Source organism: Cupressus sempervirens, unplaced genomic scaffold (assembly GCF_028749045.1).
Source record: "Cupressus sempervirens isolate cs-2001-9-10 unplaced genomic scaffold, ASM2874904v1 CseChr00s100013_2_01, whole genome shotgun sequence".
Taxonomy (NCBI): Eukaryota; Viridiplantae; Streptophyta; class Pinopsida; order Cupressales; family Cupressaceae; genus Cupressus; species Cupressus sempervirens.
The window spans coordinates 433195-505283 of NW_028322208.1; positions in this window are offsets into that span (position 1 = coordinate 433195).

A 72089-nucleotide genomic window follows, 5' to 3' on the forward strand; every position below is an offset into this window, starting at 1 on the left:
CACTATTCTTGTTATCAAACTTTTTGCTCAGTTTCTCCTCAACTCTTAGGAAAATTGGTATGCCTCCTCAATACTAATTATTCAAACTAGACTTAGCTTGTCCCAAATATTCAGCCTTAACCCATTAAGATAATGGGCTAGTTTCTCTTTATCAGCTTATGCATGGCCAATTCTAGTGAGGACTCGGTAGAACTCTTTGGGATACTCTTATATAGATTTTTCTACTTGCTTCAACCCTTGCATTTTCTTAGTAGATCAAGCTCATAATCCACAAGAATGAATTATCGCTTTAGTTTAGCTATCTTTTGATCCCATCTATTGATTTTGTCCTTTCCCTTTCTATTCTTCTCCAACTAAACCTCTTGCCACTAGATCTTGGCATGGCCCTTCAATTTTTTCTTCGCAAACTTGACTCTATCAGGATCCTCAATATTGTCATACTCAAAGTACTCCTCCAGTTCATTGATCCAATTGATCAACTCCTTTGGGTTAATATTTCTTAAAAATGTGGGAACCTCAAAGTTAGGTCTTTTTCCAATCTTGGAGATGGCCTTAAAAAGCCTCTTCCTCTAGGTTTAGAACTACTTCTACTTCAACATTTTCTTCTTCTTCATCCTTATCCTTGCTTTCATCTATTTATTCCTCTGTGCATTTGTTCTTGCAATGCTTGCATTTGTCTTTGGAGGGCTCTAAAACCCTTAGGTGTAGCACCTATAGCTCTTCTTCCATGCTCTCTTCATGGAGGCATGTTTGCACTTTTGCTGAAACCCTAGTGAAAACTATCCCATAGTCGACGATTTGTCTACATGCTTAGCTCAAACCACAATCCTAGTGCAAACTACCTCATAGTTGATGATCTATCCACACACTCAAGAACTCTAGCTCTAATACCATTTGATAAAGGATGCTCCCCTTAATACCATAAACATATAACATAAATAAAGAAACAAAAAAAAATGTCAGAACAAAATATGGACTTCTTATTATTTCCACAAATGCAGAGTTAGAGAACTCACAAGTATATAATGCTAACCCACATGGGGGCCTTCATTATAGTAATTTGCAAGACCAAGCTATGAACTACCACCCAGAGTTGTTCTAGACAATGTTTGGGCCTTTCTTAAATAGGAAATTTTGCACCACCTAAGAAGGTTCTAGATTCTCAAACTTAATACCTAGAGCTAATAGGCCCAAAAATACATATAAAGTCAACCAAATACATTTTTGACAATTATTTTATAAATTTTGGGTAACCCAACTTTGGAAGGCCATAACTCTCGAATCATTTCTCTGATTCACTACTATACCACTTTTTGGAAACACCAACTCCTGATCTATAGGCTCAGAACCACACAAGTGTCCTTTCATCAATTTTTTAGACCTCATCCAGGAACTCTAAGGCCTTCAATGGTGAGCTTGAAGATTTTTCTCCAAATATTTCCCCTGAAAATTTGTACTAACTTTTCTAATACATAAGCTAGAGCAATAAAAATTTTATGGTAGACTTATAATTCTAAAATGAACCTTCATGTAGAAAATGAGAACATTTTGAGCTCATATGAAAAACTTACTAAAAATTAAGTTCCTAGAAATACTAACCACTCTGTCCACTAGTCTTTATTAAAATAGTAAAGACTGAAAATATTTTTTTTGGGTGATGTAAGATTGCTCTCACACCTAGGATACTCCTACATCAAAACGAAGATGTAAGAATTGATGAGTTTGCAAATAAAAATGATGAGGAAATCAAGAAGGAACCTAAAGACTACAATATATTTGTCTATGTTCAAGAATGAGAACTTGACACTTTACCCTAGCAACAAACCAAGTCACAAAAAAGGATAACCAAACAATAGTAGAGAGCCACCAAGAAACAAATTATAGTACCTGAGCCGCAAAAAGTGCACACTGATAAAACTGTTGAGTCCCCACTAAATGATGAAAATGTTGGAGAACCTAGAAATGAGCCTATTTTAGAAACGTATGTCAAAAGGAACCACTCACAAAATCATATGATTGGAGATAAGAATGTTTGAGTCATGAAAAAAGAAACTTAGAAGATAATACATGTTTTATTATGAGTTTGAGCCTAGAATAGTTAAAGATGCACTTGAAGATGAACATTGGATTAAAGCAATGAATGAAGAGATAGATAAAATTGAGAAGAATAACACATAGAAATAGGTAAGTGCACCAAGATAGTGTACAAAAGGGGGAGGGGGGTATACATGAACACCTTTTTTCTAAAATAAGGTAAATTTGATCTTGGAAGACCAATTTGAGGATCATGCACTCAAAATGAGAAAATGTGTAAAACACAAAAATTGTAGTCCTCTAAATCTAGTTTCTAAACTACTAGGGATTTTACAAAATGGATAACATTAAGAGGGTCAAACCTTGTGCGCATGAAATATTTTTACTATTTTGTTTCTTCTAAAAAAAAATATAACCTAGCTATTTCTGTGCGCTCAACAAAACATATAGTTGTGTTTAGTGTTTTGAAAAACCCTATAATAGGATGATAGGTAAGGGTGAGATCTAGAAGTTGTGTATTTTTTCATAATTTTTTGCCCAATATTTTTTTCTATGATTTTTGAAGTGACCTCATCTTGAAATTTTGGTACCTATTCATGAATTGGGCATAACTTAAATCAAAATAATCTAAAATCAACACTTTTTAAAAAAGTGTAGAAAATAATATGTAATTTATTTTCCATTTGGTTAGGTAGATCAAAAGTTATTAAAAAGATGGTAGACATATGTCTGTGAGGACTATGAAGACACTGATATAGAAAAATTAACTTCACAATGCTAATGTTGCCCAATTTTTTTTTTAAAAAGGGTTAGAAAGGTCAGAATACACATAAGATTATGGTGGTAATTTTAGAGATACCTAGTTCACCATTTACAAATTTGATGAAGTCAAAGATGAGAATTGATCTTAGAAGATGAAAAAATGTCTAAAACAACAAAAATGCAGGGAAAATATAAATCCAATCCTTTGGGTAGGTTAATAGGCCCCACTACTACATTTGGACCCAAATTGGGACAATAGGCCATCGCAATTGCGCATTGCCCTAGCAAAAAAACTATGAATTGGCTCCTATTGGAAGGTTGTCAGACTTTTTCTATCACAAATTATGATGGTGAGGGGATTCTTCATAATGGTGACAGATGACATTGTCATAACTTGGAAGAAGGAAGGGACAAGAGTTCATGTTTATGATATCTCAATTGTGACAATACGTCATCACAATTATAATAGTGTAAGCTTCCAATCAGCTGTCATAATTGTGACATTGATGTGACAATTATGTTGTAGACATGATATTCATTTGTCAGGGCTAGCTGTCATAATTATGATAGCTAACCAAATTATTATAAAAATGTTGCTAAGTCTCACAGTTCTCTTTCCAGAAGGGGCTAGCTAGCATGGGCAAATGTAACATTGAGAGGACACCTTCAATGAAAAGAAATATGGTTACAAAACTAGGTTATCATGGTTTCAATGAGTTAGTTGTAGTTAATAAGAAGCCTTCCAATCAATTTGGACTACACTCTAGTTTGGGAGTAGATTATTCATGTGAAGTTGAAAATGATAGACTTGAAAAAGGTTTGGGAGACATTCCAAGGATGCAAGGCCTGATGGAGTCTTACCACATGTTTTCCTCAACAAGAAATGTTGTTGATTCAAGTAGTCATGACAATCCTTTTCTAGGCACAAGATTAGGGTCCCTACATGAAATAGAAATATCACAATGATTCAAAATGGGGAAGACTTACACAATAGCAAGAAAGCCTATAGAGTGTTGAGAAATGGATAACCTTGTGAATAGGGATAAGGAAGCTACATATTTTCACAATGCTCTTCGCTCATTCACTCCAATAAATCAATTGTTGAAGTAGAAATATCATAGGGACTCAAAATGAGGAAGACTTACATAATAGAAGGAAATCCTCTAGAGTGCCAAGAAATGAAAAACCTTGTGAATAGGGATAATGAAGCTATAGATTTTCATAATGCTCTCCTCTCATTCACTCCAATAAATCAAATGTTGAAATAGAAATATCACAAGAGTTCAAAATGGGGAAGACTTACACAATAGTAGGAAAGCCTATAGTGTGTCAAGAAATGGATAACCTTGTGAATAGGGATAAGGAAGCTACATATTTTCACAATGCTTTTGGCTCATTCATTCTAGTAAATCAAATGTTGAAGTGTAGAAATTGCACACAATTAGATGCATTATGGGCTTATCTTTCCTCATACTCTAGTGATCACTCATAAAACTCCATCAAATGTTGGGGGAAGGAATATCCATTAGAGATTTATTATTCAGATTCATTGACCCTTGCAAGTAGAATATTATTTGATAGAACTATCACAAAATCTATGGACACAAACTCCAACTTGTTTGTAAAGAAAGTTCAAGAGCATAGTGGATGTTTTCCTATTGAGGAGGAAAGCCTAATTGATAAGGAGAATATGGATTATCGTACTACAATGAATAAAAATTGAAAAGGATTTAGCTTGTTCACTAGGAAAATCATTCTCAGTACCAAGAATGTTTTGATAGACTCAACAAAATATAATTCACCTATAGCTACTCCTTCAACTAGAAGTTTCTTTAAAAGGATTGTTTCTAGCTCCACAGAAAAAAAGAAGAAGAAGACTAGATCTGTTAAAAAAGAAAGCTGGTGCAAGCCCCAAATTCATATCTACAAATCTTGGAGGACATACTTCTATAAAGGAAAACCTAAAACATATATGGTTCATCAATTAGAAAGAAGGATTCAAAAACACCCAATGTAAGAATTGGTAGCAGCTTTGCAAGCCAAACTTCAGCAAGGATAAGTCAAAAACCAAGCAACATATTATGCAATGTGAAATCATTTATTCCATTAGTTCAATAGAAATAGGCAGTGATATTAGTTATGACAAGTAAATTCTTGTTAGATTATGAGAAAATATTTTATGTGTTTTATCATACGCATTCATTATTTTTAATGTGTAGAACAAAACACATTTTCCATTTTTTTTGACTTCTGTCAATGTAACAAGGATTCATTTGAAATAGTTACATGCCCTTATTTGAAATCATTTTCTCATTTAGATTTGAACTTCATGTGATACTATTGTCTTGCAACAACAACTTATCACCATTTTCAATTTTGTTTACATTGTCACTTCATTTTGTAACTATGAAAACTACCACATTAGTGTGACTACTTCTGAAAAATGTTTTGCAAAGATTGAGATGAAAAAAGTAATGAATATATTATAATAGAATATAGGATTATATCCACAATCAACTTAGTTTCCTTCAATTAGACCAAAAAAATGAGCACATATAAAGTGAGAGAATGTCTTACTTGAAGCAACTATTACTTCACACTTGCCTAAAAGCACATTAACTTGTAGAAAACAACATGAAGATAGATGGCTTGAGGATAAAATATTAAAGAATTAAAAAACAATGGATCTACATAAAGCCATTATTTTCTAAATGCACATCTACTTTGAAAAAAATACTACCAAAACTCAAGTGATAATGCACATAGGACAAGGCTAGATCATGACTACATTTAGATAAGATTGGGATAGAAGGTCAATTTTTCCTTACTTGAAATAATTTAGATATATAAAAGGTTAGCTAGTAAAATAGGCTTTTCTAGAGATTCAATGCATTATTTTTTATTAAATATGTTTACTCACATAGAACCTATTTGAACTTCCTCTCTAGCTGTTAAGTTGAGCTGCAAGTGCAACATCTACCAACAAAGAGATAAAACAACAATTCATCACATGAATCCATTTAAAAATAGAAACCAATAACACTATCAAATATTTAAAGAAAAAAAAAGATACTCATGTGGGAGTCTAACTGGTAACCTTGGGATGATGACATTGTTGAAAGATTACTTAGTCTACTTTTTCCATGTACAAACTTATCCTCCTGGTCAAGTGTAGCAACCATACATTAATGTTCCTTTCAATATTCAAAGCTCATTCTTAACTATTATGTTTGTAGTATTTAAAATTGCAGACATGTCATATCCAAAAATTGTCCTCAAAGAACTACTAATTTAGAATTCATTTCTAGTTTCTCAAATACAGAGGCATGGTGCAAACCAAGAAAGTAATCTCAAGCTCCATAAAAGTAGCCAAACAAAGCCATATGGTCAACTTATCAATAAAATTTTCATAAATAAGCCTAATAAATATGGGACCGATCATCACTAAGAGTTTCCTTGTGCATTTTAATTAAAAATGAGTATATGGACACGATTTATTTCATTTTGCATGTTAATGCAAAGTAATAAACATATTTTACTATTTCCCTACAGAGAATAAATCTAGTAGCAACTTGCAAAATTTTGAAGTGAGCACTAGAAGGTGATCTAGAAATATATGATCACCAAATATAAAGAACTAGAAGCATTTGCATGACAGGTGTAGTTGATTGAATGAGTAGATGCATCATATATGCAATATGGTAGTCATGGTTTAATTTTAAAAAAAAAGATATAGAAAATAAATTTATGGGCAAAAAATGGAGGAGCCACATAAGATGCTATTAGATAATGTTAAATAATATGATCTTCATATTACTAGTCATTAAGGACTAATCATCTTAAATTGAAAATATATTTAAAACTAAAACAAGAAAACAAGCTAGGAAATTTTCATTAATTCTTCAATGTTGTCTCTTTCTAGGGAGAATAACCACGTAAAACTAGAAACAACTTGACATTTAGGGAAGCCATTAGTTGAAGAAACTAGAAATTTGAAGGGTCGAAGAATATCATACCTAAAATGACATTAATATCACCCTAGGACCTAAACCCTCTATTTAAATAATTAGCTCAAAATTAAAACAAAGTTGCTCAATATTCAATGTAAGACATTTGTTTCTAGTTAAATCTTGAAAAAGAGGGAAGTAAACCAATAAAATCTCATTCATTTCTATCAAAACAGTGTTTAAAATGAGTCCTCTTGCACCACTTTTCCTTTTCTAAACCTCTTACACCATTATCAATGGAAAAAATACACCTATTTCAACCTAAAATATGAAGAAAACAATGTTCTTAAATGATATGTGTGACAAAATATAATAAAAAATGTTCTAGACTTGCAAAAGGAACATCATTTTCCCATCTTCTAGTGCATGTCATTTTTTCATCACATCCAAAATAAGATTCTGCCACTCTGAATCGAGAATGCACTGTTAACCTCATAATGGTTTTTGACACTTGAGTGCCAATAACACTTACCTACTCTATATTGGAGCCGAGTACACCATACATGCCGAGTCACAAAAAATGCCGAGTGATCTTCATGTGCTGAGTAGTTTTCAGATGCCAAGTGAAGATCAAATATCAAGTGAAGATCAGACACCAAGTGAAGATCAGATACCAAGTGAAGATTAGATACCGAGTGAAGTGTAAGTGCCGAGTGTTAACAAGTGTTGAGCAACACAAGGTGTCGAGTGTTAATAAGTGCCGAGTAACTTAAGGTGCCGAGTGATACAATTTTGTTTAGGTGTCTAGCTATCTAGGAAATAGCAAGAGCCGAGTATCAGCAATACTTCAAGAGCCGAGTAACTCAGTATATCAGCATAAGAGTTTGTAATTGCACAAACTATGATGCAAACAGTTTTTACAGCCGACATAAGGTAAATCTCAAAGGATTTAATGATGAGACAAATCTTTTATTTTTCCTATGCAATCTACATGCAGCCAATAAGAAAAATGATGAAGGCATGCAACCAATAGAAGAAGTGCAAATAATAAGCGAAAAATGAAGATTGAATATGGATTGTAGATCCATACCTAACCCTAAATCTCCAAATGTCTTTATAAGGAAGACAAAATTTCATTGTAAACATATATGAGTGGACATACAAGGGTGCATAAAGAAATCTATTTTTAGAAGTGAAGGTTATCAGATCACAAAGGATCAAGATCAGAGAAAGCAGAAAAGGTGCCTGCATTCAACAATCAAGGATTGTAATCTATCAGGTCCATTATACCTAATACTTTCTAGCAATTGTATTAGAATGAAAATCCTATGGTGATAGGTTAGCTTAACAGCTACTTCGCAGATCCTTTAATTAGGTGATTAAAATCCTTTAACAAGGTGACACTTCATGTTAAGTGTTTGTAAAGCCTCTAATCAGGTCACTATTGACACATTGTAAAGCCTTTAATGGGGCAGGCCTTTAATAGGGAAAACCATCAAAAGTGGTTGAACAATATTGCTGCAGTAATTTTTGTGTGTATCATCCCCACCCTAGTTTTTCCTTCTTATTCCTGGAGGGTTTCTGGGTTATCGAATTGCAGTGTTATGAGTTGTTGATGTATGTGTTTAGTTTTATGTTTACTTGATGTATTTACATGCATGCAATTTACTTTCAGTTAAAAAAATTTTATTGGCTAAAGTGTGATACTTATGATTCACCCCCCTCTCATAAGTACTCTTTCCATATTTGAATATTCTAACATGCACATGCAACTATGTTCTATATGCATGGACAATAGGTGGAGCTAAAAAAATGCACCATGTTTACATTTATTTAATAGATCTATTAACATTTTAAAATTTTAGACCATCATGAACATTAGAACTCTAGCTTCTATGGCCAAGAGAATGTCCTCAACAAGTCAACACATAGAAACTCTTGATTTTCTTGCATGCTAAGGACATTACCCTTGCCTATAACAATAAAAGTTACAATGTTTCTGATCATCTATAACTTAAAAAACCTAATTAAAAATCTTTAACAAAATTTTAGACTTGTTTCTTTTTTCAGCTCCATCGGATCTTGTATGCATATGAATGAAGATTGCATATTGAACTATGGCCTCCTTCTGCATTGCCTGAAACCAAGAGATTTACACAGTTAGTTGTTATGCAATCATAGGTTAATGTTGAACTTCAATTGGTTTTGAGAATAGTTTAATATTATATACTAATCAGGGCCAACCACATGAAGGTGGATGCTCATTCTCCTAGCCTGCTCCACCACCCCCCCCCCCCCCCCCCCCCAACATCTAAAATCTTTAAGAATGGATCAATCTTTAAAGTACCTAGAATTTGGGCTCTCATGGGAAGTCCATCTTCATATCTCATGAGCAATTCATCACAATTATTTAGTGTTCCCGTACATCTAACACAGGTAGATCCAAGAATGTCCTCATCGCTTCTTGCATAAAATGAATCCAATATTACAAAATCCTCCCTAAGAAATAATGGTTCAAGTGAAATAAACAGATGAAAAATGAGAGAGAAATAGGAATCTACTTACCAATAGGTGTTGCCTTTGCATCTTTGGCCATGCTACATGTTTCCAACATTACCTCTTCAGTTTTGTTCCTTGTATCATAGGGAGATAAAGATAACATATGGGTGCAATGAAGGAAATATCATAATTTGTGTTTCATTTATGACTCTTCATTTTGATTTTTTTCAAGGGAAGCCCATCAATGCTAATAGAAAATAACAATGCACTTTCTAAGAGTTTACAATTGTTCAACAAAATTAATGTTTTACAAGAAAATCCACCTAAAAGACTATTAGCTCAAAAGAAAGAACATGGTGTTGAAACAATATAAAAAGTGCTTGACATGAGAGGTCTGCAAGTGAGGGTGTTGACCAATCTTGAAAACTTGAATGTTGAGATGAAAGCTATCAAGGATCAAACACCTATGCTTGATTTACAACACAATGTGAAATTGATTTTAGATATGGTAGAGGTAGATATTCATAAGTTTGATCAAAATTGAAGGCACAAGAGAGAGAGAGAGAGAGAGAGAGAGAGAGAGAGAGAGAGAGAGAGAGAGAGAGAGAGAGAGAGAGAGTTTGTGCAATATACCAGAAGGAGGAGTGGCTTTAGAAAGAGACAGGACAAAAGAAACAATAGCTAGATGACATAGGGGATATTATGGGAACACTAGATAGAATCCAAGAAAGTGTTGTAGTAGGTACTATTGTTGGAATTACAAATGGGAAACATACACTTCTAGGGGGGGTGTGAATCAAAAGTTCAAACTTCAACACTTAAAATTCTTATACCATTCATTAGATGCATGTAACAAACTAAAATGAAATGTAAAGAAAATGCATCAAAACATATGAGCATACACACACTTGAAACCTAATATGATTACCTAGAAACCCTCCAAATGAGAAGGTAAAATTGGGGTGGGGATGACACCCACAATTCTTCACTACTATAGCAATAAAGTGTCACCTATTAAGGTTACAATAAGTTGACCATAAAACATGATCTACCTTGTGAAAGGCCTACCTTGTTAAAGGCTTACAAGAGACTATTAATTCTCATCCTATTAAAGGATTTTAACACCATTTCAGAAGTGTGCCTGATTAAAGGACTTTAGAACATTCATTTGGAATGTCACCCTGTTAAAAGATTTTATAGTTACTATTAAGTCAACCTTAGTCTAAAGGATTTCACTTTGTTGATATAGTTGTTAGAAACTAATAGTAGAATGTTTGATTTGATGACTTACAACTTTAATTTTCTGGTTTGAAATCACCATTCTATCCTTCTTAATCCTTTCTAATATGATTTTCCAATGTTGAGTTTTCGATCCTTTGTTTTGTAAACTAATTCTACAATTCTTTCAATCTACTAAGTCACCTTGAATACTTTATGATCAATTCACCCCTTCTCTTCCTTCTACTCTTTGCTTGCATGCATACCTTCATACATACTAAATTATGGGGCTTCATCTTCTTAAAAATACTTTTTGGTGGCTTAGGGTTAGGTATGAATCTACAACTCAGATTCATTCATTTTGCCGCTTAATCCCTTCTAATTTTTTGATTGGTTGCATGTTGATTGCATAGGGAATCCAAATAGTTTCATCCTTATCTTCAAAGCTTCAAGATTTATCGATAAGTTAGTATAAAAATGGTTTACATAGTTGTTTATGCCATCATAAATAACTAGATCTAATATGTGTTACTTGACACTTGATAATATTGATGCTCGGTGCATACTATAGTTCTATTTTTGGCTTGGCACCTAAATTGCTCAGCATCAACTACTTAATCGATACTTGAATCACTAAGCACATAAGTGACTTGACATTAATTTCAACTCGACATCTACACATATTATACTCAGCATGTATTACTAGCTTGGCATGAACTTAGTAAATATCTGAAGTGTGTTGACACTCAATTGTCAAAACCAATTTGAGATCAACAATCTCCCCCTTTGACATAAGTGTAAAAAACACTTAATTATATATAATAGATCTAATCTCCTCAAGTATAATACATTCATAGCTTGAAATATACACAAAACTTCAAAATTTTCAAAATTCTATAATAGACTTATATACCTCAAAATTCTGTAACTCTCCCTGAGCTAATGTGCCTGTTCTTTATCCAAAATCTATTCTCCATAGATCTTTTTGCTGATACTCTTTGGCTTCAAAAATACTGACTGATACTCTTTATATGATATAAAATCTATTTATACTCTTTTTTTGTTTGCTTCCCCTTTTATTATGTGCTCTCCCACTTTGGATTATCTCCCTATTTTTTTTTATCTCTCCCTTGCATATTTATCTCCCCCTTTTTTACACTTATGTCAAAGGGTCTATCCATTGATTGTGTATTTGTCCAAAAAGTTCTTGTGAACTTATATTATAATCTTCAAAGTGTTTTCCTAGTTGTCTAATGTAACATCTAATGATTTTATGTGGATGACTATCTCTTCTGCAAGGTGCTCTAGTGCATCTAATGTTGAAAGATTTGGATCCTTGTTCATCAATGTCTCTGCATATCCTAGTTCCTTGTGGAGTATCTCCATATGAGGGGTAAGAGAGGCTTGAATGTTAGTCAACTTGGCTCTTATATTAGCCTCTTTTAATATTAATAAAACTAGTTGACTTTGTGTTTGAAGAAATGAATGGAAATGCTTCTCATTTTGAGCTAGATTTTTAGGTAATTGCATACCTCATAGTTTCAAATTGTTCTCTAGACTCAGAATCTTATGGCCTATTTCTTGTGTGAAGAGTGTGGGATCACACAATTTTGTGTACAATGAGAATATGTTCTCAAGTACCTTCTTCACTTCCTCAATTTTTTTGGCCAATTTAACTTGTGAGAGTGCTATATCACCTGATATTTTCTCATTTACTTTGCCTTGGAATTTCCTTTCAGAACATTCCATTAATTTTACATTGGCTTCGTGGTCTTCATTATTCACTTGTTCCACAATTTCTAATAATTGTTCTAATATTTTCTTAGATTCATTAGGTGTTTTAAAGCTAAAATCATCTAAAAAGATGTCTTTAATATCTTGTAATGCTTTCCTTTTTTTGTACTCTTTTTTGAGTATTTCTTATTGTTTCTTCTTTTCCAAGACTTCTTGCATTATACCAATTTTCTCTTGTGTCATGGTTGCATAGCCATATTTTGGTATCACAATTTCTTCATCTAAAATCACTTATCCATAGTGAAACACCTTGGTAACCTTGGATGAGTTGGAGCCTAGTGCTAAAATTTGAAGTGGTATTTCATCAGTACTTTGTCTTTGAAGGACTTTTATTGGAGTGCTAGATGTTGGTAAATTTACCAATGTTTGTATTTCTTCTTGCTCCTCCTTTGGTATGTCCTTTTCTTCAATTCTACCTTGATCAATTATTAATGTTTTACCTACTCCTTGTGTTTGTGTTTTAGGTATAGATACCTCTTTTTGTCCTGTTTGTGCTTTTGGAACCTTCTATTCTTGAGTAGTCTAAGTTTTTTGTTCAACCATGTCAACTTTTGTAGTAGTGTCAACCTTTGTAGATGTATCATCTGATGTTTGCACTAGAGGTTGAGAACTAGTAGCTAAAGGATGGTAGAAGGTGGTTCTTGTGGATTCACCTTGTCCTTGTTTATATCAGCTACTACCTTCTAAAGCTCTTCAACACTGACCAATACATGATTCTCACACAACCTGACTTCTAGTGTGGATTGGTCAAGGATTTTCTTTAGATCCTCTATAGTTAATGGGTTGATGTTTTGAGGTGAGTTATTAGGAAAATCCTTTGTAGTTATGGTTTCTATAGGTGTTCTTGTATCATGTGGAGGGCTCATGGCTGGCACTTGTGTGTCTTCCACATTCTATTCTTCTTACTACTCTTCAGCTGTGGCCATTTCATCTTTCTTCTTTTGTGTCTCCTCCACATTGGTATCTTCTTTTTCTTTTTCTGGCTCCTCTTCCCTTTCTTCCTCTCCTTCTCCATTATTTCTTCCCTCAAAGGGATCCTCTTCTCCCACTTTGATAGTTGTCAATCCATATATTGATTTCCACATTTAAGTGGATTTCTTTACAACATTTTCAATGTTGTTTTGAAGTATGTTGAATGCCCTTTATTTGGGTGCAATTCTAATACCATACTTCTTATTTGCCTTAATAATTTGCCCCTTTTTTAGGTCATGCATCACTTGGGCTAGGGTTGATTCGCTTATGTAAGAATTTTCTTTAGGGAAAGATTCACCCAAGATCATAGAACTTGAACACAAAAAAAATTGTAGACCAAAAAGGAATATGATCAATGTATTAGAGTATGTCCTCATACATTGCTCTGTATTGTATTCAGATGATGTACACACTAGGAGTGCCTCTATATAAAGGCCTCTTAGGAAGAACCTAGAATGTCTCTAGAAAGAACTAGGAGATAAGATAAGCATGACAACTAAGAACACATCTTATCCATCATTCTAGATGAGAGGATAAGAATGATAAGGTTTTTCTCAAGTGGAGATGTTGTAGACACCATGTGCTTAATTAGTGTGCTAACTCCTATGTTGTAGACACCATGTGCATAAAAGAGATATGAATTCCTATGTTGTCAACATGCCAAATCACAAGAGTGTGCATACTCCTATGCGACTAAATAAATATTAAAATAATGCATTAACCTAAGTAAACTTAAGTAAGTGTAAATAGTGAATAATTATTTACATCAACACTACGCCTTAAGTGCAACTTAGGGGAATGTACTTAAGCTCACAAAAACTAGGATGAAATGTATAATGGGTCCCAACTACTAGGCCATGTTAGGTACCCATATACATAATGAAAATGCAATGAAATCTCTCATAAAGCAAAGAAAGAGGGAAAACCTCATGGGAAAAATCCTCCCCCAAAAAGAGAGATGAAAACTGGTGCAGGATCACATCTGTGACAAGAAGTCTGATGGTGACAGGAAGGCAATCTGGAGTATTAGTAAAATGTAGAAGTTTTGTGACAGGAAGTTGCAGAAAATATTAAAATATAGAAGTTGTATAATGGTGAAAATATTTATTTATTAGAGAAATATGCCTAATGGATGTGCCAAATGTAATGAAAGATCCTTTGTAACTGAAAGAGAATCCAAAGAGTCATTTGTAACTACCCAAAATAATTATAAAAGGGCAATGAGTAGTTCAAACAATATATAGTTCAGAGGGAGAACAAAATGTGAGAATATTTGAGTCCTCTGGCTGTCGACAGTCATGGTGATAGTTGTAGTTGTTTTAAGTATTTTCAATAAATTTTAGAGTTCTATGTTATTTCATTCTCTATTTTTTTTGTTATACTCTCTATGGTTCATGTTCCTAGTTTACATTCAAAGTTGGCTAATGTTGTCCATGTATTTAAATTTCTGTAAGGAAGAATCTGGTCGGTTTAAGTTAAATCTATGCATGAAAGTCAATATTGCTATAGGAAGTTGAATAAGTTCATGTCACATATCTACACATTTTCAAGAAAAAAAACCATGTTACTGTAGACTTGCAAAAATTATGTATGTTTACTTTGAGTCAAAGAAAAAATCAAACATAATATTTAGATTTGAGGTTTACAGGTTATATAGCATTTTGTTGATTAATAATCAGTTTGCAATCAATTTTTTGTTCCATTTTCTATATTTGTAGATGACCAAGGCATCCATGTATTTTAATATAAATGAGGAAGTGGTCAGGTTGCACTAAGTTGATGTAGGAAACCAAAATGTGGTGACAGGAGGTCAAGAAAATTCATGTTGCATGACAATTTTCAGTTGGTATTCATAAAATTAGTTGGTTAGCAGTCTGTAGGAGTTTTTAATCATTCCTAAAGTTCATGTTGCATGTTCTCATTTAAATATGTATAAGAGGAATTAGTTAGTTAATTGTTGAGATTGGTTTTACTTTGATCCTGGAAGATGTATGTGCCCCTTAAAGCAACTTAGTTGAATGATTGATTTCCTCTTGAGTTTTCCAAGGTGAGGCTCTGCATCATTTTTGGTATGCCTTGGTTTTACATTGATCCTGGAAGATGTATGTGCCTCTTGAAGCAACTTAGTTGAGTGATTGATTTCCTCTTGAGTTTTCCAAGGTGAGGCTTTGCATCATGGTTTATTAAAAATGTTTCTATTGAAGGATGATGAAACATGGAAGGAATCAAGAAGTTTAGGTCTTATTGATAGGATAGCATTTCCAATGCATGATAGCAGTGTAGAAAGTAAATGTTGATGAGAAGAATAAAGAGGAAAGTCCTATGGGATTTGAGTGTGATAAAGTTATGGTTGGAACAATAATGTGTCCTTTGAAAATAGAGATGAGTACAATGTTGAAAGGTACTCCTATGAAAAAGAGTTTGGAGGAAAATAATGAAGCCTTCAAAATGCATGGTGTATGAAATTTCAAGAGAAATAGCATGAGGATGGAGATAAAGATTGTGTAGTAGCAAGTTTTGAAGAAGAATCTGATTTATGGGAAGAGTTTATAGCCATCATAGGAGAATGGAAAAGGACTGGTGGTAGTATGGAGATTCAGCATGAAGAAGTTTCCAAAGAAGAGGTATCAGATGATGTTATGGACAAAGAAGATGCGGCTGAATATATTTATGATAGGGCAACAAATTACTTTTAGGACATAAAATTCAGAATAAAAATTCAAGTGTATGTAGCAATAATAAAAATTCAGAATGTGATGAAGTTACAAGTGTATGTAGCAGCCATAAAAATTTAGAATATGATGAAGTGGATGCATAGTGAGCAGCAAATAATTTTTATCTTACCAATGAAAAACAAACCAAAGGTAAAGATGAAGGAGAAAGAGAAAATTCAAATGATACAAGTTCAAGTAAGGCCAAGTTTTCTAATGGAGGAAAAGTACAAACCAAAAGTCAAGATGAAGGGATCCATATGTTTTCCTAATGCTTTGTTTTTTAGGTGTTTCCAAGGGACTTGGAAACTTTTGAAATTTGGGAGTATGGTGCAGGAGCACGTCTGCGACAAGAAGTCTGATGGCGACAGGAAGGAAATTTGGAGTATCAGTAAAATGCAAAAGTTTTGAGATAGGAAGTTGCAAAAAATATTAAAATATAGAAGTTGTATAATGGTGAAAATATTTATTTATTAGAGAAATATGCCTGATGGATGTGCCAAATGTAATGAAAGATCCTTTGTAACTGAAAGAGAATCCCAAGAGTCATTTGTAACTGCCCAAAATAATTATAAAAGGGCAATGAGTAGTTCAAACAATATATAGTTCAAAGGGAGAACAAAATGTGAGAATATTTCAGTCCTCTGGCTATCCACAGTCATGGCCATTTTTTTTTTAAATATAATTTCACTAGGATTTTCCTGAGTCAATTATTGCACATTTCAAATTATGTTTTGAGTTTTTTTTCAATGTATGAAATATTTGCATTGCTTTGTCATAGCATGGTATTGACATTGAAAGGTGTTGCTAGAACTAATTTATGGTTTATAAAATGTGGAATTTGGTTCATGATTTCAAGATATTAGCTTTGTTTTTGATAAGGTAAACAGGTTTTAAGGGGTCCTAAAACCCACAAGTTTAACAACAAGAAAGGCTGAAAATAAGCGAAAAATCACCCAGCCAAAACATAATCCTTACGGCTGAAAATAAGCCCAAAGGCCCAGCCCAAAATAGCTGCCCACTAAAAAGGCCAGAGAACCAACTAGAAAAATAGAGACTAGACAAAAAGCCAAAGCCAGGAGAAACAAAAACCAAAGGACAGAGACCAAACCTAGCAGAGTACTCCATCTCAAGCATGGTCTGGGCAGCTTCAGCGCACTCTTGTTGCTCTTCTACCTTATGATCCTGGGCGTTCGTCAAATCCTGCTCCATAGTGCTGTCCCTGGCTTTATCCACATCCAGCCTATCTTTGTTAATGAAATGAGATTCCAAGAGTTAGTTTCAATTTGGAAAGATATTGATTGGTTTGAAAACCAAAAGTGCAGATTTTTGCTTGGAAAGTTTTGATTTCTTTCTAATTTGGCACAAAGAAAAATCAGATTTGGACATATTGTTATAGATTTTCTTGCTACAAATTTTTGTTTGAAAAATATGATTTCCAAGGGATATTTTACTACCTCATGTGAATTGGTTTTGAAGGAATGATATTCTAGAAGTATTTTTCATTATGATGGAAGATGTTTTGTCAATTTTCAAAATGTAGGGTTGTTTGGGATTTAAGAAGTTATAGATTTTGGTGGTTTGCATTTATACCCAAATCCATGATCAATATTAGAAGTGTCAAATTTTGTGAGGGTCCATGTTTTTATCAAGAATTAGTTTTGAATGTTTTAGTTTGCTACGAATCCATATGGTTCATTTGGTATCGATATATGGTAGTTTTGGGTTATACAAAATTCAGTTTTAATGTGTAATACTCTTGGTTATTCAAATTTAAAATGTTTGGCTTGCTATAGGAAGATGAATTTATGACAAACTATATATATGTAGACTTGAATTTACTCTAAAGTTTATAATTTGTGATGTAGAAAATAAGATCCACTGTGGAGTCCCTATGGTGCAAGAGCATGTCTACAACAGGAAGTCTGATGGCGACAAGAAGGCAATCTAGAGTATCAGTAAAATGCAAAAGTTTTGCGACAAGAAGTTGCAAAAAATATTAAAATATAGAAGTTGTATAATGGTGAAAATATTTATTTATTAGAGAAATATGCCTGATGGATGTGCCAAATGTAATGAAAGCTCCTTTGTAACTGAAAGAGAATCCCAAGAGTCATTTGTAACTGCCCAAAAGTAATTATAAAAAGAACATGATCGATAGAGAGAATGAGTTAGTTCAGAGGGAAGAGAAAAAATGTAAAAGATTATCCCACCCTATGGCTGTTGATAGTCATGGTGATAGTTGTAGTTGTTTTAAGTATTTTCAATAAATTTTAGAGTTCTACGGTATTTCATTCTCTATTTTTTTTTGTTATACTCTCTATGGTTAATGTTCCTAGTTTACATTCAAAGTTGGTTAATTTTGTCCATGTATTTGAATTTTTGTAAGGAAGAATCTGGTCAGTTTAAGTTAAATCTATGTAGGAAAGTTAGTATTGCTACAGGAAGTTGAATAAGTTAATGTCACATATCTACACATTTTCAAAAAAAAAAACTATGTTACTGTAGACTTGCAGAAATCATGTATGTTTACTTTGAGTCAAAGAAAAAATTAGATCTGGACATAATATTCAGATTTGAGGTTTACAAGTTATATAGCATTGTGTTGATTAATAATCAGTTTGCAATCAGTTTGTTGTTCCATTTTCTATATTTGCAGACGACCAAGGCATCCATGTATTTTAATATAAATGAGGAAGTGGTCAGGTTGCACTAAGTTGATGCAGGAAACCAAAATGTGGTGACAGGAGGTCAAGAAAATTCATGTCGCATGCCAATTTTCAGTGGGTATTGATAAAATCAATTGGTTAATAGTCTATAGGAGTTTTTAATCATTCCTAAAGTTCATGTTGCATGTTCTCGTTTAAATATGTATAAGAGGAATTAGTTAGTTAATGGTTGAGATTGGTTTTACTTTGATCCTGGAAGATGTATGTGCCCCTTGAAGCAACTTAGTTGAGTGATTGATTTCCTCTTGAGTTTTCCAAGGTGAGGCTCTGCATCAAAAATAGGATGCATGGATGGATGGAGTAATCAAGAACACCCCATTATGACATACATCAAGTATATACAAGACAGAAATGGGAGAATGATAAAACCCCCTTAGAGGAAAAAGTCCCCCCCATAAAGGAGAAGAAGAAGGAGACAAGGTAGTCCATCCCCACCCCCTAAATGTAAGGTGCCAACTAGTGAGAAATGCTCCAATATAGAAGCTAATCTATGACCACTGAATGATTTTCCTCCCCTTTGGAAGAAACAAATGCAAGGGTACAAAGGAGATGCATCCCCTAGATGGAGAAAGAGTCTCGATGATGTAAGGTATCTCTAAAACTAGTTCAAGTGTCCCTTTGTCAATACTAATGGTGGCTCCCTCCAACAGTGTTGAGAAGGAGTGATGTAGAACCCATTTCAAGGAACCAAAAATCTTCTCAAATGACAAAGAGACCTCTAAAAATTGTTGTACATAAGTATCCATAATCATGCCAACATGTAAAGATTGATCATGTAGAGAATGGACATGATGGTTAGAGTGAGCCCTCACAAAAACTGTAGAAGGATCGTCCTCAACAAAGAGAAGCAGTATATCATCAAAGAAGTCCTCCAAATATATTGTGTATGACTCTACAAACAAACATGAAATTTTAGTCAAGAAGTCATCACCAAAGGCTAGAACTGGAAGACAAATTGTACCCTACTATTGTGAAGTAAATGAATCTATCACTACAACAATGGATGAAGTATTTGCCTCAAAGAGAAGACGAATATCATAAATAGTATCTCCCACACATTCAATGTGAGACTCCATAAATAGGCCTACAAGTGCAAGAAGGAAGTCATCGCATGAAGGTAGAGTAGGAAGACATAAAGGGTCCTGTTGCATTGAATCTAAGGCATCTATGGCTAGAATAGGATCATTAGGAACAACATGAGTTGTAGGTGTGATCTCATCTAAAGAGGATGCAGCTACAACTGGAGGTATAAGATCTTTTGGGAATGGAGGAATATGTGGGTCTCCATATGTCTCCCAAAGATGAATCCAATGAACATATGGATTAGTTGCCTTAAGTTCAATAAGTGAATCTAAAACATCCATATCCATATATAGAAAGAGAACAATACTAATGAAGGAAAAAGTCTCAATATCATATGTAAGTCCTTTCACATATGGTAGTGCATTATGCTAACTAAGGTATTTGATAGCCAATTGACTCCATTCTTGATAGTTGTTTGGGGTCAAATAAATCAAATCTTCCTCTTCCATATGCGAGAGGACTTACATATGATATTGAGACTTTTTCCTTCATTAGTAGTGTTCTCTTTCTACATATGGATATCTAGGTTTTGGATTCACTTATTGATCTTAAGGAAAATTCTTAAGATCACAAAAATAGAAAAGCATGGTTCAAGAGTGACACACGATCATAAAAAATGCCAACACAGTCACTAGGAATCTTTTATGCCACAAGAGAATCTATGACTAGAATATTCAACCACGGTGAGGTGGAGGTAATGGATTTTGTATCAGAAAGAGTGTCTACTAGAGTTATCAACAAAGCAATGGTTGGGATATGCCTTTTTTGTTGCGAAAATGCTTGGAATAATCCCACATTCATGGGTGCATTGGACTCTAAAGGCTTTAAAAGGAAAGTTCCATGCAATACAAACAAAGAAGTGCCTAGATTATGGGGACTTCCGATAGGTGAGCTTAGCCAGTCTAGTCACCAGTATTGCAAACCAATGAAGAGTTGTGGGTTGTTGCCCCAATTTGAAAGTCTGCTACTAAATAGAGAATATTCCTTGTGCTAAATGGAATATGCCATGTTGTAGAGCTAGGGTGTGACTGCTTGGTTTTGCAAAAAAAATACTCTGCTAGACCAATTGGCTAGAAAAATATTTTGAAAAAGCTATCTAAAAATCACAAAGAAAAAAAAAATACTAGATCTAAATTAAATTAAATTGCAGATCTTAAGATCATACCTAAACTTACAAATTAGGGCCTCCAGGTGCCAATTTGCAAATTTTATTTTGCCTCACAATTGACTTTGGCCTAGGGTAGGTAACTTTATAGCCTATTTTCACCAAATCAGCATTCCATATGGAATGACGAGGTCAAATCTAGCTCTAGATGCTCCCAATAATAGTGATATTCTAGATTCAGGCCATGGTGATGAAGCAACAATGGTCTCGAATGACTATGTGAAGAGAAATTATCCAAGAGATTTGATACCATGTAAGAATTTGCCTTAGGGAAAGATTCACGCAAGATCATAAAACTCAAACACAACCACAATTATAGACCAAAAAGGAGGATGATCAATATATCAAAGTATGTCCTCATACATTTCTTTGTATTGTATTCAAATGAGTGTACACACTAGGAGTGCCTATATATAAAGGCTTCTCAAGAAGCACCTAGAATGTCTCTAGAAAGAACTAGGACATAAGAGAAGGATAAAAACTAAGCACACAGCTTATCCATCATTCTAGATGAGAGGATAAGAATGACAAGGTGTTTCTCAAGTGGATATATTTTGGTCAGCATGTGCTTAATTAGTGTGCTAACACATGTGTTGTAGACATCATGTGCATAAAAGAGGTGCAAAATCCTATATTGTCAACATGACAACTCACAAGAGTGTGCATACTCCTAGGTGACCAAATAAATATTAAAATAATGTATTAACCTAAGTAAACTTAAGTAAGTGTAAATATTGAATAATTATTTACACCAACACCTTATTTACTTTTCAAGGGTTTAAGAAATAATGCCACTTATTTTATAAAAGGGTGTATAGATCCTTGGGCATTTTGTTTTCTAATTCAAGTGGAGTATTCTTTAACTTAGACATCATCGCATGCACTAACTCTTCTACCTTATTTTTCTCTTTTCTAGCAAGTTTACCAAAATCAATGTTCTTTAATCCTGTCATATCTACATTATCTTTAATATTATCACAGATATTCTCAAGATCAGATTTAGATGCATGACTTACCACCCTAAATTAAATTGTATCTTCTAATTGTATCTTTTTATTGTCAGTTTCATGATGTGCAACATACTTTCTCCTTTGTTTCTTCTTCATTGGGCCCTTCTGTTCAATTTCTTTTGTTTTCTCCTTTGCCTGCTCTATAGCCTTTTGAGTAATGGCCCTTATAGTAGCTCTTGTTGTTGGGACAATTGGCTTTTTTGTGCTTGGCTTGGTAGCCTTCTTTACCTTTGGTTTGGCTACAAGTTGTGCCTTAGCCTTTCTCTTTTTAGGTTCTGGCTTTACTGGTGCTTCATCAGCTTCTTCTTCCTCTACAGGTTCTTCTTCTTAGTCTTCACCCATGCCTTGGGTTAAAGCTAAAGGTTCTTGACCTTGCATCTCTTCTTCCTCATCATATTCTTCTTCATCTTCTTCTTCATCATCATCGACACCTTCTCTAAACTTGGCCTTTAGTTTCCTTACCATTTTGTCCTTCCTTTTCAAAGTAGAGGTTGTCTTCAGTTCCATCTCAACCTTTGACTTCACAACATCATAATTGCCAAATATTTTAGCACTTTTATCAATTTCTTTAGCAAGGAGTGTAGTGATGGTGCCTAAGGTTTTGTCAACATTTATTTCATAGCCTAGGGGCTTTAGCCATCTAAACTTAGGTACTATAGCCTGGATGTAAGTGTAATCAATATCAACAAGGAAACAAATGTCATTGTAGTACTTCTCAACTAGGGAAACATGAATCCTTAACCTCTGCTTCATAGATTTCTTAAAATCTTCAAAATAGCTTATAATAATTGACTCAAAATTGTCTCCCATTTTCTCTATATATTCATTAATTTGAACAACAACTAACCTATTTGTCTTCCATCCTATTTTTCCAAAAGATGGAAAATCATTTTACACATAGAAAAAAATGCATACAAGTATTGATCCAAACTTGCATTGAGCACTCTTTGACCTTATAATGGCTCCAAGATTTTCATTTATCTATTGAAGTTGAAGTTTTGCAAGATCATAGGTGTGATCTTTCTTCACAATTTTATATCCAACATCCACTACTATGCAGGGTACATTATTTAACTTGCTTGATTGATAGAATTTGTGGATATCACTCTAACATCAAAATCAAGCAAAGGGTCTATAATGGTGTCAATAGTCATACCATGCTTGTTCCACTTTGCACCTATATTTTTCTCTATGGACTCTTTGGAGTCACTTCTTAATGTCTTGGGCTGATGGAGGGTTGGATGGCTAGTAATCCTATGGACAATTCTCTTTGAAATTTTAATGGGTCCACCCTATAACCATAAACAACCATCATGTATTCTTCTTAAAACTATTTTAATCCACTCTATTTTAAAAACCATGGGAAAATCTAGGCCATGAGTCAAACCCTTTCTTTATACAATCTTGAATTCCTCCTTCATGACTTCATTTTCACATAGTTTTTCATATGCTTGTCTTATTTCCATGTCTCCTATGGCTCCTAATTTGTTGTTATAGCACATTCTTACATCTTGAACCATTATAACCTTAGGTAGGATCATAGATAACAATCCTACTGGGTCATTTTTATAGGCAACTCTTGGTATAGCCTTAAAATATGGTTGTTTAACCTCATTGCTGATTAATTGAACTTCAAAAGTTTCTTTCTCCTTCACAATTTTTGAACTACATGTCATTTTGACAAACTAGGGTTTAATGAGTATAGCTCGATAGATGAAGAATAACTTTAAAATCAATGAATTGGTGCTTGATCTTTTCTATGATCTATGCAAATGCTTTAAATTGGTTTGTAGATCACTTCTTCTCTCTGCTTGCTCTTGCTTTGAGTTTGTAATGATAAAAAATAGGTGAAAATCTACCAGATACCCTTGAAAACTCTACAATTAATGCTTAGTTGTGTACAACTATAAAACTTGGCTTCAATGTGATTTCTATTTGACTCAGTATCCATTGATTTTACCTCCACTCTACAACTACTATTGAGTTGGCTCCAACTAACTTTGACTATCATCTCAGCAGACACTAGTATTTACTCAGCATCTAAAGTGGACCATTCATACTAAGTAGAAATGTGAGAAATTGAAGATTTGGCCTTGGACTTTACTCATTATCTTGCATCTTTTTTCATGCTGATCTATCTTTTTTAGTACTAATATTTCTTGGAACTGATGTATGATAAAACATTTTAAATATTAGTCCCACATACATGCTTTGCTTAGTTTGATGAAGTGTGACCACTTGACCCATTGGGTGAAGTGATCCCTTCTCCATTTGATGTACTCCCATAATCTTTCTTCTTCCATGTCTTGTTAATTTCATTCTTGATGTGCTCAGCATCTATCTTGCCTTTACCTTTCTCAAATTTAGAACTTGGTGCCTTGGACCTAGTTGGACAATGCTTGTTGATGTGACCAGTCTTGTGACAACTAAAACATGTGGTTTGACTCAACCATCTCCCTTAGTTACCATTGAAGTGTGCTCTAATGCAATTCTCAAGGATATGTCCATATTGATGACAATAGTGACAACTATATATTGTACTGTAATCCTAGTTTTAGGAGCTTTCATAGCTTCTTACTTTTGTTGGCTTGCTTGATGACCATGTGGACTTGGATCTACATTCAAAGGCTCTATTCCAAACTTATAACAATTGTAGTAGTGTCCTTCAAATGTTGGTGCATGCATGGTTCTAGTTCTGCATCATGTGCCTGATGACCTTGTTGGTTGCACTTGTGACAATGAGTCATGTTCTTTGGCCTAGCATTCTAACTTGCATTCTTATTCCTACAAACATTAGTTGTATGTCCTTTCTTACCACAATGATGACAAGTAGGTTTAGATTTCTTACATTTATTTTTCCTTTCCTTAGTAGATTTGGATGATTCTCCTTCTTCAGTGCTTATGTAGCCCAATCCTAATTTATCTCTACTAAATCTAGGGGATTTTAGTAGTTGCTCAAAGTACTTGATGGCTTCATTTGGCTTGTTGAAAATTTTAGCAAATTCCTTTTCTCTTTTCAAGTCATTCTGTAGCTATTCATTCTATAACTTCAGTGTGGTTATTTCAATGTCTTTGACATTCAACTCATGTTGAGCATTCATCATTTGGCTTAAGGTGTCCAATTGCATGTTTGAGATCCAAGATAACTTTGCTAACTTTTCCTCTAATCTATTTGCCAAAATTATTTTGTCTTCTTCAATCATGGTCTTGTCTTCTATAGCTTTCTTCTTTTGTTTAGTCACCTCACACAATAGTATAGCTTGTGATTCTTGTTTCGACTTGATATTTCTGATCTCTTCAACTTGTGTTTTTTTCTTTTCAATCAAATCTATAATTGCTACATCAAATTCACTATAGTTACCATCGGTAAATAAATTTGTGGTGTCAATCTCTTTGTATTGTGTGTCATTGTCTACTATAGCAATCTATTTCCTTCTCTTGAGGGAACTCATCAAAGCATCTCTGGCTTCATTCAGTTGATGTAGTATGAGATGTATCTCAATCCCCTAGTTTTCAATGGTCTTTCCCAACTTGTAGACTTCCATTTCAAAATATTTTCTTCAAGTTGTAAAGCTTATCCTCCTAAGAACTTAGCTCTGATACCAATTGTCGAAATTACAAATGGGAAACATACACTTCTGGGGGGGGGTGTGAATCAACAGTTCAAACTTTAGCACTTAAAATTCTTATACAATTTATTAGATGCATGTAATTAACTAAAATTAAATATAAAGAAAATGCGTCAAATCATATAAGCATACACACACTTGACACCTGATATGATTACCTAGAAACCCTCCAAATATGAAGGTAAAATTGGGGTGGGAATGACACCCAGAATTCTTCACTACTGTAGCAATAAAGTGTCACCTATTAAGGTTACAATAAGTTGACCATGAAACATGATCTGCCCTATAGAATGCTTGCCTTGTTAAAATCTTACAAGAGACTATTAAATCTCATCCTATTAAAGGATTTTAACACCCTGTTAGAAGTGTGCCTCGTTAAAGGACTTTAGAAAATTCACTTGGAATGTCACTCTATTAAAGGATTTTACAATGACTGTTAAGTCAACCTTAGTCTAAAGGATTTCACTTTGCTGATATAGTTAGAAAGTAACAATAGAATGTTTGATATGATGACTTACAACTTTAACTTGCTGGTTTCAAGTCACCATTATGTCCTTCTTAATCCTTTTTGATTTGATTTGCCAATGTTGAATCTTTGATCCTCTATTCTATAAATTGATTATGCAATTCTTTCACTCTATTAAGTCACCTTGAATGCTTTCTGATCAATTCACCCCTTCTCTTCCTTCTACTCTTTGCTTGTGTGTATGCCTTCATACATATCGAATTATGGGGCTTCATCTTCCTTAAAAATACTTTTTGGTGGCTTAGGTTTAGGTATGAATCTACAGCTAAGATTCATTTAGTTTTCCACTTAATCCCTTCTAATTTTTTGATTGGTTTCATGTTGATTGCATAGGGAATACAAATAGATTTGTCCTTATCTTCAAAGCTTCAAGATTTATCCATAAGTTCACATAAAAATGGTTTACATAGTTGTTTGTGCCATCACAAACAACTAGATCTAATATGTGTTACTCAACCCTTGATAATACTGATTCTCGACACATACTATAGTTCTATTTTTGGCTTGGCACTTGAATTGTTCGACATCAACTACTTAATCAACACTTGAATCACTCGGCACATAAGTGACTCGGCACTCATTTCAACTCAGCATCTATACATATTATACTTGACATGTATTACTATCTCATCATGAACTTAGTAAATATCTTAAGTGTGTTGACACTCAATTGTCAAAATCAATCTGAGATCAACAACCATGACATTGGAATCACTTGCAGGTGTCTTTGAGAATTTACAATCTAAATATTAGGAGGACTACAAGTTGCATAATTTTTCATGTATTACATATGCATTTACTTTGACATTTCTTATAAGAGTGTTTCAAGGTTGGGAACCACTTAAACATCCTTTGCATGGTTTAAAAGTAATTTCATTGTGGAAGAGGCTTCTACAAGGGAATTAGCTTCATGATTGTGACATTTAAACATAAGAAAAACTTGATTATTCAACTCCTTACACTCAACTCTCCACTAAATTTATTCTTCTAGTAATGAGAATAGTTGCTACAAATTCCTAGGAGGCAAGGGAGCCTAAACCTATGCTACATTTTTCTAGAGACAAGGGAGAAGTTACTACCAGCTTCAATACTTCATAACATTCTAGATCATATAGTGATGCCCAAATTAATAGCAGTAGTAGATACTTAAGATCCTCGCAAGGAGACTCTGCCAATACATTCATGGTTACATCATTGGATTCCATTGTTCAACCACTTTATGGAGCCTTTATATTCAACCATTTTTTATAAGTTGGGGAATGCACTTCATGCCTAGCATGCAAGTGATGCATTTACATATGTGATTTTATCACGTTGGAAAGCCATATTTGATCCTACTAGTTGGGAACAACTGATTGTTCATTTTATTGTACCTAATATGATGATAGTTCTATAGGAATTTGTAATCAACCCAAATAATTAGAAAATAGATCAATTTAATTGGGTTATGGCTTGTTTATTTCTAAAAATATCTGCTATGATATGTTTTAAAAAAAATTCTTGCAAACTCTACCCATTTTTCCTAGTCTACATTATTTTTGTGTAGGATCTTGAGGTAAGTCACTTAGCACTGGTTGAGTGAGTTTTATTTTTTCATTATTTTTATTCTATAATATGTATGCAACTAAATCAATTTTTCTATTGTGCTAAGATGTAATAAGCACCTTAAAAAATATCTCTTTTTATACATACATACATACATACATAGACACACACATATGTGTGTGTATGTACACACACACACACACACACACACACATTTATTTATATCTCCATCTACTACATCAACACAAATCTCATTTCATATTGATGACTTATTTAGACTATCTTTCTCCAAATTAATAAGTTTTGATAGTAGCAAAGAACTAATTATCTTAGTTGTTGATGAGAACCAATAGATATTATTGTCTATGTTAGGGACATAAAGAGAAGATATGGGTACAATGAAGGAAATTTCATAATTTGTGTTTCATTTTTGCCTCTTCATTTTGATTTTGTTCAAGGGAATCTTGACAATGTTAATAGAGAACAACAATGCACTTTCTAAGCTTTTACAATTGTTCAAAAAAAATAATATTTTACAAGAAAATGCACTTGAAGAACTATTAGCTCAAAAGTAAGAACATGGTGTTGAAACCATACAAAAAGTGCTTGACATGAGAGGTTTGCAAGTGAGTTTGTTGACCAATCTTAAAAACTTTAATGCTGAAATGAAAGCTATCAAGGATTAAACACCTATGTGAAAGGTGTAACACAGTGTGAAGTTGATTTTAGATATGGTAGAGGCATATATTCATAAGTTTGATCAAAATTCAAGGCACATGAGAGAGTTTGTGGCAATATACTAGAAGGAGAAGAGGCGGCTTTAGAAAGAGATTGCACAGTAGAAACAACAACTAGACAACATAGAGGATATTATTGGAGCACTAGATAGAATCTAGGAAATTGCTGCAATAGGTACAATGACTTTGGAATCACTTGCAAGTATCTTTGAGAATTTACAATCCAAATGTCAAGAGGACTACAATTTGTGCAATTTCTTATGTATTGCATCTACATTTTCTTTGCCATTACTTATAAGAGTGTTTCAAGGTTGGGAACCACTTCAACATCCTTTTCATGGTTTAGAGGTAATGTCATTGTGGTAGAGGCTTCTACAAGGGAATGAGACTCGTGATTATGGCATTTACACATGAGAAAAACTTGCTTCTTTAACTCCTTACACTCAACTCTTCACTTAATTTATTCTTCTAGTAGTGAGAATAGATGCTAAAAATTCCTGCAAGCCAAGGACCCTAAACGCATGCTACTTTTTTTGGAGATATGGAAGAAGTTACTATCGGCTTCATTACTTCATAAAATTCTAGATCATATAGTAATGCCCAAATTAACAACAATAGTAGATACTTGGGATTCTCACAGGGAGACTTTGCCAATACATGCATGGTTACATCCATGGCTCCCATTGTTGGGAAAACGTATGGAGCCTTTATATCCAACCATTTGTTATAAGTTTTTGAATGAGCTTCATGCTTAGCATGCAAGTGATGCATCTACATATGCAATTTTATCATCTTGGAAAAATGTATTTGATCTTGCTAGCTGGGACCAACTGATTGTTCATTTTATTCTACCTAATCTGGTGATAGTTCTACAAGACTTTGTAATCAACCAAGATAATCAACAACTAGACCAATTTAAGTGGGTTATATCTTGTTTCTTTCTAAAAACATCTTATATGATATGTTTATGTAAACTTTTGTGTGAACTCTACCCATTTTTCTTGGTCTGCATTATTTTTGTGTAGGATCTTGAGGTAAGTCATGTAGCATGGGTTGAATAAGTTTTATTATTTTATTATTTGGATTCTAGAATATGTATGTAGCTGGATCAATTTTTTTTTGTGCTAAGATGTAATAAGTACCTTAAAAAATATCTTTCTGTATACATACATACATACATACATACATACATATATATAGATATATAGACACACACATATGTGTGTTTATGTATGTATATATACATAAAGAGAAGCTTCTCTAATCACCCACTAGGGGAAATATAAAGAGATACATGTTTAGAAGGAAAGAAAAGAACATTTTCATAGGTACATCTTCTCCCCTTGAAGAAAATCATAGAGAAAGGACACGAAGATCACAAGGGCATGACACATCAATGAAATCACAAAGTAAGGGCACATAGATCACAAGGGCATGATGAAAAAATGTACAGATTACAAGGGCACAACAACGAAATGCAAAGATCACTATGACACAACAACAAAATGTAGAGATCACAAGGGCATGACAATGAAATACAGATAACATAAGGGCATGATAATGAAATGCAGAGATCATAAGGGCACAACAAAAAAAATGCAGTAATCACAAGGGAATGCCAATTAAATCCTAGATCTCCACTAGTATCCACCAATGGCATGACAATGAAATGTAGAGAACCCAAGGACATAAAAAAAATGTAGTAGTCACAAGGGCATGAAAATGAAATCCTAGATCTCCATTGATCTCCACCAACGTCCAGAGCTCTCCACCCTCTTTTGTGTGCAACTCTCCACAATTAATCAAAACAAATGGGAAATGATTAATGTTGTATTTTTTTATTTTGTTTATAATCATGCTAACATTGCAATGATGATGCTAATTGTTGGAATGTTCAAATAGGAATAATGCTTCTGAGAGTGGGGGGGGTGAATCAGAAGTACTATGCTTTGACCATTAAAACTTTTTCTTAACTGAAAGTAAATTGCATGCATATAAATGTATCAAACAATTATGAAAAACACATAAGCATCACCACATAACACTTGAGATTTTGGTAACCCAGAAACCCTCCAAGAATAAGAAGGTAAAACTGGGGTGGGGATGATACCCACAAAAATTACTGCAGCAATAAGGTTTAACCACTTCTGATGGTCTTCTCTGTTAAAAGCTTTACACTGTATCAATAGTGACCTGGTTAAAGGATTTCAAACACTTTACAAGAAGTGCTACCTTGCTAAAGAATTTCGTCACCTATTTATAGGATTTATAAAATAGCTACTAAGCTAACCTATTACAATAGGATTTTCTTTCTAATAATATTTTTGGAGAGTATTAGGTATAATAAACCTAATAGCTTACAATCCTTTGATTGTTGAATACAAGCACTTGATCTATTTTTTCTGATCTTGATCCTTTGTGATCTAATACTCTTCACTCTGAGAATTAGTTTTCCTTGCACACCCTCATCCATCCACCATAGGGTTCAATGTGATTTTTTCTTCCTTATAAAGACATTTGAAGACTTAGGGTTAGGTATGGATCTATGATTCATATTGAATCTCTATTTCTCTCTTATTCCTTGCACATTTACAATTGGTTGCATGCCTTCTCCATTTTTCTTATTGGTTGCATGTTGATTGCATGGGAAAAACAAAAGATTTGGTCTTATCTTTTAATCCTTCAAGATTTATCATATGTCATCCATAAAAATGATTTACATATGAATTTGTAATGTTACAAACTCATATGTGCATTCTGTGTTGCTCGGCACTTACTAATTTCTGATGCTCGGCACTTATATTAAACTAGCTTAATCAACACTTGTATTTCTATATTGCTCGGCATCATCTACGACTCAGCACTCAAATGTCACTCGGCACCTCTATTGTGCTTGGCACCTAATCTTCACTTGGCACCTAAAGACTACTCGACACCTGAAGATCACTCAGCATCTGAAGGCTTCCCTGACTTGGCTCATGTTGTGGCTTGGCATACATGGTGTACTTGGCTCCAATGTAGAAAGTGATTAAGTGTGTTGGCACTCAATTGTCAAAAACCATTTTGAGGTTAACAATCTCCCCCTTTAACATGAGTGACAAAAACACTTAACTGCCCTTATGAGTACATCTACTAATCTGCTTGGTATATATAGAGGTTTTTAAAACCTTAACCAAAATTTGTAATGTACAATATATATATATATACCTCAAAAGTATTGTAACTCCCCCTAAGTTGATTGTGCCATTATCAGTGCTATCTTGGTAACCAAAATTTTTGATGTTGTATGCTTTGCCTTTTTATCTTGTCTCCCCCATTATCTTGTCTCCCCCTTTATCTTATCTCCCCCTTTTTTATTATCTTATCTCCCCCTTTTTGAGACTTATGGCAGAGGGTTTTTAAGGGTTAAGACCATATTTTTCCAAAAATGTGTTGTTTACCTCCATAATCATCCTAATAGCTACATCCCAATTATGCAAAGAAATTTCCAATGATTTATGTTGGAGGGCAGTCTCTGCAACAAGATGAATAAGTGTTTCTAAAGTAAAAAGATTAGGGTCTTTCTTGAGAACAATTTCAGCATAGACTTGTTCTTTAGGAAGGATTTCCAAATGTGGGGTTATAGAAGATCAAAGTTGTAATATTTTGGCCTTGATGGTGGCATCCTCTGTTGTTAATACAACTATCTCTTTTTGAGTGTGAAGTGTTTGAGAAAAATGCTTCTCACTTTGAGCTAGATCTTTAGGTAGCTGCATGCTAGAAATATTCAAATTTCTCTCCAAGCTCATTATCTTTTGGCTAGTCTCTTGTGTGAAATATGAAAAGTCACACAAATTTTTGTACAATGAGAATATATTCTCAAGTACCTTTTTGACTTTGTCTATGACCTTTGCCAATTCAATTTGAGAAAGTGCTATTTCACTGGATATTTTGTCATTAACATTTCCTTGAAATTTTCTTTCAGACCATTCCATGAGTTTTGCATTTGTTTCTAGGTCTACATTTGTCACCTGTTCAACAATATCTGATAATTGTTCCATGATATGCTTTGACTCATCTAGTGACTAAATACTAAAAGCTTCCATAAATATATCTTTAATTTCATGCATTGTTTTCTTTTGTTGATACTCCTTTCTGAGTATCTCTTGCCTCTTTCTTCTATTTGGTGCTTCCTGCACCTTATTGATTTGATCAATGTTTTTTTTTTTTGAGTCATAACCTAGTATGACTATCTCCTCATCTAGTTCAGGGTCTCCATAGTGAAGTACCCTTGCAATATTTGTAGAGCTTGATCTCGGGGCTGATATTTGTAAAGGCTTTTGTGAAGGAGTCCCTGAGGTAGGCAAATTTATCAATGTTTGTATTGCTTCCCGCTCTTTAGGGGATTCTTCTATTTTCACCTCCTGTTCTTTGCCTTGATTAGTTATTGTAATTATAGGAAGTGCACCTTGAGTTTGTGATGTAGGATCAGATGTAATAGTCTGTCCTATTTGTTTTGTTTCTTTGTGTACTGTTGTACTTGGCTTCTGAACTGTGGTGTCAACTATGCCTATTGAAACAATTGTTGGCATTTGAAGTTGACCACTAGTAGTTGTAGAGATGATGGAAGGTGGTTCTTGTGGATTCACCTTATCTTTAATTGTGTTTTCTACTAGTTTTTGTAGTTCAGCCATACTAACCAATATTGGATCTGCACATAATCTTACTTGTTGCATAGATTGGTCAAGGATTCTTTTGAGATCCTCTACAGTTAATGGATTGATGTTCTAAGTAGAAGTATCAAGAACATCCTATATAGTTATTGTTTCTATAGGTGTGATGAGTACATGAGGAGGGCTAGAAGGTAGCATTTGTGTGTCTTGCACAGTCTGATCTTGTTGCTGCTTTTTCTCAGCTATTCCCATTTTGATTTGTTTTTGTGTCTCCTCCTCTGTTTCCTTCTTTTATTCTTCCTTCTTCTCATCTTCTTGTTTCTTTTCTTCTTCTTTTCTTCTCTGCCTTTCTCTACTTTAGTCTTCTCTTCTTTCCATTTTCTTCTTTCTTCTATTGGAGCAGAAGCTTCTTCCTTGTATTCTTCTTCAAGAAAATCTTCAATCTTTTTGTACAGGTTCTTCCATGATTTGGTTGTTCTTTGTACAATATCTTCCATTTTGTTTTGGAGAATGAAGAATGCCCTGTATTTAGGTGTAAACCTGGCATTGTGCCTTTTGACTACTTTTTCTATTTTCTCCTTAGTCAAATCATGCAGTATGCTTACTAGGGTTGTTTCTCTCATCTCCTTTTCTATTCTTAAACAGAAATGCCATTTTTCTTCTACAATTTTTGATAGTTCATCTGGCAATTGTCCATCTAGTTCAAGAGGGGTGTACTTGAACTACGCCATCATTCCATAAATTGATTCCTCTATTCTATTATGTTCTTCTTTAGTGAACTTATTGAAACCAACTTTATTTATATTGCTTAAATCTCCATTTCCAATCTTTTTACATAATATATCAACTAAGGAATGACTTACCTTTTCAGATTGATCTTCTTCATCAATATCAGGTTGAGCTACATATCTTCTTCTTTTCCTAGGCTCATCTTGTGTCTTCTTGATTGGTTTCTTCTTTGTTGCTTTCTCTTTATCCTTTTGAGTAGAGGCCCTTATTGCAGCTCTGGTTGTTGGATTTTGAGATGATGGCATGATAGCTTTCTTTGGTTTGGGCCGAGCTAGAGGCTGATCTTTTTCCTTTCTTTTCTTTGGCTCAGCCTAGGTTGGTGCTTCCTTGGTTTCTTCTTCCTTAGCACCTTCCTCCTTGTCTTCACCTAGGCCTTGAGTTAGTTCCATTGAGCCTTACTCTTGTTCATCCTCTTCATCATCATTGTCATCATCATCATCTTCAGCTTCAACCTCTACCCTTTCACCAAATTGCTTCTTAATTTTCTTCATCAATTTATCTTTCTTTTTCAATGTGGAGGCAGTTTTTAATTCCATATTTATTTTTGATCTTACCACATCATAAGTGCCAAAATGTGGGGCACTCTTATCTATTTCTTCTTCCAACAATGCAATTATTTCTACAGATGCTTCATCAACGTTGATTTCATAACCAAATGGCCTTAGCCATCTCACCCTTGGAATTGTAGCTTGAATGTAGGTGAAGTCAATATCAACTAAGAAACATATATCATTAATATGTTTTTCCACTAAGGAAACTGGTATTCTCACCCTTTGCTTCATGGATTTCTTGAAATCCTCAAAATAGCTTGTCATCAGAGTATCAAAATTTTCTCCCATTTGTTCTATATACTCATTTATTTGGGATATTATAGTCCCATCACTCCTCCATGTAACTTTTCCAAAAGAAGGAAATTCATTCTGAACATAAAAGAATATACGAAGCAAAATTGCTCCAAATTTACATTGAGCACCCTTTGTCCTTCTTATGGTTGTTAGGTTTTCATTTATCTGCTGTAGTTGCAGTTTAGCAAGATCATAAGTATGATCCTTTTTCACCAGTTTGTAACCTACATCTACTGCTATACATGGCACATTGTTGAGTCTCTAGATTGGTAGAATTTGTGGGCAATAACTCTAACAACAAACTCAACTAGAGGATCCTGAATGGTATGAATAGCCATTCCTCTCTTGTTCTACTGAGCACTTGTATTCTTTTCAATGACATCCTTCCAGATTCACTTCTCAAGGTCTTGTGCTGATCTAGGGTAGGATATCCAGTTACCCTATGAATTAGTCTTTTTGTTAATTTGATAGGGACATCTTCTAACCACAGACTACCATCATGAATTCTGCTCAATACAAGTATGATCCATTCTATCTTGAATACGGTGGAAAAACTCAAAACTTGTGTCAAACCCTTCCTTTCAACAATTTTGTATTCATCTTTTAATACTCCATTGACACATAGCTTTGCAAAGGCTTCTCTAATTTCCATGTCTCCTAGGACTCCTATCTTGCAATTGTAACATCTTCTTACATCCTGAACCATGACAACTTTTGGGGTATGCAAGAAAGGGCTCTGGATGGGTCATTTTTGTATGCCACTTTAGGAATAGGGCAAAAATTAGGTTGCCTAACCTCATTGGACACTAGCTGGACTTCAAACGATTCTTAGTCTAGGGTTTTCTTGGAACTTGAAGCCATTTATGTAAACTAGGGTTTCTTTTACACAGAAATACGAAACTACATAGCTCGACACAAATGAAAATACCTCAAGATCGACAAAAACACATTGTAGGAGGTTGTAATCTGCTTGGAATACTGGATTCTCTATTGTGAAGTTGCTCTATACTCTTTATCTCCTTTGCTTCTTGATCGCAATTAATAAAAATGATTGAAATCGTCATAATATACCCTATTTCCATCACATTAAATGTTCAACTACAAACTCAGCTTATGAAGAATTTTTAATATTACTCGACTTTCATAGGAGTTTCTTAACTCGGCATCAGTCATCAACTCAATCGCTATTAGGAACTTGGCTTCCACTAGGATTTTACTTGGCATCCAAAGAAACCTCGACATCATCGTTTAAAATTTTTTCTTGGCATCTTGTTTTATGCAAATTTGTACTTTGCATTGCTTCTTTATGGTTTAGGGCTAATTTATGATACTTCCTTGTATGTATCAACCGTATAGACTCATCTTGAGATTAATTGGATGAGAAATGATCACTTCACCTTGTGGGTGAAGTGACCCTTTCATTGGATGTACTTGATTCATTCTTTTTCTGCCATGTCTTCTTCGTGTTTGTTCTGATGTATTCCTCATCAATATTTTCTTTGTCATTGTTTGATTCAATTTTTGGTGCTTTTGACCTTGTACGACAATTTCTGTCGATGTGACTAGTTTTTAGGCAACTAAAACATGTGGTTTGGCTTAGCCACCTACTATAATTCCCTCTGAAATGTGTTTTTATGTAATTTTGGGGTATATGTCCATATTCCTGACAATAGCGACACCTATACCTGGTGTTGTAATCCCAATGGTACTAAATTTTATTTCCTTTTGTTTTTGTTTGTTGATTTGATGTCCACATAGGCTTTGATCTGCATTCAGATGCTCAGTGTCCAAACTTCTTACAATTATGACAATGTCCATCAAATCTTTGTGTCCTTGTAACTCTAGATCTATAATCTTGTGTCATATGTCCTTGCATGTTACACTTGTGACAGTAACTTTTGTTTTTGGGTGTGTTTGTCTGATTGATTCTTCTACTCCTGCAAACATTAACGGTATGCCCCCTTTTATTACAGTAATGAAAATTAGGTTTAGAATTCTTACTTTTGTCACTTCTTTGTTCAACGCTCTTTGATGATTCTCCAATTTTAGTGCTGTTGTATCCAAGTCTTGATGTATCATGGGCTAATCTTGGAAATTTCATCAATTGTTCAAAGTACATGATGGCTTCACTTGATTTGTTCAGATTCTCTGCTACCTCTTTTTCTCTGTTCAATTCATTCTGCAGTTGTTCATTCTACATCTTCAAAGTAGAGATTTCAATATCTTTCATATTGAGTTCATGATGAAGATTCATCATTTGGGCAAGTGTATCCATCTACATGTTTGAGATCCTTGATAATTCAGTACATTTTTCTTCAAGTCTGTTTGCAAGATTTCTTTTGTCATCTTCCATCATGACTTTATCTTCAACTGCTCTTTTCTTTTGTTCAGTGATTTCACATAACATTATGGCCCGAGATTCATGTTCCATCTTGAGAGATCTTATCTCGTCTACTTGAACTTTTTTTTTCTCCATCAGTTCTGCTATTGATGCATCAAACTCTTTAGTGTCTCCATTGGTACACAGTTTTGTGGTATCAATCTCCTTGTAGTTTATATTATTTTCAGCTACGGCTATATCCTTCCTTCTCTTCAAGGATTTTCTCAATTCCTCCCTTGCTTCCTCTACTTTCTGTAGAGCCAGTTGCACATCAATCACTTGATTGTCAATAATCTTCCCAAGTTTGAAGACTTCCATCTTTAGATCTCTTTCTCCAAGTTGTTAGACTTCTTCTTGTGAGAACCTTACAGCTCTGATACCAATTGTTGGAATGTTCAAATAGGAATAATGCTTCTGAGAGGTGGCGCGGGGGAGGGGGGGGGGGGGTGAATCAGAAGTACTGTGCTTTAACCATTAAAACTTTTTCTTAATTGAAACTAAATTGCATGCATATAAACATATCAAAAAATTATGGAAAACACATAGGCATCACCACATAACCCTTGAGATTTTGGTAACCTAGAAACCCTCCAGGAATAAGAAGGTAAAATTGGGGTGGGGATGATACCCACAAAAATTACTACAGCAATAAGGTTTAACCACTTATGATGGTCTACCCTATTAAAAGCTTTACACTATATCAATAGTGACCTGGTTAAAGGACTTCAAACACTTTACAAGAAGTGTTACCCTACTAAAGGATTTCATCACCTATTTATTGTTAGTGTAGTTTTTTATTTTTTCCTATTTTGCTAGGTTTTTCCTACACTTTTAATAATCTCGCTTAGGTTAATAAAGCATGTCTTATTAGGTGAATGGTTGTGAGGTGTCACCTTCCTACATGTGAGCATCCATTAGCTATCTTGGGAAGATACTTTGCTATCTTTAGTCCGATAGATGGTTGCTCCTCATTGGTTGGTGTTGCCACCTCCTCTCTCTTCCTAGCCTATATAAGCATGCTACCTGGCTTGTATTTGTATCTCTTATTTTTGCATCCTCTTAATGCTATTTTGCTTTCAGCATTTCCATTACTCTCTTGGAGACTAACTCTATGATGCTATTTTGATTTTGTATCATTTGCATTCATAGTTTAGATATTTACTCTTTGCACTAGTTTTTTGGGTTATTAATCTTTTCAGATTCTAACATGGTATCAGAGCTTTTCTATGTGCAAGAGTAGATTTTAGTTTCCTTATTTGAGAGATTCGGGGGGGGGGGGGGCAAATAAACTTTATTGTAGTTTTTTGAAAAATGAAGTATGCTCTTCTCTTGCATCTTTGGATGATCCTGAGAATCAAAAAAGTTTTGACAAAAACGATTTTTCTCTGGGGTTTCAATCTCAAATCTGACAACCAACTTGCATATTTGGAGTTTTCAATCAGTTTTGCAGGTTCCAGCATGCCATTGATGGACTTAAGAAGCTGATCCAGCATTTGCATGTCATATTTTGGTTGCCGGAGTCATTTTTTTATTTTTGGAGCCGTTTTTTACTATTAAAGGCATCTGATTTACACTACGACAACATCTTCTGTATATCAACAAGAAAAACGCTTTTTGGGTTTTGTTCGCAGCCCCGAAAAACCATCTGGGTATCTTTTAGATTTTGCATGAAAGCTTTATATTTTTCAAAATCGAGCATGCAAAGCTACAGCCATACCCCTCTCCGTTGGCAGCCGCAGATTTGAATGCAGTTTTCAAATGTATCGTTCTTGCTCATACAGACTCCGATTTTGATGATTCTTGTTATGAACTTGGCTATTTTTTTGTGCTTTATCCACTATTAGAGTTATTTTTCGATTTTCATGCATGAATTCTTCAGAAGTTACAGATTCTCAGCCGTGACTGTGCACAGTTCTTGTTTTGGAAACTTTGGAGGATCATAACTTTCTCATATGACCTCATATCGAGGCGATTCTTTTTTTGAAAGTGCATGATTTTTCGAGTAGATCGCAGTGGTGCTATTCGTTTCCTTGATTATTGTGCCCAAGTTTCACTTTTAACATATGCTCTTCATGAGGGTTTGTAATGCATTGAAATCAAGACCTACTTGTGGTTTTTTTGGCCATAACTTTTGCATATGGAGGTATTTTTTCGATCCGAAAGAAGCGTCGAAAAGTTGGTTCTGAGACAGAGATACTGGTATAGGTTTTTTTGAGTTTTGATATAGTTTGGTTGCCTATTATGGCAATCAAAGTCAGATGTTCTATTTTGCACTCCGGGAGGTGTATCTTGAGCTTCCGATCTCCATTTTTGGACTTCTTTATATCGCTGAAAAGATCTTTCTGTGCTCTTTCCAGTGATGTTGATTGTTGTTCCAGATTCTGTTCCAGACACATCCTATTCAGTCTTTTGCATTTTAGCATTCTGGTGGATATTTTGTTTGTTTCAGGTCTGGAGATCGATTTTGTTGCTTCAGTTGCTTCGTTTTGGGCTTTACCTTATGTTGTTTCAGCCTTATGTTTTTTCTGATCATTGTTGATATTCACTGTAAGCATCTTTATGCAACGCACTGAGATAAAGTGCCAGTCTTGCATTTCAGGATCCTTTTCATCATTGTGATTCGTTGTACTCGCACTATTATATAAAGTGCCATGGGGGGGATAGTTGTTTGCCGCTTATAGGCTCTCTTTCTCTAATTCCTCATGCAGTGTCGACGACACATGCCTTTATTTGTGTTTGTACCTCACTCTCGATGAGTTTGGCTCCTGTGTTGTAGGAGATTTTTTGGCCCATCTTTTCAGCTGCCTGTCACCTCACCTACCTTAAGGGGAGGTTATATTGTTGTTCTATGCTTCTTTGGTTGATGGTTCGTGCCTTCTATTTCCATGGAGGTTCCTTTGGTTGATGGTTCGTGCCTTCTATTTCCATCGAGCTTCCTTTGGTTGATGGTTCGTGCCTTCTATTTCCATGGAGGTTCCTTTGGTTGATGGTTCGTGCCTTCTATTTCCATGGGAGTTCTACAGATCAGCATTTTGATAGATTTTTGCGATTCTTCATTCTTCAGTGATGCTGCTTCTTCATGATCACTCCTTGTTCCTATTTTAGGGGACAATTTCCCTAGCGAGAGACTTCTTTAGTTCTTCACTAGGTTCTTACCTCTTTTTGGGGGAGGGTTTTTCCCTTGTGGTTTTCTCTCTTTCCCCGCTTTCAGAGGTTGCATCTTCTTGCATTGTACTTGGGTACCTAACATGGCCTCATTGCCGGGACCCATTTCTACATCCACCTAAGCTTCGCTTATGGGGGGGTGTTAGTGTAGTTTTTTATTTTTTCCTATTTTGCTAGGCTTTTCCTACACTTTTAATAATCTCGCTTAGGTTAATAAAGCATGTCTTATTAGGTGAATGGTTGTGAGGTGTCACCTTCCTACATGTGAGCATCCATTAGCTATCTTGGGAAGATACTTTGCTATCTTTAGTCCGATAGATGGTTGCTCCTCATTGGTTGGTGTTGCCACCTCCTCTCTCTTCCTAGCCTATATAAGCATGCTACCTGGCTTGTATTTGTATCTCTTATTTTTGCATCCTCTTAATGCTATTTTGCTTTCAGCATTTGCATTACTCTCTTGGAGACTAACTCTATGATGCTATTTTGATTTTGTATAATTTGCATTCATAGTTTAGATATTTACTCTTTGCACTAGTTTTTTGGGTTATTAATCTTTTTAGATTCTAACATTTATAGGATTTAAAAAATAGCTACTAAGCTATCCTATTACCATAGGATTTTATTTCTAATACAATTGCTGGAGATTATTAGGTATAATAAACCTAATAGCTTACAATCTTTTGATTACTGAATATAGGCACTTGATCTGCTTTTTCTAATCTTGATCCTTTGTGATGTGATACTCTTCACTCTGAGAAATAGTTTTCCTTGCACATCCTCATCCATCCACCATAGGGTTCAATGTGATTTCATCTTCCTTATAAAGACATTTGAAGACTTAGGGTTAGGAATGGATCTACGATCGATATTGAATCTCTATTTCTCGCTTATTCCTTGCACATTTACAATTGGTTGTATGCCTTCTCTATTTTTCTTATTGGCTGCATGCTGATTACATGAGAAAAACAAAAGATTCTATCTTATCTTTTAATACTTCAAGATTTATCATATGTCAGCCATAAAAATGATTTACATCTGAATTTTTAATGTTACAAACTCATATGTGCATTCTGTGTTGCTCGACACTTACTAATTTTTGATACTCAACACTTATATTAAACTGGCTTACTCGGTACTTGTTGTATTTCTATATTTCTTGCCATCATCTATGACTCAGCACTCAAATGTCACTCAGCACTTGTATCATGCTCGGCCCCTGATCTTCACTCAGCACCTGAAGATCACTTGGCATCTGAAGGCTTCCCTAACTCAGTTCATGTTGTGGCTCGACATACATGGTGTACTCGGCTCCAATGTAGAAAGTGATTAAGTGTGTTGGCACTCAATTGTCAAAAACCATTTTGAGGTTAATAGCTAACATCGGTATAATGATGGCGTCAAGCACACTTGAAAAAAAAACATAAAAATCTTAAACATATCACATCGCCATCACAAATTACCATTGCATTTTGACCCCAAATGTTGTAGTTACCACTTCTAATTAGCTTACCATCAACATCATATATCTTGGCTTTCCTATTATGGAATTCAACTCTACAACCTATTTTTTTTACTTGTGAAACACTCAACAAATTATTGTTAAGTCTTTCAACCTAGCAAACATTGTCACATTTTATCTTGTCAATCAGTTGAATAGTACCTTTACCTTTTACAACACATGGGTATCATTGCCAAATTTAACACATCCACCCTTTTTATGGACCAATATCCTCAAATTTATCTTTATCACTAGTCATATGGTTGGAGCCTCCACTATCAATTATCCATTTGTCACTTTTGTTTACATATGAGATTAATGCACTTTTCTCATCTTCATTAGAATCTTCTTTCATAACAACATAGACAACTTCATCATTATTACTTTTAGATTCATTGTTTGTTTCTTCTTCAATAATATAACAAGATTTCTTACCTTTTTTTATCCTTTTTCCCCTGTAGTCTCTATCATCTCTTCTTCCTTTGTACTTACTTTCCTTCCTTTAATCCTTATCCTCTCTATCAACAATATAGACAACTTCATCATCATTACAACATAGACAACATTGTCAACTTCATCATCATTACTTTTAGATTCATTGTCTATTTCATTTTCAACAATATAACAAGATTTCTTACCTTTGTTATCTTTGTTTCTCTTTTAGTCTCTATCATCTCTTCTTCCTTTGTACTTTCTTTCCTTCCTTTCATCCTTATCCTCTTTATCAAAAAACCTAACAGCAATATAACCAACTTTATTGCATGAGAAACAAATAATAGGTAGTTTACGTTTATACTTACCTCTTCCTCTTCCAAATCATTTTACAATAAGGGCTTCAAGTTCATCAAGCCCATCATCAGAATTGTCACTCTCACTCTTCACATGTTTTCCTTTCCTTTTTCTAAGAACCAATTGTGACTTAAAGACAAATTCAATAGTAGAAGCTGTGTAGTTATCAAAGTTAGACATCTCAAAAGCAACAAGTCTACCAACTACACCTTCCAAGGTCAAAGTGTTAAATTGCAGACACTCTAATGGCATATACAGGGAGTAGAGTCCTCAATACCTTTCTTATTACTATTTTATCTTTGATTTCACCATTTGCACCACAAATAGCATTAAAAAATTCTTTGACTCTTGAGCATTAGTGCACTATATTCCCTCCTTCCATCATTCTCATATCATCAAATTACCTCTCAGGCTCTTTGATTTGGCTCTCAAGACATTTTCATCACCTCTATATATGGTTTTCAATTTGTCCCACATCTTCTTGGCACTATCACATTCTTTTAAATCATCAAACTTGACATAGCTTAGGGCTAAGGCAATCTCCAACATTGCTTTATTGTGTTCTTTCTTTTTCTTTAGTTGTAAAGCTATTAGAGGAGTAGTTGATAGCTTCACATACTCACTATCTACAAAGTTGATAGCAACATCACTGATACTAAATATATGTAACCTCATCAAGGTTTTCCATGCAAGAAAATCCTCCTTGTTTAGCTTTAGTACCTCTCTTTTGGGAGCCATGATCTTTAGCTTTAAGTACATTCAAAATTTTCTCTATAAGCACTTAGCTTTGATACCAATTTTTAGAAATATTTAGAATAATTGAAAGGGGTAGGGGGGGTGAATCATTACCCAAAAGTCCATAAGTACCATTTGAACTTAAACATAAAACATTCACTATTTTGCTTATCCTATTGTCACTCAGTCTCCACTATATTGATAAAATTATTGTCCCAAACATAACATACTTTGTTGAATGTAAACTTTAACAAATGTAAAATGTATAAAGCATTTAAAACAAGTTTGATATTATAATTCTTATGTGGAAACCCAATTTGGGAAAACCCCCAGCGATATGTCACCAGTTTTTCACTCTTTTGAAGTGAGCTCGGTTAGGAGCCAACCCTATTAAAGGTTACAATACACACAGTTAAATGTGACTTGGTTAGAGGATTTAATCACCCTATTAGGACTAGCCTTGTCAAAGGATTTTGATCATTCCACTTGGAATGTCACCTTGTTTTACAAAGACTATTAGTCCTTCAAATGAGTGTTAGGTCAAAAGGATTTGAATACAAACTATTTACAATGATTATAAAGAAAATAGTAGGGTTTGATCTATATGATTATAACTCACTTTTGCAGGTTTAGATAACTTTTTAGTTCATGCAATGATTCAATAATTCTCCACATTGTCATCTCTATTATTGATTTACTTGGTAATCCTTCAAGCAATCAATCTTCTTCTTTCAACCAAACTTAAGCCAACTACTCAGATTCACTTATCAATATCAACAACATCTATGCAAGAAATTTCCTTTTTCTTTTCTTTCACTCTCACACACTTGTGTTCATCCTTGTGTGTCTCTAATTCACCTTTCTTTGTACACCTCTCTTTAAGTTTGGCTCTATACCTCTTTAAATAGGAAATTCTTGCTTCTTGATTTATCATGATCACCATAGATCTTAGGGTTTATGATCTAGTTTATCAGGTTCATTGTATCCATTCATCTTCCTTCTTTTCTAGAATCTTCTCATTCATCAAATTAAATCATATGTATCATACCTAATCCTCACTTTGAATTTAATGATCCAAATCATCAGTCTTATCTTCAACATGATTTACATCTCCCAAGAAATCAATTGAGTCAGCTACAAATCACAATTTTCTCAAATTCATTCACAATAATGTTACTTAGAAATTACTAAGTTATGACACTTGGTCACTATAAATTTTTTAGCAATGCAGAAACTATCTTGCCTAGTCTATACTAATGCTTGGTCAACACTTAATTTTCTCAACACTTACTATGACTCGGTTGACACTAGCATCACTCAACATTCCTTAACTTTTTACTCTATTACTTGACTTAGCTTTACATTCTTGATATAAAAAATCACTTTATCTTATCAAAGTCTAACTAATTAAATTTTCATTGTAGTTTCCTTTACATAACTCAATGTTTCCTCTAGGTGCTATTGTTATGAACAATTTCTCAAATCCTCTTCATCAATCAAATAGATATTATATTTAAATTAGGTAGCAATATGTCTTATCAATAGATTTGACATCAATGAAAAAATAAAAATTGTTCCAATTGTAAGGTTCCAAAAAAGCAATGACTAGAGAAGCTAGATTATCCTGTGCATGGATGAGCTCTTCTTGAAGGGTTACTAGTTGTGATTGAAGTTCTAACACTTAGTTCTACATTCAACAAATGGTAGCAACACAACTGTAGATTGGATTATTCACTCATGCACTTGTTTCATATACCAAGCTTGTTACTATTTCTCCTCTCTTCTAGACAAAAACATCATGCACAAAAGTAAGATATGGTATTGAATTAAATTCAATTTAAGAAAGGAAGAAGCCTACAAGACAATTTTGTGAATCTTTTATTTGGAACATCTTATGGTCAATAAATAAAAATAATTGAAAACTAATCTAAACATGGTCTCATAATCTATCATAAAATACCTAAATAGAAATTGATCCATTTAAATGATTTGAATTGAAATGTTTAACCAAAAAATGAGGAAAACATTAGGTTTATACTTGCAAGATTTTGGTAATGTTACTTGTTCTAAATATCTTGTGTACAAGCAAGAATATCAGGGGATCATTTGGTGGGAATTAAGGAGCAAGCATGCATTCATTTCCACATTTTCTTTAGTGAATCTTGTAACCAACACAAAGATATACAATATCCAACATCTTTTGGGATCTTTATTCCAGCTAAATCTAGACATATTATGTTTATAGAGAAAAAAGTGTATTGTAATATTGAATCCTATTTAATCATTTTTTAACAGTACAAAAAAATAATTTAACTACTATTCAACTATTATCTCTTTTTTAAATTACATGATATTTTTTATTTGATTTTGTATAAAATTATTATAAATTATATGATTATATTTTAAGATTATCTATTTGGTTTTTATAAATATTTTCAACGCACTCAAGATTGTAAACATCATTCTATAATGGTACATAAAGAATAAAAATATTTCTCTTATTAAGTCTTTTAGAAAATTATTTTGTTATATCTATGTTTCATCTATCTGTTAATTATTTATCTTAGCAATATACATGAATTGTATTTTAATACAAATCATGTGTATGTATGATTTAAAATATGTTAAAAAATTAATAGTGGTTTATAACTAACACTACATAATACATATCATGAATGAAAATTGATAATTTGAAAAGAAGGTTGAGGGATCTATAAAAAATACAGAAACATAAACACATATGATCACATTTTAAAAAGTATTTTATAAATTTTATTGAATATTTACTTATAATTGTATCACCTAATTTAGTAGTTTAATAAAAGGAATACTAACTAATAATGAAAGCATATACAAAACTAAATAATTAACACTTGTGATAGGATGAGGTTATCACCAAAAGGAAGGCAAACCAAGAATGGTAAGCTCCTTGGGTATAACCTACAATGATGTAGATATGTCCTTGATGGATAGGGGATGTATGCTCACGATGTGCTCAAGCTTCCAATGATGAGTTTTTCTCAAGCATGGGAGTGGATGGAAGATTCAACAATGGTGGTGAAGGTGGATTTTAGCATGGCTATGGTGCAAAAATAGGTATGATGCAGTGCTCAGTGGGGCATTATAAGTTTGCATAAAAGTGTATGATATTTGTGAAGAGAGAGGGTTTAATTTATAGCCTAAGGGGTAGAGAGATGGAGGGTCAAGATGCTTTGATGGAAAAACGGTGAGGGAGGGTTAGGGTGCTTTGAAAGGGAAGCACATGGATTGTGCTTGTTTGGAGCCAATAGGGGAGAGACACTTGTTGCAAGGAGGATGAGCATGAGGGAATGGGATAATGATTGGTCAAAGGGAGTAATGAGGGAGGAGGAGTGTTTAAGAGGGATGTAAAAGGCATTAAGAGGGATGTGAGATGTATTAATAGCATGTAAAATCCATTAATGCTCATGGATAAGGATGGAAGAGGATAAGGAATATTTGTTGACTTTGACTTGGGTTAGCAAGTCTTAACCCTTGCTTAAAGTTGTGCATATGTTTAGGAGGGGGATTAGACTTAGCTTAGAAAGGGGGTTAGGGGGGAAGTGGCTTAGCTTTGATTGGATGGGTTAGTTAGGTGGCTAAGTGAGGTTAGTATGGGTCGATGGGTTGGATTAGAGGTAAAGATAGGGTTTAGGGATGTTTTAGGGGTTAGGAATGATTTATTAAATGATTTATTTAATAAAATGGGGAATGTGGGATTAAATTAAACAGATTTGAGGATTTATTTAAATTTAATAGAGGAATAGGGATTTTATTGATAAATTGATCTCGGGTTATTATTTGATTTTATCAATTGAACTATAGTTAATTAAATTAATTAATGAACTAGGGGATGATGATTAATTAATTAAATAATAAATATTTAATTAATAATGTCCTAGGAGATGACTAAATATTATTACTTATTTGTGTAATCAGATTTAGGTTTCTACATTTTTCCCCTCTTTGTCATAGTGTTGGGACAACACTATTTCAAAGAAGTTCGAATATAAATGATGTGAAGAAGAATTTTTAGAGCAACATGGTTGCCCTAGTTTTTTAGTAGAAGAGAAGATAATGGACTAAGAGTGGTTAAGAGATGGGACTTAAGAAAGCACATACTCTCACTATGGGAGAATGATATAAAGGAAAAACTTGTGCACTAGGATAACCAATGGTTAATAACACTGGTGACAAGGGGAGGGGGGAGGGTGATTGTTTTTTTTAAATTGGTGATTGGCTATTTTAAATTGTACCTAGGGAAGTGATTTGTAAGATGGGAGGTTTGGGGAGATTATGATTCTAGGATTTATGATTGGTGATGACTAAGATTATGATTGATGTGGGAGCTATGATTATGATTAATGTAGGAGCTATGATCATGATTGATAAAGGATTGGATACTATGGGATTGATGTAGGAGATATGATTATGATTGATGTTGAAGCTATGATTATGATTGATATATGATTGGATACTAGAGGATTAATGCAAGAGACATTATTATGATATGGATAAAATTGTTGGATCATGATTGTAGGACTGATTGGATGGGATGCTTGGATAGGATGGGATGCCTTGATAGGTTGGGATGTTTTCATAGGATGGGAGTGTGAAGTAATCCATTGAAGGTTGAGTGTGGGTGTGTTCCAAAAGGGAGCACCACCATGTAGTTGGGCACTTATTTTGATATAGGAATACTGGGGACATACCAATGTTACTAAGAACATCAAGGCCTTTGCACCAATATTACATAGGAAGTAATCAAACAAGCATGCAAGGATTGCCCCAGCATCACACATGAATCCCAAAGAAAGTAGTGTGGAAACGATGTTGGGTGATCCATAAGAAAATGATATTTCCCAACTACATCATGTGATCATGCATGAAAACATGTTTGGAATATGCAAGGGACCAATCCACTGACTCACAAGTAGAAAAAGATGTTGGTCAAAACCATGCTTTCGAGTTGCCCCAGTCAAAGCACACCATGATATAGAAGACCATGGCAACTATGAGGATGGAGCAACTAGATCACCTAGAAATGACTTATTCAAACAAAACTATATAAAAAACCTAATATCAAAAGAAGAAATCCATGATGAAGTAACCCTTTTGCCAAAGAGATTGGTAGGACTAGATACTAGTAGGCCAAGGTTAAGTACAAGGAAGGATGCATCCTGTAAGGACCTAAGAATAATATGTTGGGGATAATGACAAAACTTTGGCAACGATACCTTTCTATAGATAACAGTCTAATGACATAGGGTTTCACTATAACACTCAAAAAATTTACAAGGACTATACAATGGGTGAACGACTCAAGAATGTATGATAGAATACAATAGGGGGTGTGTGTATGATGGGGAGAATCTCAGGATATAAAGATAACATTGATGCATTACATCTATTGTTACATGGGTATGATACAAAAAAAAAAAATTGTTACCAAGGTATGGTACATCGAATATTGTTGTTGTTACAAATATGTGATACATAGACATGATAAAAAGGATAAAATAAGCCTGATATAATACACGTGGTAGGGTATACAAATACATTTGATATGCTACATGTGGTAAGGTACAAGGATAAACTACATATGATATAATACATGTGATAAGGTATAAGGGTGGGATAGATATGCTAATCATGGTAGAATATGTGATTTAGGGAGGCTTTCCAAGCTAATGGATGCAAAAAGGAAATGCTTAGAGTTTGGTGGATTGTGAGGATGGAATTCTTGGAACACTTTGAGAAATGGGAAGATGGGTGATGAGGTATGGTGGGGGGGTGATGGGAGGAAGGCATTTCATTGATAGATAATAAAAGGGCTAAGCACATCTGGTGCCTAATTGATAGGTTTTCACCAGGGTACCTATCCAAGGCGCTTGAATTGCCAAGTTTTTACAATTAGATGGTTATTTTTCTTTACTATTTTTTTTTCCTTTTCTCTTCCATTTTCTCATTTTGAGGGAGTAGGATACATTGAAGATTTTTAGGCATAGAATTTCTAGAGGTGAATGATGTTGGTGAGATCATTTAGGAATTCACCCTCAAGTGTGGATAGCTAATAGGCTCCTGAATTAAAAGATGTTGTGATCACATAAGGACCAAGCCATTTAGGCTTGAACTTGCCTTTCTTTTCTCAGTTAGCTTGGACCTTCATTTTTTCTTTGAGGACCATGTCTCCTTGAAATTGGCATGGATGGACCTTCCTATTGAAGTTGCGCTTGAGGCAATTTTGGTAGACCATGGGGTGGTCATAGGCCTGTTGCCTTTTATCATCAAGTAAATCTAACTAGGTAAGTCTAGCCACTTTATAATCCTAATCTAATATCTGGCCCCACAAAGAAATGCACATTGATGGGAGTTCAACCTCAATAGGTAATATTACGTTAGCACCATAAACGAGGGAGTATGTGGTTGTGTCTATGGATGTATAGAATGAGGTGCAGTAAGCCCATAGGGTGGGGTTGATTTGCAAATGCCAACCACGGCCAGAATCATTGACAACTTTCTTTAGGATTTTGAATAGCGTTTTGTTAGTTGCCTCTACCTAAGCATTACCTTGTGAGAAGTATGGGCTAGAAAAATGGTGATGGATATGAAGGGAAGTGCACAATTCCTCAATATTGAGATTTTCAAAATTACCTCCATGGTTAGTAAAAATGGTAGCCAAGATGTTGAAGTGACATATGATATGATAGAGAATAGACTTGGATACTTGAACTCCTATGGCAATTAAAAGGGGGACTGCTTCTACCCATTTAGTGAAATAATCAGTGGTGGTGATTATCCACTTATGTCATTCTAAAGAGAGAGGTGCTATAACACCAACAACGTCAAACCCCCAACATGCAAATGGCTATGGAAATACAACAAGTTGCAGATCTTGAGCTAGTGCTTAGATTAGATTAGCGTGTTGTTGACAGGGTAGACACATTTTTACAAAGTCACATGCATCATGCTCTAGAGTAGGCCAATAATATCCAACCCAAAGGATTTGATTAGCTAGAACTATTCAACTAATGTGAGCACCAAAATTTTTGATGTGTACCTCTTTAAGGGCCATTGTAGCCTTGTTTTAGTCTAAACATCAAGAGAGAGTAAATTGATAGCCACAATGATATAGGATTTGAGCTATGATAGTATAATAGGATGCTTTGTGAATAAGGTTCTAATGGTTGGTTTGTGTGAGATGGGGAGATATGATACAATTTTGTAGGCAAGTGTGAATTTCATGGTACCATGGGGATTGGGGACCAACCAAGACACATACCTATGTTGATTCATCATTCTCGTATGCAAACTCATGTACATGCTTTACTAATAATTCATACTGCATAGCCTACTGCGAGATCTCTAAAAGTGAACCAATAATGGCCATCTTTATGAACGAAATCTAAGTAAAATTCTCCTTCAAATGATCTACCAACTCCTTGTAAGGCTACAGTTTGTCATCTTTAGTCTAATACTCATTTAGGACCTATTTGTTGATAAGTTGGGAATCTCCAAAGACCTGTAGCTCTGTGATGTTCCACTCAACTACTATTTTGATCCCTACAATAAGGGCCTCATACTCTGAGATGTTGTTGGTACACTGGAACTATAGTTTAAAAGATTTCGGAATGTAATCTCCTTGAGGTCTGACCAAGAGTATGGCAGTGCCAGAGCCATGGGATGTGTAAGATCCATCAAAGTATAGTTTCTAGGATGGTTGTTCTTCTACTAAATAGAGGTGTTTGTCTAGAATTCCATAATGAGAGGGTGATCTGCAATCAAAGGTGCATCTTCCAAGTGATCTGCTATAGCTTGGCCTTTGATAGTCTTTCTGTCAACATATTGAATGTCAAATTCACTAGGAAGCATGACCCATTTAGTTAGATGCCCTATCAATACTGTATGGGACAACATATATTTTAAAAGATCAATTTTTGATATGAGTTGCATAGTGTGGCTTAACATATAATGATGCAACTTTTGAGTGGAAAATACCATGACTAAGCAAGCCTTTTCCATCAATGTGTAATTGATCTCATATCCAACTAGAGTATGAATGATGTAGTAAATAGCCCTTTCCTTTCTTGCATCATCAGGTTGTGCTAGAAGAGAACCTAGTATTGTTGGGGTATTTGTGATGTATAATATAAGTGGACGGCCTGCAACCTAAGGAACCAATATAGGTGGATTAGCCAATTATTGCTTGATCAATTCAAAGTTACATTGGAAAATGGGGACCCACTTGAAATTCTGATCTTTTTTGAGTAAATGTGTTAACGATTGGTACTTATTAGTGAGCTGGGAGATGAATCATTTGATTGATTGTAGTTTCCCTTGAAGAGAGCGAAGTTGTTTGTGTGTTAGGAGGAGTCATATCCATGATGGCCTTGACCTTTTTATGATCAATCTCAATACCACGCCATAATACAATGAATCTTAGGAGCTTTCTCAAGGTAACACCGAAGACACATTTCTTAGGATTGAGCATAAGATGATATTTGGCCAATCAATCAAACACTTCCTCAAGAGGAGATATTTGATCAATGGAATTAAGAGATTTGACCAAAATATCATCCACATAATCCTCAAGAGTCTTATGGATCAGGTCATGGAAGATGATTTTCATGGTGCATTGATATATTGCCTTGACATTCTTTAAACCTAATGACATCATGTTATAACAAAATTTCCCCCAAGGGGTGGTAAATGTTGTTTTATGTTGGTCTGCCTCTACTATCTAGATATGATTGTATCTAGAGAGACCATCCATAAGTGATAAGAGCTCATGGCCTATAGTGAGATCAACAATAATATTGATTTTTGGTAATGGGAAATCATCCTTCAGGAAAGCCTCTTTGAGATCTATGAAGTTTGTACAAATCCTAATATCACCAAAAGGCTTTGTGATAGGTACCATGTTGGAGATCCATTATGAATACTCGATTGGGCAAATGATCTTTGCCTCTAGAAATTTTTGTAATTTTTCTTTCACTAGTAAAGCAACTTTGGGGTGCATCTTTCAGAGTTTTTTCTTGACAGGTTTAGCTTTTGGATCTATGGCTAAATGATGTACCACTAGCTTGGGGTCCAACCCTAGCATGTCTTGATAGAACCATGGAAAGCAACGAACATTTTTATAGAGGACTTCGATGAGAAGTTTTTCCTATTTAGGTGGTAGAGATGCCACAATGTATGTGATCTTTGGTACTTTGATCAGATTGATATTGACCAGACTAGTTTCCTCTGTCAAGATTGATGAAATGGTAGGCCTCTGATCCTATAGGGGAGGATGAAATCTCCATCTTTGGGTGCGTCTAAGAGGTTTTCATCATTGGATGCATCCTTTATTTTCTTTTCATTTTTTGAATCATCTAATTGTGCTCCAAAGGAGTTTTCACCAGAAGATGAATTTTCTTTTGTTTTTTGTTTCATTTTTTAGGTCAATTTTGCAAATAGAGAGTTCCTCCTCCCTAAAGTAACCTGCTAGATCCAGTTTGTAGACACATGACGATGGTAGTGGTGGTTGTTGATGTCTTGTTTTTTTCCCCATGAATCAAAGGAGTGTGTGCTCTATAGAAAATTCATCAACATGGACAACACTTGGTTGTTTCCAATCAATGAGTTTAGGGTGAGCAACTGGTAGGTCTATGAGATTTAGGGATAATTGGCAGAGCATAGAAGCTCCTAAGATAATTTCATCAAGGAAGATATCATCGTAGGCTTTCTTTTCTACTTCCTTGGGGATGTATTCGACCTTGGTGAGACTATTTTGGATGTTTGTGAAGGCATGGCCGTCATTCATGGTGCCCCTAGTTATAGGGAGTCCATAGCCTAAGCCTTTCTTTTTCTTTTCTTTGTATGCTTCCATAGGCTACTTAATGCCTATCTCCATATGGCCTAGACCACCTCTTTGATAATCCCATTACTCAATAGTAGGGCAATGTGACCATGGGTATTTTTGTTTGAGTTGATTGAGAAGTTCTTCACTTTTTAGAGGTGGCTATTTCTATAGCCATGTACAAATGTCTGGAATAGTTTCCCTTCCATTGAGGATACCTTTGGTAATAAATGTGGTAGAGCTTAGTTGTCTAAGTTGAAGAGTTGTATTTGGCCTTGGTCCTTGATGTGTTAGGTGCCCTTGAGTATGTGGATCAAGTGGTAAAGCACCAACAACAAAAGCATCTATCTCCACAACCTTGGTAGTTGATCTTAACTATGGAAAGGTAGAAGCTAAAACGGTATCTAGATCATGGAAAGTTCTAGAGAAACTAGTCATGGTGTGGCCAATTCGATTCTAGGACAATGGTTGGTGTATGAAGCTTCAAACACATTGCAATAAGAAAAGGGTTCAAGATTTGCATGGATGGTTACCTCAGTGCCATTATGAAAAAATTTGATGCACTGATGATATGTGGATGCAACAAATTTCATGGCATGAATCTATGTTTAGCAAAGGAGGATGTTGTATGGAAGGTTAAGATCAACTAGGTGACAAACTATTTTTTGAGTGGCTGGGCTGACTCTAAGAGGTAGCAAGATGGTTCCTTGAGTGGTGCAGTCAAAGTTGTCATATGCTTTTATGGTAATGACTTCATTAATGATATTTTCCTCATTGTATCTTGCTTGTTTGATGAATTTTAAAGTACATAGATTTAGAGCCGATCCATTATCTGTCATGACTCATTTGACCACAAATTTAGAAACCATGACAGTGATGTGAAGTGAAAGTATATGATCAAGTTCAATTGCTAGGATGTCAGAGGCTTTGAAGGATAGAGCGCATGATGTGGAAAGGTGGCTGACCAAGTTGTAGAACTCAGTGACATTTATGTCAGTGGGGACACATGACTCATGGAGAGTACTATCAAGGATCTCTTAATAAAGTGGGCTTGTTCATAAGAGATCTAGAATGGAAATGAGGGCTGGCATATTTCCAAGGTGTTCCAAGATATTATATTGCAGTCCTAATGGGGGTGATCTTGATTAAGGTGGTCTTGATGGAGGTGGTCTTGATGGTGTAGATACAGATGGGACAACTATATTGAGTCAAGCTCATCGAGTAGTAACTGCACATTGGTTGTCTAGGCCTTTGATATTGATAACATTAATAGAGGGCTCAACTTGTGAGATGCATTTGATAAGGTTTCCATAGTCTAAGTATGCTGAGGTGTAGTTTTGAGATGTATCTCAATTATCTCCTTGTTTTTTTTAGCATTGTTGGGTTTGTTGATAGGAGTGTTTGTAGGTGCTTTACCTATGTTTGTGTTGTGAGGAGGAAACACATTTTGGTATTTTAGTAATCCTACATTTGGTGAGGTTGCTGCCCCCATTGTGATCTCTTTCTGATCAATAAGGTCTTGGACATAGTCCTTGAGTTGCATGCATTTGAGGGTGGTATGTCCTTTGACATGATGAAATTTTTAAAAATCATTATCCTTATAGTAGGATGCCCTAGACTAATTTGGTTCCAAGGGTTGTGTTTGTGGATGTTGAATAAGATTATCCTTGGCTAGTTTTTCAAAGATTGCATTGAGGGGCTCCCCAACAGGGTGTATACACGAGGTTGACTCTAAACACATGGTTTAGGTCCAATCGAAAGTGTGATAGCATTAGTTTGATTGTGATGGCTAGGTGTTTGGACATTATGTTGATTGTTCTACATAGGTAGCTACTAATAGATTGGTGGTTGTTGCAGGTAAGGTTGTTGTTGACAAAACATGGTGGGAATTTTAGTTGTTACCCTAATGATATGAACATGTTGAGTGTCGGCAACACCATCAATAACTATGTTCTTATTTTTATTCCAATACCATGGTTTTTCATTGCTTGGACCTTAATCCTAGGTGTTTTCTATGTAAATTTTGATTACACCATCCTTGATGAGCCCTTGCTTGAGTCCCATCCCTTTTTCTTTAATGTCTTTATAGGTTTGTAAATTTTTCATAAACATGTGATAGGAAAGACTAGAATGTGCATTGTTAATGAAAATTTTCACAAGGTGACATTCGGGGATGGTGCATGAGATCCTAGTTGTGAGGGTTTTCCAGAATTGTAAGTATTTTGCAAGGCTTTCTCCTTCCTTTTTCTTGGTATGTACTAGGTTCACTACAGATAACCCAATCTCAACCAAATTAGCATATTGAGCCATAATGGCTTCAAAAAATTAGCGAAGGTCCTAATGGTACCTTGAGGTATATGACATAATCATTCAAGGGTAGGCCTCCTAAGCTTTTCAAAAAAAATTGCATGAGGAACACGTCATTATAGGCCACTTCTTGGTAGTGCATATAGAATTCCTTGATGTGGGTGACTAAGTCACTTTTCCCTCTAAATTTATCAAACTTGGGGATCTCAAAATGCTTAGGAAAAGGTGTCATCATGATGGTTTTTTCAAACAAATATGGGAAATAATTTGAAAATTTGAAAATTTTGGAGTCTATCCCATCCTTGAGGGCTTTAAGCACATTTTTTATCTCTTCCCATTTAGAGTTTATAGGTGGGGTAATGGGTGCCCCCGATGTAAGTGCCCCTAGTGTGGGATATGTAGTAGATGTTGATGACTAATATGGGAAACCTTGACTTCCATATAGTGGTGGCTAAAAAATAGGTTTCCCAACTATTGGGATAGATGTTATGGGTTGTTAGAATGTAGTTTGGGCATACTGCTACATCTGCTAGGTAGATTGTTGTTGGGGAACATAGGTATGAGGTCATTACCCTATTAGATAATTCTATGGGATGCCTATGCATACTGCTGATGTGATGATTGTGGCTGAAAAGATGGTAGTGTAGGTAATACTTGGGCCATGCTTTGGGAGTGTTTACCTTGTCCAATATAAGTAGGTTGTGCTTCTGCTTGATAAAGCAACTGAGTATTAATAGGTGTCAGGTAGTTGATGTGAGGAAGAGTTTTTACAGCTAGGTATTGTGATGGAGGGGGGATGTGTCTATTTCCTAAGGGTGGCATGTAAAAGTAGTTGGTAATGGGTAGTAATGAATAGACTTGAGGAGGAAGGGATGAATGTGACTGAGATATGGGCATGGATGCAATGTTGAAGGGATACTAGTGGTAGACCCACATGTCCTACCAAAACTCCAAGCTTCAAAAGGAAATGAGTCTAAAGTACTTTGGCTAGTGACAAATGGATTGATAGAGATGTTGGGTGGGATGGAAGATGAAGAATTCAACCCTACTGGAGGCATTCTTGTAGTGTATTGGGATGTAGGTTGGATGTTTAGGGTACTAGTTAATGGATTGGATGTGTTTTGAGATGGAAGGAAAAATACAATGTTACTAAGTGGAAAGGGAGTATATTCTGAAGCAAGGAAAGGGATGGTGGAAGCATATGCAGATGATACACTTGTGGTTGGTTGGGATGTAGTATGAACTAGGGGTTGAGTGGGGATGGGCTGAGTGTTTTGTGGAATAGGGGCCATGACCTGGGTTGAGGGGATATTGGGGTCTATTGGTTTTTCTTGTGTTGGTTGGTACCCACTATTTGGTGAAAAGAAAGGATCATGAGGAATAGATGACCTTGCGAATGGTGGTTGCCATTCAAATAGAGGATGTGCAGGATCTATAATGTTGGGCGGTGGTGGTCATCCAAAATCAAAAGTGCCAACATTGTCTCTTAAGAATTTTTCCATGATGGTCTCCCTATTTCAATCTATGATGGCATTAACAATGGTTGCATGTATAGGTTGGTTCATGAAAGAATCAATATCTATTGAAGAGCTAGTTTCTTCAGGAGTTTGTGGTGGTGGATCTAGTGGTGTCATGGAAACTATAAGGTATGGCTAAGCCTAAGTTGTATTACTACTAAGACTAGGATCCATGTCATTTGCTTTCCATTTATTCTTATCGAAACATGTGGTAGGTGGCATGAAAAGATGATTTCCTAAGGATGGAATGCAAAAGGATGATAATAAGTGTATGTGAAGAGATGATTTGTCTAGACATGACTAGAGTGGAGGGATTTCCTAAGATACAAAGGAGGATGTGTGAAAATGTTTTTAGTGATATCTAGGAAGTCTAAATGATATGGTACTAAGTGAAGGAGATGGTGTTTTCGTTAAGTGTGATCTTGAAAATGTGATGGTGATATCAAACCCTAAGGTAACCTTATGACCTTTTGGAAGATTAATGGGGATCAAGTATGTAGCCCAACCTTTTTCTTAAGGTGATGTGGGACACAAATGATAGTTTATCCTAAACAATGCCTAGTTTAAGGATAACTATGATGGTGAGATGGATGGAAATTTCTTTAGGGAAATAATGCTTAATGAAGTGATGCTAAATGTTTCTAAATATGGAGTAAATAATGGAGGATACTAGGGCTTAATGATGCTTAATTTGGTGGATTCCTAAAAACCTAAAGTTAATGAAAAAAGGGGAGGAGATGATTCTATTAAATTCTTAAATGGGATGGTGGCTCTATGTAAAAGACTAAACCTATGAGGAGATAAGTGCACAAGTGTGTGTGGAAAAAGAAGGACCTAATCAGAATAATTAATGAGTTATTAGTTAGGCTATGGTTGACACCTCATTGGAGAGTTAGGTTTTGAATTTTGTAATCCCACTTAGTTTTTAATGCATTGTCTGCACCATTTTTTGCAATTTGGTCTTGTTTGGCGATCCTTGGATTGGGAGTATACTTCTGGTGTTCTACTTCTATTTCCTTGTAAACTGGTATCTATGGAAGTCTAGCCTTTTTAAACTTGGTTCTAGTTTGGCCTGACATGAGATAACTCTAAGAGATTTGATTGTGACTATGGGTTTTTATAGGCAGTAACTATGCTAAGTTTACCTTTTAACCTTGGGTTGAAAACATGAATTAGTTGAGGAATAGCTAAGTGTCTAGAAATGATAAAGTGGTAAAGTGGGGAAAACTAGGCTTAAGATTTGTTGTGAATAGACTTGCTAACAATCCTTTTGAAAAAAGGTAAGGAGGATTTTTTTTGAAGGCAAAAGTGTTGTTTTTGGTCAAGTAGGATAGGTAACAAGGATATATTTTTAAAAGAGACAAATTTAGACTAAGGAGAAAAAGGTTTGTTTGTAATTGGATTTGGTTAGTAGTCATTTTTGAGATAACAAGGATAGTTATGAAAAAGGTAAAGTTGAACCAATGAGACAAAAGTTGTTGCAAATGGACTTGCTAACAACTATTTTTTGAAACAACAAGGATGGGATCTTTTTGATGTGATGGATTATGAGCAAATAGTTTCTCAAAGGACAAAGCAACTTTGAGAAAGACAAACAAGTGATCTCTTTAGCAAAAGGATTTGATAGTAACCATAGAAACTGTGTATGTTTTTACAAATGTTTTTCATGGGTCTTGAGCACAAATAAGACAATTCAAACACACTCTTTATCCCTAAGGTCAAATTTTGGGTGAAACATGCAATTCAATAGCCCACAACTTGATGTCTCCTGATTCTAGTGCAATATGTCCCTCTAATCGAAGAGGTGAGTCGATTCAAGAGTCAATCAACAAATGATACACATCAAAGAATCTTTGAGGCATGGCAAATAGAAGTTACCCTTCTGTGGGAACAATGACCCTTGAAGATGAAACTCAAGTGGCCTTATGCCTCTACCAGGGGAGAAAAATGGTGAGTAATCTTGAGGGATGATGTTTCTCTTACATTGTGAATGAACATACCATGGATAAAATCAAGAATGACCAAAATAGGGTTGTAAATAGGTCTGTGGAGTCCCACCAAATAGTTGTTACATATGTGATCCACTTAAGAATCTATTCTAGACATGTTGAAATTATGGAAAAGTTTTCCCACCTCAGGCTGCCCCCAGAAACACACCACTTGAACTTGGGTGATAGAGTGAGAAAGTTTACCTTTCCCCTCATTTATATACTAGCCAAATTTTTACCAATTTGAGTTTCTCACCACGGGGACATGCTTCCTAGAGGTGGATGAACTCGCTAGAAGCACTCCTAGGTTGTTGCGGACAATCTTGCTAACAACTTTTGATACATGCATCGTGTACTTTAAGATCTTAAGTTTCAAAAAATAGAGAAGACCAAGATGTGCTAGAAGGCATAGTCACAAAACACGGAAGGCAATTGATTCATTTCTATTCGAACACTTTAGTGTATCCTAACAAACTATTTTTTGAAGACACGCATGATCTTAGCATTCAATTTGTTCATTTCCAACTTCATAGTGATGGTCAACAAAAGTAAATCGAGTCAACAAAAGAAAATTGATCATGAAAGCTTTGAAAAGGAACGAATAAGATTGAGTTTATCTATAGAGAATTCAAGATTGAATGAAGTTCATTTTAAGCACCAAAGTTGAAGTGTATTGGTTTGCAATGTTCTTTCATACCCAAAATCAAATGTTTATCACATTCATTGTTTTCACTTTTAACATTTAGAGTGTGTTTGATCATGCATTCCAATGCAAGATTTTGAATCCCTTAAGGCATTCAAGAGTGTGTTTATCATGCATTCTAATGAAAATGTTAGATTTTAGTCCATGGTATTCAAGATTGATTTTAGCAACATGCATGAAAAGACAATTTTTTAAACATTCAAGTTTGTTCTAAGAAAAACCTACAAATAACAACATGGTTAGTTAGGTTATCAAGATGTTCCAAGTTGCAATGCTAAAAAAAAACAAGTTGATTAGTCACCCAAAAAGTCTCCAAAATGAAAGCTTAACTATGGGAGAAAAAAAATTAACTTTTTAAATTTTTTTTATAGGCGTAAAAATGCTTAGAAAAACCTCTACTTCATGGAACCACCAAAAGTCAAAATTTGACTTATACTTTTTTTTATAAAAAAAAAAAAATGCAAATGACACTTTACTAGCGTAGATGCCAAAACTCAAAATCATAAAAAAAAGTGCAGGTATTTACCAAATCACAGAGAAGATAGAACAATAGAGACAAAAAAACTCAGAGATGCCAGAAAAATGCAGACACCAAAACAAAGGTCACTGTGAAACCTGTAGAGACGATAGTTAAGTGGAAATGACAGTATAGATGCCAGACACAACAACCCACAACGAAGATGCCAGTTTTTAGGTGGAGACAATAAAAAAAAAAATTGGAGACGACAATTGATAGGCGCAGATGCCAGAACATGGAGACGACAGTTCAAAGATGATGAAATAGCATAGAGGATGGTTTGAAGATGCCAAAATGTGGAGATGATAGTTCGAAGACAATGGAATAGCAAAAATGATGGTGCATTTGTGTAGATGACACTACACATAAAAAAATGATAGTCATAGGTTTTTCTAGAAATATTTGGTTTTTCAATATATGAGGATATATCTTCTTCTCAAATGTGTCCTTCAACCTACACAGACAACTAGAACACCGTGCAACATACTCAAACAACAACAAATGTTAGATCATTTGTATGTAAGAAAAATAGATTGAAATGGATTGAAATGGATGAATGAATGATCCATAGTGGGGTCCCATCAGACATGCCAAAATGTATCACCTAATTTAGTAGGGTAATAAAAGGAATACTAACTAATAAGAAAAGCATATACAAAACTAAATAGTTAACACTTGTGATAGGATGAGGTTATCCCTAGAAGGAAGGCAAACCAAGAATGGTAAGCTCCTTGGGTATAACCTACAACAATGTAGATATGTCCCTGATGGATAGGGGATGTATGCTCACGATGTGCTCAAGCTTCCAATGGATGAGTGTTTTTCAAGCATGGGAGTGGATGGAGGATTCAAAAATGGTAGTGAAGGTGGATTTTAGCATGGCTATGGTGTAAAAATAGGTATGATTTAGTGCTCAGTGGGGCATTATAAGTTTGCATGAAAGTGGATGATATTTGTAGAGGGAGAGGGTTTCATTTATAAGCTAAGTGGTAGAGAGATGGAGGGTTAGGATGCTTTGATGGAAAAAAAGGTGAGGGAGGGTTAGGGTGCTTTGAAAGGTGAGCACATGGATTATGCTTGTTTGGAGCCAATAGGGGAGTGACACTTGTCACAAGGAAGATGAGTGTGAGGGGATGGTATAATGGTTGGTCAAAGGGAGTAATGAGGGAGGAGTTTGTAAGAGGGATGTAAGAGGAATTAAGAGAGAAGTAAGAGGCATTAATGGCATGTAAGAGCCATTAATGCTCTTGGATATGGATAGAAGAGGATAAGGGAGTCTTGTCAAATTTAACTTGGGTTAGCAAGTCTTAACCCTTGCTTAAAGTTGTGCACATGTTTAGGTGAAGGATTAGACTTAGTTTAGATTGGGGAGTTAGGGGGAAAGTGGTTTAGCTTTGATGGGATGGGTTAGTTAGGTGGCTAAGTGAGGTTAGTATGGGTGGATGGGTTGGATTAGGGGTAAAGGTAGGGTTTAGGGATGTTTTAGGGGTTAGGAATGATTTATTTAATAAAATGGGGGATGTGGGATTAAATTAAATATATTTAAGCATTTATTTAAATTTAACAGAGGAATAGGGATTTTATTGATAAATTGATTTTGGGTTATTATTTGATTTTATCAATTGGACTATAGTTAATTTAATTAATTAATTAACTAGGGGATGATGATTCATTAATAAATAATAAATATTTAATCATTAATATCCTAGGACATCTGTTTCATTTTATTTCAAAAAATGGACATTCTTATAAAAAAATTTCCATTTATTGAAATAAAAAACATATTTTAATAATTAGTATTACATTCATTGAATAAAAAAGATAAAAGACAACAAATCTAAAAATTAATGTTTCCCATTAGTCTTTATTAATATTAAATCCTCAACATCTTATTCAGTTGATACTTGTTGGTGATTTTTCCTACAAGAAGTTAAATTATGATATTGCTATTAGGATTCACCTATGTAATTTCGTTGATTCAAAATTATTGACCAAAATTTTATGAGTAGTGGTTCACAAGATCCGATCTCTAATGAGAACAAACGGAACACTTAGTACTCATTCCATCCATATGATTTTCATACAGGTGAAGTGGATATATTTATTTTGATGCATTCACATTTGGATTGTTTAAGATTTTGCATTATTTTAATAATTTCTCCTATTTTCTCCTATTTTCATCCATGAAAATATTTATAGAAAAGTCACAATGGACAAACAAATAATGAGATAGAGATAGTGGGATACAAGAATTATGAATAAATAGAGATAGATATAGCGAATAAATATATACAAGTCTAGGGAGACAAAGAGGCACATGGATAAATAAAGTGAGGTGGAGGGATATGGCAAACTAGGAGGCATGGAATGGAGGTGAAGAAGTAAAATAATAAAGATATATAGGGTGATAGATGGATAGATGAATAGTAAATAAGATCAAAGAGAAATAGTGGAAATAGGATATAGACTAAGAGAAGTTGAAGGAAAAATTGATTGTTGTCTTAGCCATAAATGGCAACAAAAAATCATCTATTCAAAGCTTATCCTCATGGAAAACATGATTTCCTCTATCACTATCAAGTGTTTAGTGTCAAATTTTCTAATGAAACTAATAAAAATGGCTCTACTATATTTTTCATAGAAACAAATTCATTTCATATCTAACCCATGTTCTCTTCAAATCATTACTAAAATTTGACAAATTATATAGAAAGGAGGAAAGAAGATTATGACAAACGAGAAAATAAAAATTATGATCAGTGCTTTCAAAATAATACAATGAAATAATTTAATATATATAAAACTATCAACATAACACTTGCACTCTCAATTATAATAAAAATAATAATGTAATAACTATTCAAGAAATTCATATAAAAATACGAGATTACTGTCTTAACCCTTGCACATTTCAAAAGTACAAGCGCTACCATAATTTCACCCTATTATTAGTTTTATTCAGCCAAAAGGTTTGACGGACACTAAGTTTGAGTTAGTTATGATTATAAAATGAAATCTTTCACATACAAATGAGTTACAAATAAAATTGAAGTATCCCACCATTAAAGCTTCCCTCAAGTCTGAAGCTGGTAAGGCCTTGTGGTAGCTTTGCTCTATTTTGCAATTATGCTGGAGAAGCGGGAAGGGACCTTGCACTACAGTTCGGACATGGCTATCACAGCGGTTACAGAGCCAAAAAGTGAGCTGAGAAGAGTCCCATTCAACCCCAATTCCCCTACTGCCAAGGTGTTGGTAGAACAGAAGTTGAAAATCATTACACAGGATGATAAGGATTCGAGTTTTTTTGATGGCTTGTCAAGGAAATTGGGTGCCTTTGTCGAACCTTCCCTTATTGCTCCTCTGGTGAAGGACTTGGATCAATCCAAATTGTAGGCTGGATTGATAGTTTGTTTGCTTGATAGTAATGGCAATCAAAAGTTTGGTCTTCCCTTACGCTATTGCAGAGAAAGAGAGTTGAGTTCCCAAAAAAATTCAGTTTGAATGGTTGTTTTGCAATTTTGTTACGCTATTTCAACACTAAATGATGTCAATATTGAAGGCTCAGATTTTGGCATCCATAGAACATCATTTTCCTATTTTTGCTTTCTGGGAAACCATTCTCAAGGAAATAAGCACCCTCTACAAATACTTTGAGCTCTCACAAATTAATCTGAAATCCAATAATAAATAAGTTAAGATATGATAAATCAATTGGAATAACATAGAAAATGTTGAAATTAAACATGCTTTGAAAAATAATGATGGTTCTACACTTTAAGTCAAAAATCTTACTCAGAAGCCAATCTCACAACACACTTGCAGTTTTTATCATAAATATTATTCAAAACACACTGCAATATATTACTCTATTTTTAATTCCTTCTTAGCTATTGTAAAGCTCTAGTTTTTTCTTTGGAGCATTATTTTAGGTCCTTTTTTACATCCACCACAACTTTCTGTTACTTCGGGTCCTTTTTCACATCCACCACAGCTTTCCATTACTGATGATTGAGTTGAGCCTCCTAGAGAGTTTCCATTTTTTCCTCACCTGCTGTTGAAATGACAGTCATATACCTTGATTTTAAATGATGGTTCCACTTTTGTAGCTCTTGAAATGTTTTTATCAGTTGTTGTTCCTCCCTATACACAACATAATACCCATGAGAAACATTTTCTTTGATCAAAACTAATGAAAGACACTTGTTTGAATGCATCAAGAGATCAAAATTATTTAGAAATTAAAATAAAGTGTAAACAAGTGATAAAAAATTCAAACCTTTTCCAATCTACTCTTTTCTAAAAGCCAATGTTCACCATTTTTTCCAATTCCTTATGTGTCTGCAATCATCAAAAACCTATATATTAGCAGGTAAAAGTGTGTACATAAAATATGTAGATGTATAAATGTAAGTGCTGAAGAAAGAATGCAGATCAATCAAAAGTCCCTATGATTTCTATAATCCTAAAGCTATTATGAACTAGTTACTCATTTTAGTAATTTATTACAATAAAGAGGCAACAATTAGATTCGGCTGCCCTTTTGAAAGCATTGAAAACGTGCCCAGAAATCAATAGTACATATAATAGACCTGAAAAGACATAAGCAACGAAGCAATCGTTTCAATATGAATCAATTGCCTATTTTTCAGATTCTTTGAGGACTGCATCACTCTCAATTAAATAGTGGTTAATCTATCCATCAACAAGATGTCTAATGCAGCCCCTTGGGTTGCATAAATACTTTTTATCCTTAATTATTTGGAAGGGCATGCAGAAAACCAAAAGAACCTCTATTAACCTACTTATCAACCTTTATTAACCTCTATCTCTTACTTATCAGTCTCTATTAAGCCAAATTATGTGAAAACATTATCAATAAACTAACTTGTGATTGATTAACCCACTTGTAGTCATAGATTCCAGTAATAGAGTTCTGAAATGTTTTGTAGACACCAAATTTGAAATCTTGAACTTCGATGCAGTACACACTAGCCCTTGCTTAACTTGCTTGATCAAACTTTGTGCATTTGGGTGTATTCGATTCTTGCAAGCTCTATTTATCATCTCCTTGCTGCCAACTTGCTTCAACTTCAACTTTGTTCCTTGAAAGTAGCATTTTTTCATGGGAACCATTTGAAACTATCCAACACAGTGTGTCAGTAGGAGCATTCAAATTCGGCGAGCCTGCAAAATAGGAGGAATCCTTGACAGTCATGAAAAGTCCCCATTTTAGACCTCAAAGTTCACTATCATGTGGATAGAGTATAGACAGATACTCTAACCTGCAAAGGTTCACCATACAAAGTTCTTAAACCCAATGCACCAAGAAAAATGGTTAAATCAATCATCAAGTGAAACAAAAAGTTTTTGTACCATGGCTTGAAACCCTACCAGATGGTGTTGGCTGGGGAGTGGAGAGCATCTTTTTCTCTTGAGTTTGATCAAAGTGTCCTGCCATCTGCAAATACCAAATGCAATCACCTTTCAATTAAAGTATAATTCCTTTTTCCTCAGCTCTTTGAAAATAACAAAATCACCAAAAATGTTAGTCAAATACCTTTGATTTTAAATGATGGTTCAACTCTCGTAGCTCCAAATAGTTTTTCATCATTTGCTCTTTCTTCTAATCCAATATATAATACACATGAGAGACATTTCCTTTTATCAAAAGTAATAAAAACACTTCTTTAAACACATTAAGCAATGGTGCGTTATTTAAAATTTAAAATAAAAGTGAAAACAAATGATAAACAAGTCAACCTTTTTCAATCTATCATTTTCCGAAAAGAGATCGTTCAACATTTCTTTCAATTCCTTATCGGTCTGCATGCATCAAACCTTTATCTTAGTCATGTGCAATATCTCTTTCCTTTCCAACTAGAGGGTTGAATCAGAAAGAAGAAAGAACAAGTCCCATGCAAAAAAAACAACAATTTTTTTTTTGAAGAAATATGTACTTTCTCACTCAAAAGTTGATATACAGATACCAACCTTTTTCTTAGGCATCCTTTTTCCAGATAATTTTTTTTCATTCATATCCTGCAGTATTTCAAACGAATTCAAAAAAATTGGAAGAAAAATCTCAAAGTCAATCCTAAATGTTGAGAGAAAGCACATTTAACACCCATATCTACAAAATTTCAAACCAAAATCTCAAACTCTATTCGAAAAATTAAGAGAAAACACAAACCCTACTCAAACCCAACAAAAATCTCAAACTCTATTAAAAAATCTAAGAGAAATGACAAACGCATGAACTCAACAACTCTGAATAAGACTACATACATGCAATTCAGACAACACCCCATAAGCCAAATCACCCACAAGGGCCACAACCCATCATCATCATTAAAAAAAAGGACATCCAATAACCCAATTGCAGAAACCAGTAAAACATAAAAACCCACTTACCTTTGAAAACGGCGGAAGCCCAGCTGCCCATAAGCCAAGTTTTGTCAAGTGATTTCTGGTAGTGCGGGTGTGAATAATGTCATCCCTAGCGGTAGAAGATCGCTTCCTTTTCACTGCCCACTGAGCAAAAAAACAATCCGAATAAAGTCTCAGCAGAGCATCCGCTGCTTCCATTTCATCTGCTATGAATTCATCCCTGCTGCGCTTCCTTGACCTCGCCATTGTTTCTGCTACGAATACAATTCAAAATAGAGATACATGCGAAAATAGAAGGAGGAGGGTGGTGGGTTGGGCTGGGGAAGAAAATCAAATCGGAACAATGGATTCTGGCACTTCATTCCACGTGGCAACTATGGGCTCGTTTTCCCTTTCCATGCAAAGGAATGATATGATATGATATGATAGATTTTAATGACATCCACGAGACTAAAGTAGTCTATGGGACCCATGCAATCGCCCTCTCGAGTCAGGAGCCAAACTATTCAGTTGCAAAGTTTTGGTTAACTTGTCTCTTCTTCTCTGAATTTTGATAATCAACTCCGCTGTTCTCTTCACTTGATCTTCCTCAAATAAATTGTTGAAGTCCTTGTTCTGCAGAATTTTTGTATAATCAGATCTGATGTCGTTGTAAGCCAAGCATTCCATGACAAAGTGTTGCTCTGTCTCCACTGTTCCCATATTGCAAAATAAACATGTTCTATCTGCCCACTCTTCCTTTGGAACTTGCCATCTACCAGTTTCACATCGCAGCTGATGTGAACTAGTTCTAATTTGTGCCATCAACATTTTTGCTTTCCAGTTAATAGGTGCCCTTATATAGGCCTTTTCATCATGACTAGAAGTGGGATTAAATTCTTTAATGTAATAAGATTTTTTCCTCCCTATGTGTCTTGTCCACAGAATATTGCAAAATTTTTCATTGACAAACTTTTTTATTTCTTTAATGTTATCCGGGCAAGCTTGGATGTTGATATCCCATTTTTGCATCCATTTGTCATTTTGTTTCATCCATGTGCTTTTCCGCCTCACAAGTTTTTCCTCTATTACCAACTTGGGCCAACGATGTGTTTCTAGACCTTGGGTTTTCTTTAAATAGCTTAGCATTCGGGTCAATGCGACGGCTTCTAATGGAAAGGAACCCACCTCCACCAAAAGGATTTCATACGGAACTGTGGTCTTGACTTTAAGATTGCATGTGATAAAGTGTTTTTGAATTCTTTCTACTTGCCGCCATTTCTGTTTGGACATACTACCGCCCCACACTTCACATCCGTATAGAATAACCGGAGTGACCAGCAAACCAAACAGAGTTTTCATGGTCGTCCAATCTCATAATTCTGCATTCCTGCACTTGTTTTGTAAAGAGTATAACGCCTTCCAGCCCCCTTGGATTCTTTTCGATCTACAAGTATCCCAGTTGAGTTTGTTATGAAAATCGATGCCCAAGTATTTGTACTCTTCCACAATCTCAAGGGGGCTATTTTCAAACAGGAACTTGTCTTGTATGTCCCTATTCTTCTTTAGTGAGAAGATCATAATTTTGGTTTTGCTAGTGTTAACTTGCATTCCTACATCATGGCAAAAAAATTCTAGTGCTTTCAAGTGCTCTTTCAAACCTTTAGCTGTTCTAGCAAGAATTATGAGATCATCTGCATATAAGAGCAATCTTATCACGAAGTGGGCCAGCTGCACCCCCTCACCATTGGTCTTGTTTATCCACTCTTCTAACTTGTCAATATAAAGCCCGAATAGTGTGGGAGAAAGCGGACACCCTTTCTTAACCCCGATGTTGCTATCAAAATCTTCTGATAACCCTTCTATCGTTCTGATTTTAGCTTTGACCTGCTCATATAATCTGTAAACCGCTGATGTAAGTTCTTTAGGGACATCCAGCTCTACCATTCTATCCCATAGTTTATTACGTGGCACTGTGTCAAAAGCTTTTTTAAAGTCCACGAAACAACAAAAAGCCTCGTTCCCCGGAGTGTCCCAAACTTTCTCTATCAAATGCCTGAGAGTGATGCCGTGATCTATAGTAGAGTGTTTTGGTCTAAAGCCTGCTTGCCCTTTTGCACGTTTGCCTTCTGTTTCAGCCCAGTTGCTGATTTTTTGTTCTACCAAACTACCAAATAACTTGCCAAATAGTGGATTGATCATGATGGTTCGGTAATTAGAAGGATTGTTTATATCTCCACTTTTGTGGAGTGGGATCACCACACTTGTAGTCCATTTTACAGGGAAACCCTCTCTATTGACACTGTTGAAAATCTTAGTGATGTGTGGTGTGAGGATTTCAGCACCCCATTTTAAGTATTCCGCTTGTAGCCCATCTATATCTTGCGCTTTACCAACAGCTAACCTTTTGATGCCTTGGATAATATCATTTTCACTGAATAACTCCCTAGTAGTCTCTGTTTCCATGATACTATGCTCTCTTAGATCATATTCGTAGAGAGTCTTGGCATATTCCGGCCATTTGGTTCCTGTTATGTTATTCACTATCTGAGTTTTTCTCTGCTGAAGCTCTTTCCAAAATTTTCTGGGGTTGTTTTTACCAAGATTAATCAACTCTATTCTTCTCTTGTTCACATACTCTTCTTTCTTCTTTTTAATCAGTTGATTATACTCTTTTCTACTTTCTTTGTTCATGTTCTTTTTCCAATTCTTTTTTGCCATTTTGCACTCCTCATCAAACCAAGGATTGGCCGGAAAAGTGTTCTTGGCTTCTTTTGTGGCCCTAGATCTTTTACACTCCTCCAATGCTCTAATGATAGTAAGAACAAGATTATCCTTGTCCATGAAATGTTGTTTTTCAGACTCTAGATGGTTTCCCGGAACCCTAGACAGCCACAAAAGAGAGTCTTGAAAAGTATCATGGTTTTCTTGTGTCATTAAAACTTTGCCAGTCGGAATCATCTTCCTCTTCTGTAAAAGTTTTGGGACAATATGTTGATCTTTGAAGTGAGTAGTCACCCTTAACAAGATGGGGTTATGATCAGATTTTAACTCCATGGGGCAATCTTCTATGTCAAAGTTAATTATCTTTGCGACATAGTCTTGCGAGCATATAACATAATCAAAAACACTTTGTCCATTGTGTCTTTGGCATGTGATGCCTCCTGATTTAGGCCACTTTTCCATACCATTGCATATAACCATGTTGTATAGGCAGCATAAGCCTAGTAATTCAGCACCAAAATGATTAATCTTTCCCATGCTATCCTGTGAAGATCTTTCCCATTTTTGTGTCCCTTCTTCTTCGAGCCAAACTGGATCTCTGCTTTCATTGTAACTCTCCTTAAGATTGAGAGTTTGGTTGTTTGCTGTTCTAGCATTGAAATCCCCTATTAACATTATTTCCCCTAAAGAGCTAAAGGCTGTTATGTCTTTTTTTAGCGCAACAAACGGATCTTCTCGATCCAACCTATGTTTTTTATATATTTTTGAGCCTTTTGGAGCGAAGTAACATATAGCCACCCTTGTAGAAATCTAATTCTCTGTTATTTTTATCCAAATATACTGCTTGTTTACATCTTCTTTCTCTAAGTTTACAAATCTGCTCCAAGTTTCTTTTATTAGAACGGTGATGCCTCCATGCCCCTTACCATTATCTATCTTTTCATTCCACAGTGATACCTTCTTATATCCTTCAAAATCTGGAACTCTACATCCATCATGCTCATGAGTCTCGGTAAGCATAATGATGTCATTATCTTTAGCTATCGGCCCTAACCCAGGTCCTCTTCTCCAAGGATAACCTCTACAGTTCCAGCTAACTATAGTTAAATGTTCCTGGGTGGGCCCGAGTTCCTATTTATTGCGTGTGATTTTTTCGCTGATTTGGGCTTTGCCATCTTGTAACCATGCCCACTTGCCTTTTCCTCTTGCTATTTTCACTTTTTCCCATTCCTTCCTCCTTTCTTCTTGCTGAGTTACGGTGAGATCATCATCAAGATATATGCGTGTGCCTCTAAGAAACTTCCTCTTGCTGAAAATGTTATTTTTATCTCCTATATTCTTCATTGTCACTCTAACATGTCTATCTTTGCCTCCTCTAATCCATTTTTCGATTCTTTGAGCTTGTATGGTTGTTCCATGCCAATCTAATTGGTCTTTAAAGAAGTCTTTAACTAAATCCGTTGTTTTCTCCTGTTCTCCATAGTCTCGTAGCCCTTTGACAATGATATTTGTTGCTTTCTCATTTCTTTCTTTTTCCTCTCTAATCTGTCTCTGAACTTGTTTTTCTATGTTGTCAATAGGAGTGTTTGCTGGCCCCTTTACTATGTTGGCCCATGATCTAACTTCTTCAATCTGTTCTCTAAGTTGATTCTCTTTTATTTCCATATTGGCCATGGCATCTTGTATATTTTTCATTTGCAAGTTTTTGTCTGCTTCTGTAGCCTCTCCTTCTCCCATAGTACTTGCTGCTGTCCTCTTTTCCCCTACTTCTTTCTTCAACAATATTAATTCATACTCTCCTTTTTCCATATTAAATTGCAATTTTTGAATTTGTTCTCTAAGTGACTTGACCTCCACTACCAGCTTCCAGTTATCTTCAGTAACTCTTTTCATTGTGATACTTTCTATTTGGTTCCTCTCCTCAAGTGCCCACACCCTTTCCTTCATAGCTACTAAATCATTCACAAAAATGTCTGGATACCACGTCATAGGTGTCCTTGTGGGGCTGTAATTATTCGGTAGCCCATCCTCCACCATGTCTATCACCTGAGAATTATCTGGCTTCCCTTTACCGTTAATATCTCTGATATTATCAAACTGCTCAATTGTTTTAGAGATTTCAGTCGGCCTCAGACTTTGTTCTCCCTCCCTTGTGCTGTCTGGGGTTTGTGGAATCGGTTTCGGAAGTAAAGCTGCTAACTTCCCTCTTTTTGCATTTTTAAACTTTCGTATCTTTCTCCGCCTAATTATTCTTTTATATTGTTTGGCATTCACATAGATGTAGTTGCCTCCTGTGAGTGGTCCGCTGGTTTGTGATAAGCTCAAAGTGTTTGTGGGTAAATTACCATTTGTCCCTCCAAGATTGAATGAACTCGTGTGTCCGGCTGAGGGTTCTGGAATAATGAGGAAGCTCCCTTGATTCCACTTGATGATGCTGCTGTGCTTTAAACTATCTCCGTATGTTAGGACCAAGCCACTATTGCCAGAGATGTCGTGTTTTGTAGCTTCTTTCAAACTAGTTTGCTGTTCTGCTGTTACGGGTGCCCTGACTATCTGATTCTCTGCCATCCTGTTACTATCAGATCCTGTGTTATGTAAGGTGGACCCATCTAGTTCTGACTGTTCCTCTCTTATCATAGGTTGATCAGTCAACGATACTTTTACAAGTATCCTATCTGCAGATGTATCTGTGATTTCCCCATTTGTTCCGTCCATGAGGACCATATCATTCCCACCGGTGCCTTGTTTATATGTTTTTAATAGTGTTTTACTGTTGCAAACTTACCAATGCCAGGAGAAGAAACAAAGGGAGCCTGAACAGGTGCAAAATCATATGCAAGATAAAAGGAAAAGGCATACCTGGGATCTGCCTGTCCGCCTATTGGAGGCAAATA